The following is a 69,661-nucleotide window of genomic DNA, read 5'->3' on the forward strand; positions in this document are numbered from 1 at the left end:
CAGCAGGAAAGATGATGGCTACTACGGACTGCATGTTCATGATGTGTCAGTTCTGGGCTAGGCGTCCTGGAGGTATTGTTTGTAAAACTGACAGTAGCTCTAATGACAGGTGTTTGATGTGCATTTTATGTATTGCTGCTTAATAAACTATGCCTTAGCTCAGAGGTTTAATACAACAGTTTGTTATTGTATTTCATGATAGTGTGCATCAGGAATTTGGATAGGGCATAGTCAAGAGGATTTCCCTTTAGTTTTACAATGTCAGGGACCTTGACTGGGATGGCTCTCATGGCTAGAGAGTGGGTCGCTGGGCCTCTCGACACGCAGACCCTCTACCTGGGTAACTTAGGCTTCTTCACATCATGGAGGCCCCAGGGCAGTTAGACTACTATTCAAGACTGCAAGTGAGTTTTCCATGTTTTAAAATACAGAAAGTGGGAGCCACTTGTGCCCTGAGATTGAAACACCATTACTTATTTTCTCAAAATGCCCTATTGGTCAATGCAGTTACAAAACTCATTTGGATGTGAGAGGAGGGGACATAAATTCCATCTCTCAATGGGAAGAGGGTCAGATATTTGGCTACCATTTTTAAACTACCACATCGTTTTTATGACCACTTTATTGAAGAGGAAACTGATACTCAAAGAAGCCAACTAATTTGTGTCTTACAAGAAATACAGCTGAGGTTTGAAATTTCGACTAATTATTTTTAAGAGGATTTTGCCTTACAGCATATGTGCTCACTGGTGGGAGAAAGAAAGAAAGACAGAGACAGTGAGAGGGAAAGTGAGAAATCACCTCCCAGGAGGATGGCCACACCACAATCTCTTCTCCATTCTTCTGTTGGGATCTTGAGCACACACACACGCCCAGTGTGATTTTCAAGCCACCGGGTCCAGGACTTGATCTGGGATCTCCCATGTAGGAATTCAGCAATGTAACCACTATGCCATCTATTGGTCTCAGTGTGACTAATTCTGAGCCTTTGTCTTTCTAGTATTCAGTCCAGCTCTCTGAAATTGGGAAGACTTCAAACACTATGTGGAAAAATTACATTAAAATACAAATTTATTTTGGTGCCAAAAAAATATTGTAATCTATGCATAGTTTTTTTCACAACACACATTTTTTGTGAAGTTTTTGAAATCCTCTTGTACAGACACTTGATCTAACAAGGTAAGACTTATGAAAAGGCTAACCACCTTTCTATCAGGACTTAGAACAAAGCATAACAAATCATCTTGCTAACTTCTCTCGCTCCTTTGTAACTAACTGAAGACGCCCAGTCCAATATATAGCTGAAGAAAACTTCTCTTCAGTTTGAGAGGTTGTTCAAGGTAAAAGAAAAGAGAAAAATACAAGTGAATAAAATCATAAATTTAAATGAGAACTACCTGGCTCAGCATAGGTTTCTTTCCCCAGAGGATAGAAACATATTTACATTATGAAATAAGCTGGAATCCAATGGGAACCCCTTGTTATTATTAGATTTCCTCTTGAGAAGGATTTATAAATGAAAACACAACTTGCTATTTTAGTATTTTGTTTTCCAGGGAAGAAAATCCCCTCTGCAAAAACAAATTTAAAAGGAACAAACTTATCCATTTCAAGCACTTGTTTATTTTCTTATTTGCCAGACTAAAACTGTCTTCTTTCATCTCTGATTTTGTTGGTGGATGGAGAGAAGAGTTTTTGTTTTGTTTTCCCCCTTTTCTCCAGATCCGGAAAGTTTCTTTTCATTTGTGGGCAATGTTAAATCATTCCTTATTCACATCTGCAGTTCTGAATCCACACCCTCCTCTAACCATAACTATGGACCAAGAGCTCCACACAGTGGGCAAATGGGAAAAGACAGGGCTAAAGGAGGTCAAGTTTGGTGAAGGCGGCACTGTTCATCTGGGACACAGCGACCCTGCTAAGTAAGATGATCGTGGTTCCACTGTGTACATGCTTCTGCTGCCCTTTCATGTCTTTTCTGACATGTTTTCTTCTATAATATGTGGCTCTATCTCCTCAGCTACACAAGCATCTTGAGAGGGCCAGGCATGGTGGTATAGTGGTAGTGGGATGCCGGACCCAAATGCGGAAGTCCTGGGTTTGCATCCCAATGGATCTCTCTACATTCTGGGTACACAAGTGCCCATGATCTGGGTTGGCTGAGACTAGGGTAGATCATGATCTGAAGACTCTGTTGTGGTTGCTGCATCTCTGTCTCTGTTTCTCTCTTTCTCTGTCTCCCTCTCCTGTGGAAAAAAATAAAGGTTAAAAAAAATCTTGAGAGGGACCAGCAGTTAGCGTAAAGGCTATGTCGCTGGACTCCCATGTAGTCCACAGCAGTTTGCGTCCCGGACCCAGTGGTTTAAACTCACGCCGGGTGCGTGTTCATGCCTGCCCAAGATCCCGAAAGGAGAATGGAGGAGAAGGGATTGCCGCATGGCCATCCCCCCTGGGGTGTGATTTCTCGCTTTCTGTCTCTCTGTCTCTCTCTGTCTGTCTGGTGAGCGCACATGCCCTATAGCAAAAACTTCTTGAAAAAAAAAATCTTGAGAAAGAGGTCCTGTCCTGTTTTTGCAGTCCTAATACACTTTGTGAACGTAGTAAATTTCATGACTGAGCAATTTTATGTCGTAGACCTTGAGTGCATTTTCAACCTCTTCATTAACATTTATTAGTTTGTAATTGCACAGGTAGGAGGAAGTTGTAAGAGATGTGCCCCAAAGATTTTCGAATGTATTTAAAGTTTCACACAATTTTAAATCAGTGTTGATAAAGGAAGTCATATGTCAGTTTACTAGCTAAGTCACCCTTGTCTTCCTCTCTCCCCTGCATTGGCCTCTTGCTTGTCCCCTAAAAGAATGGGCCAAGCACACATGCTCAGCCAAGCAAACTTTCTCTGCATTTGTGCAGATAGCCCGGTGTTCAGGCCATCACTTTCAAGTCTTTTTTTAAAAAATTTTTTTATATTTATTTTTATTTCAAGTTCTTTTGTACATTCAACCACGTTATTTAGTTTGCAAAGTGACTACTTCAACATGTGTACATTTCTCCCCAGTCTAGTTAGTTGATAATATTTAAAGATTATCTTCAACAGATAATACCCCATTTCTTTGTCCCATTAATGCTTTGCCTCTCTATTTTTCTTCTAAATGTCCTTCCTCAGACTCTACTCCTTCACCCACCCTCTTCCCACACTATATCTGGTATTCAAAACCATTTACTGTGCTTTTACTGTGCTTCTATATCCTTTAGTCAGTTTTAGTCATAGAGTGCAGACACTTGGTGTACATTAAGTGGGGACATACAATGTCTCTCCTTCATGGCCTGTCTTGCTTCACTCAGCAGTAAATCTTCCATGTTCATCCACTTTCTGTCAAAAGCCAGGGTCTTGGGACCAGCAGTTAGCATAATGGCTATGTCGCTGGACTCCCACATAGTCGACAGCGGTTCGCGTCTCGGACCAAGTGGCTTAAAACTCACGCCAGGTGCGTGTGCGTGTGTGCCCAAGATCCTGAGAGGAGAATGGAGGAGAAGGGATTATGGTGTGGTTATCCCCCCTAGGGGGTGATTTCTCGCTTTCTGTCTCTCTGTCTCTCTCTGCCTGTCCGGCGAGCGCATGCGCCCTATGGCAAAAAACAATACTAAACAAAACAAAAACTCAAAAGAAAAAAAAAGCCAGGGTCTTGTTGGTTTTTATGGCTCAGTAATATTCCATAGATATATGTGCCACAGTTGTTCATTCCATTCATTTGTTTGTGGGCATTTGAGTTGGTTCCATGTCTTAGCAGTTGTGAATAATTCCGCAATAAACATCGATGTGCAAGCACTTCTGATTAATAATTCTTCTGTCCTTTGGATAGATGCTAAGGAGTGGGATTGCTGGATCATATGGTAGTTCTATTTGTAGATTTTTGAGGAATCTCCAAATTGTTCTCCACTGTGGCTGGACCAATTTACATTCCCACCAGCAGTGTAAGAGAGTTCTCCTTTCACCACACCATGCCAGCACTTATCATTTTTTGTTTTTTAATCTTAGTCATTCTGATTGGGGTTAGGTGGTATCTCATTGTTGTTTTGATCTGTATTTCCCTTACAATGAAGGATGTTGAGCATTTTTTCATATGCCTTTTGGCTATTTGTATGTCATCTTTAGAGAGGGATTTTTTCAACTCATTCTCCCATCTTTTAATAGGGTTGATCATCTTTTTTCCAAACAGCTGCTTAAGTTCCTTGTGTATTCTGGTTATCAGTCCCTTATTTGATGCATAGTTTACAAAAATATTTTCCCACTCTGAGGGCTGTGAATTCACAATCATTACTGTGTCTTGTGCCATGCAGAAACGTCTTAGTCTGTTGTAATCTCACTTGTCTATTTCTGGAATTATTGACTGTGCTTTGAGGGTCTTATTTAAGAAGTCTTTCCCTCCCCCAATTTCTCCCAGAGTTTCCCCAGTGTTTTCCAGGAGCAGTTTTATAGTATAAGGTCTTAGGTTTAGATCTTTGATACATCTTGAGTTGATTTTTGTCAGTGGTGAGAGGTAGGGGTTCAGATTCATCTTTCTGCAGGTGGATATCCAGTTTTTCCAGCACCATTTACTAAAGAGGTTTTCTTTTTCCCACTGGATTAACTGGTACCCTTTTCAAAAATCATTTGACTGTATGCTTGAGAGTTTATTTCTGGGGTCTCTATTCTGTTCCATTGATCCATCTGTCTGTTTCGGTGCCAGTACCATGCTGTTTTGATTACCACAGCTTTGTAGCATATTTTGGGGTCTGGGAGTGAGATGCCACCCATTCCACTCTTCTTGTGCAGGATTACTTTGGCAATACGAGGTCTTTTATGATTTCAGACAAATTTTATAATGGTCTTTTTCTAGATCTGTAAAGAATGTATCTAGTACTTTGATTGGGATTGCATTAAATATGTAGATTAATTTGGGCAGAATTGCCATTTTGATTATATTTATTCTTCTAATCCAGGAACATGGGATGTCCTTCCACATTTTTGTGCCATTTTCTATTTCCTTTTTTAGTTTCTCTTAGTTTTCCTTGTGGATGTCTTTAACTTCTTTAGTTAGATTTACTCCTAGGTATCTTATTCTTTTTGTGGCTATGGTAAATGGAATTACTTTTTTCAGTTCTATCACAGTCTGCCTGCTGTTCTCATGTGGGAAGCCGGTGACATAACCTCTATGCCATCTGCTGGTTCTTCTTCCAGTCTTTATTCCATTTGTCACCTGCCCAGTGAGAAAACTTTTCCACCCTCACAGGAGCACCATCCTATCCTTACTTCTGGCTTTAATTTTGCCAAAGCACTAACCCCCTTACATCTGTCTACACTCTCTTAGTCCATTTTCCACTCATCTTCTCCTCCCCAACCTGCACCGTCTCTGCCTCAGAATATAAGCTCCCTGAGTGCCAGGTGGAAGTTCTGTCTGTGTGTTCAGGACTGTTTTACAGAGCCCAGAACAGTGCCTTACTCAGAGAAGCTGCTCCACACTTATTTTTTGAACAAATATCTAAAGAACGAGTAATATATATGCAGTTCACAACTCTTTATTCCTGACACTTTCAAAGTGTGAAAATTTTTGAGGAATTTTTAATTTAAAAGATATATGTTACTTTAAAATCTTTACTAATGAAGTAATATGAGGAGATATCAGAAAGTACAAGTTTATTTTTTTATTATTTTTTCTGAGAGGTTTTCGCTATAGGGTGTGTGCGCTCACCAGACAGACAGAGACATAGAGACAGAAAGCGAGAAATCACCCCCCAGAGAGGATGGTCATGCCGCAATCCCTTTTCCTCCATTCTCCTCTCGGGATCTTGGGCATGCACGCACACGCACCCGGCATGAGTTTTAAGCCACCGGGTTCGGGACGCAAACCATGGTCGACTATATGGGAGTCCAGCGACATAGCCATTATGCTAACTGCTGGTTCCCAGAAAGTACAAGTTTATTTTAGTAAAAAATTGAAATCTGTGCTTAATTTTTTTTTCTTCTTCTTCTTTTTTTTTCCCCTTTGGAGAGGTTTTTGCTATAGAGTGCATGTGCTCACCAGAAAGACAGAGAGAGACAAAGAGACAGAAAGTGAGAAATAACCCCCCAGGGGGGATGGCCACATCACAATCCCTTCTCCTTTATTTTCCTTTCAGGATCTCTGGCTTGCATGCACATGTGCCCCGTGTGAGTTTAAGCCACCAGGTCCAGGACTCGAACCATGGTCGACTACGTGGGAGTCCAGTGACATAGCCATTACGCCAACTGCTGGTCCCTGTGTATAACTTTTTCATAATATTTATTTTTCATGAACTTTTGGAAGACCATTCATGTTTCATGTTATTATTTCAAATTCGCATAGTTTACATTTGTACAAAATGTAACCCATGACTATGTTCTTCTGCAAGAAAATTAAGTGATTACAATTGCTAATGCTTTCTTCACAGGTATATCTATAGAATTTATTTTTAAAAAATAATTATTTATTTAATTTTATTGTGATTATTATTTTAACTTGCTATAGGGCACATACATTCACATCACAGCACCTCCTGGCCCCTGGGATTTTATTTTTAAAAGAACATTTACATGATGACATTAGGCTATCTATAAGTAATCTAATGAAATATACTGGAGTACCCCAATAAGCCAATTCAGTAAGTCGAATTTATCTTTTATGCAAAGAAAACTAGCAAGCAAGATCAGCATCTTTCTCTTTCTTTTAAAAAGTAATATTGGGACCAGCAGGTGGCATAATGGTTATGTTGCTGGACTCCCATGTAGTAGACCGTGGTTCGAGTCCTGGACCCAGTGGCTTAAATTCACACTGGGAGCATGTGTGTGCATGCACAAGATCCTCAGAGGAGCATGGGGGAGGAGGAATTGCAGTGTGGCCATCCCCCCTGGGGTATGATTTCTCGCTTTCTGTCTCTTTCTAGTGAGCACATGTGCCCTGTAGCAAAAACCTCTCCAAAAAAAAAATAGTAATATTAATCTATACAATTGTATTTATTAAAGTGGATGTAAAAAAATCTGTTATTAAATACTTTTCTGCTTCAACTTTTCCCAGCTTTACTCTACTCAAGAAATGCTGCTTAACTTTGTGTACAAAATATTGAGCGAGATTGCTTTTACATGGAAAGTTATGAATGCACAATGTTGCCAGAACCTGACTCTGCAAAGTAGCAAGAATCACTTGAATTTGGATGCCTGCGGCTTGTGAAGGCATGTGCAGGTGGTGCCACCGTGTGTGAACCAGGGAGAAGCACAGGACAAGCCAGAACACAATGTACTGGGGAAGTGGGCTGGGCGCTGACGCATTGATAAGCCGGTCTCCTCAGCATCATAAACTTGTATCTGTGAGGGATGTTTCTGTCTCAACCACTTGACAACATACTTATATCATACCCTATAGATTACCAACTCTAATTTTTCAGTTATTATTAAAATTTTTAAAGAGGCATGTGCTATACTGTGATTTCTTTTTTTCTTTTTAATTAATTTTTAAATTTCATTTTCTTTTATACATTCAATCACATTATTATTTGGCTTACCAAATGGATATTTCAACCGGTGAACATTTCTCCCTAGTACAGATTTATTTTTTCTTTAGGAACAGTTAAAAATCAATAGCTGGTTCTTGCAATTAGGCAGAGGAGTCAGACAAGTTGTTACTAAATTAGAACAAAATAGACCATTTTCCAGTCCATTATACTGGACCAAATACAGGTTTTGGGGTTGTGGGTTCAAGTTCCCACTTTTGCATCTACTGACTGTGTGTGACCTTAGGTAGTTACTTAGCTTGTCTGCATCTTGGTATCCTTGTCTGTGAAATAAGATGATAACAGCACTTGTGAGGTGAACACATAAAGCATTCCTTAGTGGAGTTTCTGGCCTATAAGGCTCCCAAGTATGTGCCCTCTGAGCACCCCAACTCTTTTCTGTCTTCTTTCATAATAAGGCAGAATTCCAGGCCAGCATTTGACTAAAGTGCTGCTCTAGGCTCATTACTGTCCCATTATTGATTGCAAAGACAGCAAAATGTAGATGCGAGCCCATTCTCCACAGGTACAACTGCAGGGGAGGCAGATGCAGGCACGCCATCAGGCTAGGTCAGAAATAAACACCCTTAGAGCAGCATTAAAAGGCACTGCAGGGGGGCCAGGAGGTGGCATGATGGTTATGATGTGGAAGGAGCTCAGAGCTGATACCTGCCTGAAGTTTCTGCCCTCCTGCAAACTTACTGCCCCTGCCGGAATTACAGGGTAACCTGAAAACCTTGAATAGATTAGAACATTGAATGGATTAATATCTTGAATAGATTAGTGCCTTGAATAGATTAGACTTCCTGCTTCTCTGCCTCCTCCCTTCAACACTGTGTGTAGGGCAGGTTCTAAGCCCCTTCCCCATTTCTAACATCCCGACACCTCCCTTTCCCCAATTCCTTCATAAAAGACCATGTTTGGGATGGTCTTGGCATAATGGCTATGTTGCTGGACTCCCACGTAGTCGACAGCAATTTGAGTCTTGGAGTCCTGGACTGGTGTCTTAAACTCACGGCAGGCATGTGTGTGTGCTTGCCTGAGATCCCGAGAGGAAAATGGAGAAGGAGGGATTGTGGCGTGGCCACCCCCCTGAGGGGTTATTTCTTACTTTCTGTCTCTCTGGCTCTCTCTGTCTTGCTGGTGAGCGCACATGCCCTATGGCAAAAACCTCTACAAAAAAAAAAAAAAAAAAAAAAAAAAAAAAAAAGACTATTTCCAACTCCCAGTCAGGGCAAGAAATTCAGAGTGCTTACTCCTCCGTGCCCGCTGATACAATAAACAGTCCCCCTAATCTCTCTGAGTGCTGCTTTCCATTCCTCAGTGTCTAGTTTTCTGCAACAAGTCAAGGTGCTGGACTCCTACAAGGCCCACCATGGTTCAAGTCCCAGACACCATGGCTTAAAAATCATACCCAGGGGACCAGCAGTTAGCGTAATGGCTTTGTCGCCAGACTCCTATGTAGCTGACGGTGGTTCGAGTCCTGAACCCGGTGGCTTAAAATCACACCTGGTGCATGCGTGCCCAAGATCCCAAGAGGAGAATGGAAGAGAAGGGATTGTGGTGTGGCCATCCCCCCTGAGGGGTGATTTTTCGCTTTCTATATCTCTGTCTCTCTCTGTCTTTCTGGTGAGCGCATGCGCCCCATAGTAAAAACCTCTTCAAAAAACAAAAACAAACAGATAAACAAAAATCACACCTGGTGTGTGTGTGCATGCCCAATATCCTGAGAGGAGAATGGAAGAGAAGAGATTGTGGCATGGTCTTCCACCTTGGGGAGTGGTTTTTCACTTTCCCTCTCACTGTCTGTCTCTTTCGGTGAGTACATATACCCTATAAAAAGGCATTGCAGGGGTCAGGTGATGACATAGTGGTAAAACAACTTGACTTACATGGAATAGTCCTGGGTTTGCATCCTGGGGCCTACCTGAGCATGCTGGAAATGTGCCTGTGTGCCCATGATTTTGGCCAGCTGGTACTGAGTGTATACTTTGGCATAAGGACCTGGTTGGATTGTCTGTCAATCTGTCTCTCCTTTTTACAGCAGAAATATATTACCAGGGGAAAGGGCTCAGGTTCTTGTCATAATTGTGGGAAGTAATTCAAGTATGATTCATATAGCAAAGCAAAGAAAGTTTATTGATGAAAGGTGAGTATGCACTGCACAGGCAGAGGAGACAGCTCTGCGTGCCTTTGGGGAACTCCCTTTGTGGGAGATTTACATGCATATCCATAAAGGAGGTTGGATTTTTAGGGTTTAGGGGTGGTCTTGAAGACCCTGTCAGGGTGCTCATTTGTGTGCATGCTCTCTAGTTGAACATGCTTGAACATACATCATATGTGGCATTAGAATCTAAAATCTCCTCCCAGAGGTGTGTTCTTTAGCATGCTAAAGAACAGCAGGGGTTTGTCATAGGTCACCTGTGGCCCTAGTGCACATGTGTGACCATGAAGCTGCTACAAATCATAGCAGATAGGATCCTTAATGTTTTATTTTTTTCCCTGTGAAGTTTTGTTATTGGGGTTGGCTTGATTCTCATTTTCCTCCCTCTGTCTCTAGTCTCAATCTCCTTTTCCATGAAGTTTTGTTCTCAGAGTTGGCCTGGTTTTTGTCTCCCATTTCTTATCTCCTGTCTCAAACAGAAAAATTTTTTTTTAAGGATAAATAAAAAGCACCAGAGGAGCACATGCAAGGAAACTATCCATTCGCCACGTGTATGCACTGTGTGCCTATTAAGTGTGAGGTCTTGTTCTAAACACCAGCAAACAAAATGTACAAGGGTACTAGCCCCTTGGAGCTTAAACTCCAGTGAGGAGAGAGGGATTAAAAACACACAGAAACACACACACACACATACACACACACACACACACAATAAAGTAAATGATACCAGTGTGAGAAGTGGTTGGTCTAGGTGCCTTGGAGAGGTCAAGTCAACAGAATTTCCCACAAAGTGCATGTGGTATGCGGTATGAGAGATGAGTTGAGGCTGACTCCAAGCATTTGCTCCACAAGAAGGATGAGTCACCTTCAACCAACACTGAAAGAAGACCCTGCTTGAGAGTACATCAGGTGTTCAGATTTGGACAAGTTGTGTCTGAGATGCTAGCCTTCTAAGTGGAGCTGCTGAGCAGGCACCAGACAAACAAATCTGGAGAAAGAATTCTTTATATTCATCTCATAGAGATTCAGGAGTGATTTTTTTTAAATCAATGTATTCATTAATACTTACCAAAAATTACAGATCATAATGGTGTCCACTTTTATCCCAATAATGCCAAGCTCAATTTTCTTTTATTTATTTATTTATTTATTTATTTATTTATTTATTTATTTATTTATTTATTTATTTATTTATTTATTTATTTATTTATTTATTTATTTATTTGGGAGAGGTTTTTGCTATAGGGCACGTGTGCTAGCCAGAGAGAGAGAGAGAGAGAGAGAGAGAGCAAGAAATCACCCTCCAGGGGGAATGGCCACAGAGCAATCCCTTCTACATTCTCTTCTCGGGATCTTGGGCACGCATGCACACATGCCCGGCATGACTTTAGCCACCGGGTCTGGAACTAGAACCATGGTCGACTACATGGGAGTCCATGACAAAGCCATTAAACCAACTGTTGGTCCCACCAAGCTCAATTTTCTAAAATCCTATTCCGATGACAGGAATCTGTTAAAAGATAACAGGATTTATTCTAAAAATTTATTTGTAAATTTGTTATTGTTAACTCAAATATGTTTTCCCAGGGAAATGATTTTATGACTCATGGCTAACTCTTTGGCCAGGTCTCAGAAGTGTACCTAATGTATTAATATAAGTAGCAGTACACTTGGAAAAAAAAAAAAGATAACACTGTCAAGGTACTAGCAATTAAATAAATTTGATTTCAGTATCTATGTGTTCTTGTGCTTCCCCATTTATGATTTGTGGGTTAAAATAGTCAGAGTTCATTAACCAACCACACCCCTTCCAAGCAGTGACAAATACCCTTATTTCACTGAACATTCAGCTGAGGGAGATGGGTCCAAGACTTTTGCTTCCTGGCAGCAAACTAGGCTAGGGCAAGGGACCAGGTCAGTGTACACAAAGAATCTTGGAACCTATGCTCAAAAACTCTCTTAGAATTAATTCTTCCATCAGGGACTGATTAGGCCTGGCAAGCTCTATTTTGAGGCTCATTCTTTCTTTGATATGAATCATTTTAGTCAGATTCTAAGCAAATAGAACACTTGAGAGTGTATACTTTTATTGAGGAAAGATGAAGCAAAGGAGTTTTTAGAACTAGAGGAAAGGATTGCCTGAAATGGGCTCACTTGGGCAAGGAGCCAGCCTGGGTGTGGAGACATTAGCATCCAGAGAGATCTAGGAGAGGAGGCAAGAGTTTGCATGAAGTCATAAAAATTACTCTTGCTAGGTTCTGGTAGTGTCTGCAGTGATACAAAGAATGACTGTCCTGGGTCGCCATCGCTATCACGTCTAGTTTGGGAAACTGCACGTCTCAGTCTATCATTTGGGCCAAGCTTTCTTTTCACAGTTAGTACAAGCTAGCTTCTCAGTTTAAATTCCCCTTGCTCAATTCCTAGCTTGGTCTTATAGGATTTGTGTCCTGTCTTGAGATATGGATAGGTTCATGCACCTACCATTTGAACAGAATCCTAACCTGTTTCCTGGCATTAAGCAAAGTTCTTTGGCATTTCTTTAATTTAAGCTAAAACTGGTTTTCTTAATAGTACCAAGTGAACTTACTATTGAAAGTAGTTACATTATTTAAGAAATTGTGTGATCAATACAATGCGGGTGGGAAAGGAATGGAAGACAATTGTAGACACTGGAGATAGTGTGAGAGGAGGGTGGGAGAGGACAGAGGGTCAGAAATAGGGGTAAAAAAAATTCTAGAAACTAGAAATTGAAAACTTTTGATAATAATATGCATGATTAAGTCACTATGCAGTATATTCTGGATTGGAAAATCACATTTTGTATGCTGTGTCGATGCTTAGGAAATGAATGTTAAATTAAGTTTAAAAAAAATTTCAGAAAAAAAATATCTATTCGATGACTGAAGTGAGATATATAGCCCCAGTTAGGTGCTACTTTATAGGATGCCTAAAGTTAAACTTGTTTTCATGGAAATGTATATATCAGCTGTGCTTGCTATGAAGATATTTAGATTAATTAAGGTATTTAGTGATTCAATAAAATGTGGGGGGAAAACAGTATAGAAAGCAAACATAGATACCAGAGACAGTGTGGGAGGAGAGTGGGAAATGGCAGAGGGTAAGAGATAGGGAATCAAGGATGGGGAAAAAAAAGCAAAACATACAGGAAACAAGAAATGGAAAATTATTTGCTGACAATAACATGTATGTTGATGTGCTTGATTGAGCCGATATACAGTGTACTCTGGTTGGAATATCTCATTTTGTATGCTATAATGATGTACAGCGAATGAATGTAAATAAATAAATTTAAATTAAAAAACAAAACAAACAAACAAAAAACAACAGCACCTACTTGGAAAAAAAAAAAAGAAAGAGAAAGGGAAAGGGAAAGGGAAAGGTAGAAGGTGGGAGTACTTGCTTGGATCACCTCTGTACCATCCCCATCCTTCTTCCTGTCCCCTTCATTGTGAGTATAAGTTAGCACATACTTAATGTAATCTCTGTATCCAGCTGTTTTGGAATATAGAGCTTTCAGATACAAAAGGGGACATCATGTCTTTTTTTTACTTTTTCATTCTTTCTTTGTCCATGCTGAAAGAAACTTGAGTTAAATATTGTACCCCTTCAGGGACCAGCAGTTAGTGTAATGGCTATGTCACTGGACTCCCATGTAGTCCACCGCGGTTCGAGTCCCAGACCTGGTGGCTTAAACTCACGTTGGGTGCGTGTGCATGCGTGCCCAAGATCCCGAGAGGAGAATGGAGGAGAAGGGATTGCGGCGTGGCCATCCCCCCTGGGGGGTGATTTCTCACTTTCTGTCTCTCTGTCTCTCTCTGTCTTTCTGGCGAGCGCACACACCCTATAAAAAAAAATAAAGAAAATAAATATTGTACCCCTTCACAGGTCACAACTTCCACGAAGGCAAGCATTAGTCTCTTGCTCAACAACTGTGTCCTGTGTGTATAGACCCAGTATAGACCCAGTGCCTTTTGCAGAGTAGGTGTTCAGCAAATAATAATTAAGCAATGGATGAGTGAATAATAGGGAATGAAGAGAAGGCTATAGATTTGTGTGTGTGTACGTGCATGCGTAGATGTCTTAGAAAAATTCCTGAATACTTTCTGTAGTTTTAGAGAGTGATGGCACCAAGTCTAGTTATTAAGTCTAGTTTTCACTTAAAAATGTAAGGCTTTCTTTCACCAGCAATAGTCCTCTTTTTTTTTTTTTTTTTTTTTTTTTTTTTTCCCCCGCAAAATTCCCCTTTTTTTTTTTTTTTTTTTTTTTTGAGAGGCTTTGCTACAGGGCGCGAGCGCTCGCCAGAAAGACAGAGACAGAGAGACAAAAAGCGAGACATCACTCCCCAGGAGGGATGGCCATGCCACAATCCCTTCTCTTCCATTCTGCTCTCAGGATATTGGGCACACACGCACACACACCTGGTATGAGTTTAAGCCACCGGATCTGGGACTCAAACTGCAGTCAACTACATGGCAGTCTGGCGACATAGCCATTACGCCAACTGCTGGTCCCGCAACAGTCCTCTTATACTGAATCAGTCACCCCACATTTGTGGTGAATTGGAAGTCATGACTGCTATTTTGCATCTATTTTCTTACCTTTTGAATCTGAACTTACTTTGTGACTTGCTTTGATGAATAAAGTATGGCAGAGTGATGTTTAGTTGGTCCCCAAACCTAGGCTTATGATGCCTATAGTTTTCACTTTCTGAAATGCTTCTGTTTTCTTATAAGGAAGCCCAGGCTGGACAATGAAATAATGAATGGGTGTTATTTTTACCCATGAGACTACATAAGGAAGGTCTAAGGCCACTTCACCCACTGTCACAGGACAAAAGGCAAAATATGTGGGTAGATGCAGATAGATCATTCAGTCAATGGGTGATGAGGCCAAATGGAAGAGCTCTACTAATTGTCATTTTCTATTAAATAAGAAATGGAGTTAGCAGGCAGGCAGAGACACTGCATTAGAGTTAGGAGGAGAAGGAAAGTGTAAACAACCATCCCATGTGATGGGTGAATGACTTGACCAGGGAAATGTAGTTGAGTTGCTCAAGAGCACTAAATGGCTGCTTGATGTTTATGGTCACTAAATGAGTAATGTTATCATGCGGGTTTGTTTTTCTCCATTCACAATCATTTGCTCAAGAGCCATACCAGAGTAGGCGGAGAGTTGGGGATTTTCCAGGCTAGGTGAAAGGAGGGAGGGAAGTTGACAGTATATGCAAAAGAGTGGCTAAGATGATGGAACATGGAATTTACGCCACGAAAAGAGGAAAATGTAGGGGAGGAAGTAGGAAAACTGCTGATGGTAAAAATACTGATACTAGGAGGCATGAGCAGGAAGGACAGCAGGAAGTAAAGTGAGTTGCTTGAAACTGACACTATGGAGGGCACACAGTTATTAAGGTCAAGGATATAATCTTGGGAATGGGCAGATGAGCTGGGCCTAAGAAAGTATCTATGCAGTTAGAAACTCAGAGGCTGTATAAGCATTGCAGGAATCATTTATGTGGCTATTGAAATAATGAATTATGAACTGAGCCAACTGTATGAGGGGGTCTTTAAATAGTTTGTGGAAAACACATACTAATGAAAAAAGCCCACATATGTATTTTCAAAATTCTTTTTGCACCAGAATAAACTCACCTAATTCCATTTTTCTATGAACTTTTTGAAGCACCCACAAACACTGGCTGTTATTTCTATGACTGTGCAAGTGACTGTAATTCCCTGAACCTGGTGGCATTTAGAGCACTTACAACAGTTGGAAATATTCAAGTGATTATTTGACAGTAATTGGGGCTTTCTAAATTTTTTTTTTTTTTAATTTTTATCCATGATAGAGAGCATGACACAAGAGTGGAGGAAGAGCAGGGAGAAAGATGGAGATGGAGAGTTGGGGTAGGGGAGAGAGAAAGAGAAAGGATCCCCCAACAGGGCCTTGTCCCAGCAATTCCTTTTCCTCAATTCTCCACTGGGCCTTGTGTGATGGTAAGGAGCTAGGACTTGAACCCTGGTTACCCATGCATCTAGTTACTGCTGTTCAGGAGCTAAACACTAAGCCACATGGTAGGCCTGGCTTACAGTTTGTTTTGCTTACTGGTTGGCATATGGGGGTTATTTTAAACATATCCTAGAAAATCAGAATTAAAGTACAAGTTTTTTTGGTGCAAAACAATTTTGAAATCTATGCATCATTATTTCATACACCCATTTTCCATGAACTTTGTGAAGAATTCTATTATAAATGGTGCTCCAAAGGCAGAGGAATGAATGAATGAATACTATTCTAGCTGTGATACAGGGAAACTTCAGATGCAATAAATTATTAAGGCCAGCTAACTCTATAGGATCATTTGCAGCGTTTGCACATGAATTACAAAGCGAGGCTCCATGAGATCAAGAGTTTTTCTCTAATGCACTCACTGCTTAATCAGAGCCTCGCCCATTTTGGTGCTCAATAAAGATTTATTGAATGTACAAACACTACCTTTAGTACTCTGCCGCCTTGAGCTAAAACCCAAGGCTAGGTGTGAAACGACGGTCTGCGCCTGCGCCTCCGCCACGTCTTCCGGGGCGCCCCTGCTGTCTCCCGTCCTGCTTCGCCAACGCCGTTTGAGCCTTCCGGTCTTCCGTAGCCATTCGTCGTTTCGCTTCGCTAGGTTCCTCTGCGGCGTTCCCACGCCTACTCAGCTGGGTCCTTTCTCCGCCCAAGGAAGGGCGCTGTTGGCTTCCACGACAGGGACTGGGCTGTGGTGATGGCGGCTCAGAAGATAAACGAGGGGCTGGAGCACCTCGCTAAAGCAGAGAAATAGTAAGTGAGGGACCCTGCCATAGCCCGTGTGCGGACGCGGCGTCTGCGCCCCAGAGGCCCGCTGTTGATCAGTCCCAGGGGTGGAGGGAGGGCGCCGGGAGTGAGGGGCCAGGGCTCCCTGTCGCCCGCAGGCTGTGCGACGCTGGACACTCGGGGCCCGAGCGGCAGGAGATAGATCATTCAGTCAATGGGTGATGAGGCCAAATGGAAGAGCTCTACTAATTGTCATTTTCTATTAAATAAGAAATGGAGTTAGCAGGCAGGCAGAGACACTGCATTAGAGTTAGGAGGAGAAGGAAAGTGTAAACAACCATCCCATGTGATGGGTGAATGACTTGACCAGGGAAATGTAGTTGAGTTGCTCAAGAGCACTAAATGGCTGCTTGATGTTTATGGTCACTAAATGAGTAATGTTATCATGCGGGTTTGTTTTTCTCCATTCACAATCATTTGCTCAAGAGCCATACCAGAGTAGGCGGAGAGTTGGGGATTTTCCAGGCTAGGTGAAAGGAGGGAGGGAAGTTGACAGTATATGCAAAAGAGTGGCTAAGATGATGGAACATGGAATTTACGCCACGAAAAGAGGAAAATGTAGGGGAGGAAGTAGGAAAACTGCTGATGGTAAAAATACTGATACTAGGAGGCATGAGCAGGAAGGACAGCAGGAAGTAAAGTGAGTTGCTTGAAACTGACACTATGGAGGGCACACAGTTATTAAGGTCAAGGATATAATCTTGGGAATGGGCAGATGAGCTGGGCCTAAGAAAGTATCTATGCAGTTAGAAACTCAGAGGCTGTATAAGCATTGCAGGAATCATTTATGTGGCTATTGAAATAATGAATTATGAACTGAGCCAACTGTATGAGGGGGTCTTTAAATAGTTTGTGGAAAACACATACTAATGAAAAAAGCCCACATATGTATTTTCAAAATTCTTTTTGCACCAGAATAAACTCACCTAATTCCATTTTTCTATGAACTTTTTGAAGCACCCACAAACACTGGCTGTTATTTCTATTACTGTGCAAGTGACTGTAATTCCCTGAACCTGGTGGCATTTAGAGCACTTACAACAGTTGGAAATATTCAAGTGATTATTTGACAGTAATTGGGGCTTTCTAAATTTTTTTTTTTTTTAATTTTTATCCATGATAGAGAGCATGACACAAGAGTGGAGGAAGATGATAGAGAGCATGACACAAGAGTGGAGGAAGAGCAGGGAGAAAGATGGAGATGGAGAGTTGGGGTAGGGGAGAGAGAAAGAGAAAGGATCCCCCAACAGGGCCTTGTCCCAGCAATTCCTTTTCCTCAATTCTCCACTGGGCCTTGTGTGATGGTAAGGAGCTAGGACTTGAACCCTGGTTACCCATGCATCTAGTTACTGCTGTTCAGGAGCTAAACACTAAGCCACATGGTAGGCCTGGCTTACAGTTTGTTTTGCTTACTGGTTGGCATATGGGGGTTATTTTAAACATATCCTAGAAAATCAGAATTAAAGTACAAGTTTTTTTGGTGCAAAACAATTTTGAAATCTATGCATCGTTATTTCATACACCCATTTTCCATGAACTTTGTGAAGAATTCTATTATAAATGGTGCTCCAAAGGCAGAGGAATGAATGAATGAATACTATTCTAGCTGTGATACAGGGAAACTTCAGATGCAATAAATTATTAAGGCCAGCTAACTCTATAGGATCATTTGCAGCGTTTGCACATGAATTACAAAGCGAGGCTCCATGAGATCAAGAGTTTTTCTCTAATGCACTCACTGCTTAATCAGAGCCTCGCCCATTTTGGTGCTCAATAAAGATTTATTGAATGTACAAACACTACCTTTAGTACTCTGCCGCCTTGAGCTAAAACCCAAGGCTAGGTGTGAAACGACGGTCTGCGCCTGCGCCTCCGCCACGTCTTCCGGGGCGCCCCTGCTGTCTCCCGTCCTGCTTCGCCAACGCCGTTTGAGCCTTCCGGTCTTCCGTAGCCATTCGTCGTTTCGCTTCGCTAGGTTCCTCTGCGGCGTTCCCACGCCTACTCAGCTGGGTCCTTTCTCCGCCCAAGGAAGGGCGCTGTTGGCTTCCACGACAGGGACTGGGCTGTGGTGATGGCGGCTCAGAAGATAAACGAGGGGCTGGAGCACCTCGCTAAAGCAGAGAAATAGTAAGTGAGGGACCCTGCCATAGCCCGTGTGCGGACGCGGCGTCTGCGCCCCAGAGGCCCGCTGTTGATCAGTCCCAGGGGTGGAGGGAGGGCGCCGGGAGTGAGGGGCCAGGGCTCCCTGTCGCCCGCAGGCTGTGCGACGCTGGACACTCGGGGCCCGAGCGGCAGGTGCGGCAGCGTACCTCGGGAACCCAAGTTGTCCGACCCCCGGAAGTTGTTCGCCTCGCGGATCCGGTGTCAAAGGAGCTGGCTCCTGTGCAGGGTCGCGCTGCTTCTCCTCTGAACCTCGGTTCTCAACCTCGGCGCCTGCACCAGGTGGCGCCTGGAGGTGGCGGTTCTGTGCTTGCACAGTAGAAGCCTTAGCGGCATCCTTGGTCTCCACCTGCTTGACGCCAGCAGCGTCCCTCTCTTCCCTCTCCGTTTGTGACAGCCCCTCACTATTTCTCCACGATTGGGACAAATATTGCTCTTGACAGCCACCTCTAAAAGAGTCCCTGGCGTTGTGAAGCGGACATTAGCTCTACCAGATCCTCGGTGAACCCTTGTTATCTTTTATTGAACTGTCCCTGAGAGCAAGTCCCTTCTTGTGTGGTAGACGGTATGCATCTAACAGGTATCTGTGGAACTCAGTTGACTCTTCTTCATTACTGTTTGACACCCTCCTTGCCCCAGATTCGTGATTCTTATGAATTTTTAAAGAAATTTTTGCTATAGGGCTGCGCTTGCTGGAGAGACAGAGACAGAGAGACAGAAAGTGAGACATCACCTTCCAGGGGGTATGGCCATACTGCATTCCCTTCTACCTTCTCTTCTCCAGGATTTTCGGTATGCAGGCATATGCACTCCTAGTGGTTCAAGCTGTTAGGTCCAGGACTCAAACCACAGTTGACCACGTGGGAGTCCAGCACCTCAGCAACCACACCACCTGCTGGCCCACTCCTGTGAATTTTCCTAACTGTTTAGGAAAAGTCTACGTTGTCCTTTGTGTTACAAACATAATTTCATAATCTGAGATCCTCATAACTTCCTTCCAAATAGAGATTCTCATTTTACAAAAAGAGGGAAGAAGCTCAGATAAGCCTCTTAAATGAAAGATGGCAGAACCAGTTTTCAAATGGTGGAAAAACGCAAGCTCTTTTTGTTATATCACATTACTTCTGGGCAGAGTGTATGGTACTGGGGCTTTCTTGGTGCAGGAGAAGCAAGTCTCACTTTTTAGCAGGAGCAACACAAAAATAAGAATAGTGTATGATCAGGACAGTGAAGTTATATTAATTGTGCTTTGATAACACAGAGGGAGATAGATATATATTCTGCCTGAGGAAATTTCAGGAGTGTTTAGAGAGGTGATTTCTTTTTTTTTTTTTTTTGACAGTTTTTTTCTAAAGGGCATGGGCAATTGTCAGAAACTCAGAGAAAGACAGAGAGACAGAAAGTGAGAAATCACTCCCCCCCCCCAGGGGAGATGTCCATGCCACAATCCATTCTTCTCTCGGGATCTTGGGACATAACACGCACACACACCTGGCATGAGTTTGAGCCACCGGGTCCGGGACTCGAACCATGGTTAGCTACATGGGTATCCAGCGACATAGCCATTACGCCAACTGCTGGTCCCCAGAGAGGTGATTTCTAAGCAGGGCTTGAAAAATAAACTTTCTAGGCAGGGGTACTCATGTGGGAGAGTCTGTGTAGGTGTAGTATGTCCCCATGAACACGTGCTCAGATGGATGTGGTGTAGCTGCAGTGCCAGCCGATGAGCTACAGCAAAGAAGAGTTGGGGCCAGATTCTGAAAGGGTAGCCCCCAAGGTGGTGCAGAGGCTTAGCTTTTCCAGGCATGGAATAACCTGTGACCTGAGTAGTAGTTTCTGGTTAAATACATGTGGCAGCAGTGTGGAGGATGAACTGGCATTAACCAGTAAGCAAACATTCACAAAGTTGTTGCTATGTATCTGTTCCAGCCACTGGGAATACTGGGTAACTAAAAGTGGTCCTTCCTCTGGAGTTTAAGATTCCCTGCAGGGCAGGCAGGTGAACAGATGAGCAAGAATAAAGTGTTCAGTAGATACGATGGAGACACAGGTGGAGGAAGAGTTAATATCCTCAGTGTCGGGGGATACGAGGGAGGGCAGAGACTGCTGTGAATGGGCTATGAGTCGGGTTAGTGAGCTGTTGACCTCATGGGAGAGATGGTGGTGGCCTGAGTAAAAGTAACAGTGGAGGGGGGCAGGATTGGGTGACATTTGTCATATAGAATTGATGAGCTTTAATGTCCTGTCTGGATATGGAGGCGAAGCCTTGACTTTTAAGTTTCTAATTTGGGAGATGTGGAAAGAGAGGCCTTCAGCCAAGATGGTAGGTAAAGATTAATGGGCATGATTGGTGGGTGAGGCTGGGGCAGGAGTTGATTCCAGCTTGAAGTATGACTTTTGAAGTGATTCTAGATAGAATTAGTGCTCAGTAGGTGGCTAGGAGCTTAGGAGAAAATATTTTATTTTTCTGTTTTCTAAAAATGATAATATATTTGACATTGCCAAGTAGTTTTGTAATTAATTCCTCCATCTTCCTAAATAGATGAAGGTTTTGCTGTTTTCTTTTATCCTGTGGCAGTTGGCCAACTTCCTTACTGACTCTTTGGACAGAGTCAGAATTTGGACAGAGTCAGAAGCTCTAATGGATATAGCCATGATAATCTAAAAAGGCAAACTGAGGCCCAGCATGTAAAGCAAAGGAGTGTGTTTAGGCTTTAATGTGAGGACCTGGCTATGGTCAGATTAGCCTGTTTCATGTAGCCCCATACATCCTCATAGATGATTTTACAATGCTTGGACAGAATTTAAAGGCAAAAGCCATGAGTTGGAGGAGAGGGGGAGAGGGAATTATACCAGGTGTTTGAGAGGATTACTCATGGCTACGAAGATGAATAACAAGAGCAGCAAGCAGTCCATGGTTGGACAGGCAGTCCCCGAGCAGATATCCTCACAGAAGCAGACACATCCTTGTGGCAGGTTGCAGTGGTCATTGTCCAGGGTTGTGGTCTGGCAGAGTCCTTTAAATACCAGTTCTTGATATCAAGCATGCTAGAGTGAGAAGACACATCCTTCAGGGCCTTCCCTGGCTCAGTTTAGTTAGGATTTGGCCCAAGTTTGTTATAGTCTACTCAGCGAGAAATAAGAGGACATCCAGACATAGCCAAATTTATTGGAGTTTATTGATTAAGCCGGCAGCGTATGGGGTGGGGGGACGGACTCGTGGCTCTCAAAATCCCGCAGCCTGGAGTGCAAGGTGAGGGGCACTCATGAAAGCAGAAAATGCACGATTGTGTCTGGGATGACATGATGATTCACAAGGGTAAGGTGTAGTGGATGCGAATGGAGGAAAAGGGTAGAGGGTAGTTTTTTACAACCTTAAAAGCAAAGCACGCAAAAGCAGAAGCAGAAAAAAAGCAGGTTAGTCATCCCTAATGGTATGTCCTATCTCTACCTAAATACAGTGGAACCTTAATAGTCTTTATGGCTCCGGCAAGGTCTGGTGACTGGACCTCATTGAAAGAACTGGGAGAAGCGGGGTTTAAAGACAATAGGAGTATTAATCTACTCTGCTCTGAGGCACCAAGGAGAAAGCAAATTTCCAGTCAGAGGAATCTAACGGTTCATAATGGAGTTGCTCCTCTAAGATGGAGTGGCACCTGCTTCATTCCCCACTTCTCTTGGAGGTGCTCCTCCCAGGTAGAGTCGCGCCTGCTTCACGTTGGCACAAATGGCTTCATTTTGATTCTGAACAGCTTTCACAGCTATGAAGCCTAAATTAACAACAGTGCCTTCTTTCTTCTAATTAATGGTGCCCAGTTGACTGGGAATGATTTGCTGTATTTTAAAATGTCTAGCTTTTTCCATGTTTAACACAAATGAATGATTATGTCTTGTTTTTGATGGATTTTTTAAAAATTTCACCAGATAAGGCATTTTTAATATAATGAATGCTTTGAAGTGGGAAAAGAGGGCAGGAATTTTGCTTTATTGCCCACTCCCCATAGCTTTGTAGTGTAGAAGAGACATTCTGCAATTTACAGGTTTTATTCTTCTGAGCATTGAAATTCTTGATACGCTTGAAAAATTGTTTACAAATTTAAATCTTGTAATGGTTTGTGCATAAACAAATCAATGTTAAGTACTAGCTATGTTAAATAAATTTTGTAAGCAAAAAAAAAAAAAAAAAGTTATTTAAAAGTAAGGGTCTCTGGGACCAGCAGTTAGCATAATGGCTGTGTCGCTGGACTCTCATGTAGTTGACCGCAGTTTGAGTCCCAGACCTGGTGGTGCCTTAAACTCATGCCAGGCATGGGTGCGTGCATGCCCAAGATCCCAAGAAGAGAAGGGAGGAGAAGGGATAGCGGCATGGCCATCCCCCCTGGCGGATGATTTCTCACTTTCTGTCTCTCTGCCTCTCTCTGTCTCTCTGGCGAACGCACGTGCCCTATAGCAAAAACCTCTCCAAAAAAAAAAAAAAAGTAAGGGTCTCTGGACAGGTCATACAGCTGTCCCAAAATGAAGGCTGTACTTCTGAGGGCTCCTGAGGACTCCCTGTCTTTCAGGTAGTTTGCTCTCCTGGTCCATTTGAATGCAACAGTGTCCCAGTAAATAGGCTTTCACTAATTGCATTGAAGTTTAAGATTAAGATGGTGTCTAACAATTCTTATGCACACCCAAGCTTAACAGTCACTGGATTAGTTTAAGCTGTATCTTATTTTAGAATGAAAATGAAATAACTAAATATCACAAAAAGGGAAAGTAAGATAAGGTCTCAAATGGATTGTCCTTTGATTTGACACCTAGGATCCAGTCATGATCCTGAAAGCAGTTTCTCTTGATACTCACAGTAGCCTTCACGTTGAGTTGATAGTTATCTGTCCTGTTCACTGGTGGCTAATTCGCAGCCCCGTTTGCTGATTCCCTCTGCTGCTCTCAATATTTGCTTTCCTTAGTCTTTCTGCCATCCTTCTACAGCCTCCCTAGGGGATCGTATCTGAGCCCTTGGTGTGGCATATGCTGATGACACATCAATTTGTATTTCTAGCCTCTGTTCCTGAGCTCCAGTCTCATGAATCTAGCTGCTAAAGATACTGTGTTTCTGAGGTTCCTAACTTTAATGCTTCTCTGGGCTCATTACCATGGATTACTGCACCGACCCTAAGTGTTTCTGGTTCCGTAGTTCTGGGATGGGGTCAAAAATTGATATTTCTAACAGTTTCTTAGTTTTCCAATGCTCTTGGGTCGGGGGCGGGGGGTGGGTGGGCAGGGCATGCATCGAGAACCTCTGCTCTATTTGGTGTTATACAGACATTTCAAAAGCAGGGGCTGGCAGGTGGTAGGTGGTTAAGGGCGCTGGACTCACACATGGCCAACTGCAGTTTGAGTCCTGGACCTGGCAGCTTGCTTTCTCACTTTCTCTCTCTCTGTTCCTCTCTGGTCAGATTAAAATAAATAAAACTAAATAAAGTTAAATAAACTAATCCTTTAAAAAATAATCTAGAGAAAACACATTCATGATTCAGTTTATAAGTAAGTTTGGATAGAGGTGGCTGAGATGGGGAGTTTGTACCTCAAAGCTTTACTTTTTTTTTTTCTCTAAATGTCCTGCAAAGTCTTTATAAGTAAGTTCTGAATTATAAATGTGATTGATAATCTTGTTAAATGCATCTTCCTTTCATTCTAGCCTGAAAACTGGTTTTTTAAAGTGGAAGCCAGATTATGACAGCGCTGCTTCTGAATATGGAAAAGCAGGTATGGGTGGTCACAGTCTTGTTGTCCCAGTATGTTTTTTAAATAGTCTGATAATCTCATCTCAGCACAATACGTACTCTTAATGTGCCTGTAAGGCTTTAATAGTTAAACAAGACAAGACAACTGTGCATGCCTGTGTTTGTTTCCACTTGTTACTGCCAGATGTGCTGCAGACTGAACGGCAGGTTCTGGTACTTGTCTTGCTTGACAGCAGAGAAGGGGTATGGTTGGTGGTACATAGCTGCAAGATTTTAGCATTGTTTATCTATTCTTTAACTTCAGTCATTTATGTACAACATTCATGAGTTTTGCCTTGAGTATACTTTTTTGGAGAATATTTTTTGCTATAGGGCACATGATGCACTCGCCAGAGGGAGACAGAGAGACAGAAAGTGAGAAATCACCGCCAAGAGGGATGGCCACACCGCAATCCCTTCTCCTCCATTCTCCTCTTGGGAACTTGGGCACGCATGCACATGTGCCCGGCGTGAGTTTAAGCCACCGGGTCCAGGACTTGAACTGCAGTCAACTACGTGGGAGTCAAGCAACATAGCCATTACACTAACTGCTAGTCCCAAGTATACTTTTATGCTATTATGTTTCCTATTATTGAATAAGGTGTTTTCCTTAAGTTTTTGTTTTGTTTTGTTTAGTTAAATTTACTACAAGGCATGTGCGCTCACTGGACAGAGAAGAAGTAAGAAAGCACCCTCCAGTGGGGTCGATCATGCCACAGTACTTTCTTCTCCATTCCTCCATTCTTCTCTTGGGATTTTGGTCATACACACACACACACACACACACACACACACACACACACGTGTACCTGGCATGTTTTTCAGGCCGCTGGATCCAGACTTAAACCACACAGATTAACCATGTTGAATCCAGCTGCCTTAACTACCACACCACTTGACTGGCCCAAGTTTATTATTTTTTAAAAATTCATCCTAAGCAGATTTGCAAATCATATGTTTGGCACATTTTTTTTTTCTTTAATGAACTTCACTTTGAGATACATTGTTAAATGTTCATGAACTGTAAAGCTATATATATATATATTTTGTAATAAATTTTTCTATATGTTGAGTATTGTTGGAAAAGCCATGACACATTTTTGTGTAGAAAAACATAGGATAAATGTATCATGACTTTTCCGACAACCCAACGTAAGATATAAACAAGCTGGAAAATGTAACACAGAATTTACCAAAGATGACGTGTTTTAAATTATGGAGTGATAACTTTGAGCATATCTGCAGCTTGGGATGTATATGAAACATGGCACAGTGTTGAAGTACCGTGAACACATTTGTGATTCAATGATCGCCCTGATCACATTTGTTAGCCTAGCGTGGAGATCAGATCATCTAAGACAAGTGTTTCGGGGCAAACTTCAGTTTCAGTTTATCTTCAAAGAAAAGGAAAATCAGATAAATTGAACCAGTCATCAAAATGTAGGATTTATTTCTAGATGAAAGAAATTATGAAGGCCAGCCTGTGGCCTGGTGGTTATGGTAGTTGGGTTCCACATAGCCAACCACGTAGTTCGAGTCCTGGACCCAGCTGTTTGAGAAGCACACAGTGGCTTGAGAAACACGGTGGGTATATGTGTGCATGCCCAAAATCCTGACAGGAAAGAGGAGTAGGGAAGATGAGAATACAGCATGACCGTGCCCATGAGGGATGCTTTTCTGCTTCCTCCCTTCCGTTTTGTCCATCTGTCTTCAGGCAAGCAATATACACTCTCTGGCAAATTAAAACAGAAATGGTATCAAGTGAGTCTACCACTTCTATTTATATCCTGAGTAAATGATCTTTTTTATCATGAATTGTTGATATCTTATATTTTAAAACACAATTATTCAAATTTAAACTTTATATGAATTTTATGGACATCTTATGTATAGTCTGTTTTGTAACTGGAGGGTATTATCTTGCAAGTCTTCTCTGTGAGGAAAATTTGACATAGATTTCTTTGATATGCCTTTGAGATCACGAGTTGCTTTTAGAAATAAATATTGTACCTCACATTTCTTCATTAAGGCATCCTTTGTTTATTTAAGAGTATATACAAAATCATTTAATCGGAATAATTGTTTAAAAATTTGGAAAATTCAACAAAACTGGGATGAGAATAGTTACAGTATTTTGTTTCAACATTTTGTCGCAGAGAATTTTTTTAAAGAATTATTTATTTTGTTATTTTTAAAAGGAGGGAGGGAGGGGGAGAGAGAGAGAGAGAGAGAGAGAGAACACGTGGAAGCAAGCTGCTGGGTTTGGGACTTGAACCATGGTTGGCCATGTGGGAATCCAGTGCCCTTAACCAGCATGCCACCTGTCAGCCCCCATTATAGAGAATTTTAAAGGTTTGTTTGTTTTTAAATAAATGACATTTCATACTTTTCTTGAGGTGGTATGCTTTTTACTTCTTTTCAGAAACCCTTGGTAAGTTCCCCAAAATTTGTAAGATTGTATTTTGTGTCTGTTTCTAATTGTTTTGCTCTGATGATTGTACTTTAAAAACAGCTAGCAATATATTTTACCTTTTTGAACAGTGGGATGTATTTTCCATAGACACCTAAATAATATAAAAGCTTTTGTTTTTTTAAAAAGTGAGTTGTGGCTTAAACTCATGCCAGGTGCGGGTGCGTGTGCGCCCAAGATCCCGAGAGGAGAATGGAGGAGAAGGGATTGCGGCGTGGCCATCCCCCCTGGGGTGTGATTTCTCGCTTTCTGTCTCTCTATCTCCCTCTGTCTGTCTGGCGAGCGCACGCACCCTATAGCAAAAACCTCTCAAAAAAAAAAAAGTGAGTTGTTAGGTATTTATTTAAAGATTGTACCCAAAGGAAAGTTTTATTATAAAACTGCTTGATGTGTCTGTTGTTTTTCAGTTTCTAAATAATTTAGGGGACTATAACTAAAGCATGATTTTTATTATTAAATGTAAACCTAGTGAAGTCAGTTGTTTTTGACTGAAGGACTTACATGATATTTAGGACTGTTCAGGAGTATTGGTGTTTAAAAAGACTTACTAGTTTTGAGTGAAAGTAGCACTAATTTGTTCATAATAGTCAACAGTTTAAAACAAAACTTTTGAAAATAATTCTTATTGATAACCAGAAAAGTTGTAAGGAAATTGCTTTAGAAAAAAAGTAATACAAGTATTTGACTGAAATAAGTATGTTTCGTAATACTTTATGTAAAACACAGATTTTGGTAATTTGAGGTTTAATGATGGAAATAGAAAGTCTGATTTTTTGTTGTTGTTGTTTCTCTGTTTCAGCTGTTGCTTTTAAAAATGCCAAACAGTTTGAGCAAGCAAAAGACGCCTGCTTGAGAGAAGCTGTTGCCCACGAAAATAATAGGGCGTATCTTTTTTAGCCTTTGGGAGGAATTAAACAGAATTTGACAGAAACTCATTATTTTCTCTTGATATAAATTTGCTACATGTGAAGTGAAATGCTTCTAAATTAGAAAATGGCTAGAGAACCTTTGCATTTTTAAACTCTGAAGGAGCATTTGATCCTAAGGTCCAGATTTGGTTTGCAGAGCTGTATCTCAGAGTTTATTCTCTGTTGGTTCCGGTTTTGTTTGGTAATGGCTTCCTTGGGATGAAATGAGGGAAATGTGTATAAACATGTGCTGGACCAGTAATAGCACAGAGACTGAGAGTGCATGAACGGCTATGTAAAGTTTTCCAAAATTTAGTCCTTTTTTTTTAGGTATTTGAATTAAGACTTAAAAATCATTTAAAACAGTAAGTTGCCTTAGGGTATTTTAAAACTTACCAGTTAAAACACACTTATTTTATCTCACTTTCAAATTATAGTCATAACCTTGCATTTTATAAAACTCTTTAGACTCATGCATAATGTAAGTAATGAACAGTCTGTGCCATGTTTTGTCAGAGCCTTTGAATGATGAGATTTTAAGAGATATCTGTAGGCATTAGATGATACCTTCTTGACCTGTTTGTAAGATTTGATTTTTGGCAACTAGAGAAGTGATTTAGTTAACCAACCATCTTAAGTAGTAGGTTTCTGGAAACTGTTGATTTCCTCTTTTATTCCTTAATTTTGACTTTGTTACATCTATTCAGTCTTTTTCATGCTGCCAAGTAAGTAAATGTCCTCCTTATTTTTATGTACTTACAGATTATGTTTTAAATGTTACTGTTTTTCTGTAGTAAATTTTTCTTAAGTTATAAATTTGTAAGCAGTGAATTATTTGTATTAAGTAATATAGTCATTTCTGTTTGTTTCCGTCTTTATCTTTAGCTTAAAAACCTAAAACACCTCAAACTGGATATACAAAGTTTAAATCCAGCATAACATCTTGGAACCATTTTGTTCAGTTGCTTATTAAAAAAAAAAAAAGTTAGAATCTCTTTTCTTGATAGTTAATAGGGTTTGTGGATAAAAAGGGGGAAGCTTTCTCTTGCTTTTTGTGGAGAATATTTATTTAACATTTAGATTTATGTTTATCAAATATCAGTAGAAAGAGCCTTACATAGTTTTACATCTGAAGAATCCTTCCAGTTCAGATAATCAAACATCTGATGTTTCTAAGGCATGATTGCCCATGGAAATAAGAAGAAAAAATTGTGTTGTGTGGAAAACAAGCCAAAGGTGAATGTTGCACCTGAACCCATTTTAATTGTAGTCACGTCCCTCCTCTATAGTTCCCTCACCAGAAAGTTTCTCCTCCTCCTTATTTCACTAAGATCTCATGAGAGAAATTATATTCTTTTTGCAGAGCCTATGAGCAAGCTGGCATGATGTTGAAGGTCAGTAATGCTGTTATGTCACAACTGTTGTGTAGGTAAAAATGAATTAACTGAAAGTGTTAAAGTAGAATTTATGTCAAGGTTGAATAGTTGAATAGTTCCTTTTTTTTTTTTTTTTTAAATAGACAACATAAAGGAACTTTAATATCCAAACAGTCAGGGTAAAGAATACTGGATTGTTGACTCATTAAATGTGAATCACTTAGGTTCTTTACAATACCAGGATACTGTAAGGAGATGCTGCGTTCATATTTCCTGTCCGGGGAAACATTGATGGACCCAGAGGATACATTCTGTATGTCTCAAATAGGGACTGTTAGAGTGAAATTGAAGAGAAATGTGTCAGAACAGCAAGGTTCTAAACTCTAATAAGGACAGATGTGTATTTAAAAAAAAAAATTCTGTGAGAGATTTCCGTACTTTTGAGAATTTAAAGACATCTTAATTTAGCAAAAATTAACAAGTACTTTTTTATTATTCATGGGTTATAGAAAGAACAGGTTTTTGCTTATTTTTATAAATATCAATGAGTAGCAAAGAGAACCACAGACTCAAGCTATTGCTACTTTAAATGATTCTTTTTAAATGAAGTATTTTGAGTAATGTGTCTATGCTGCTGTTCTGTTTGTGCTTCTGAAGAGCAGGTTAGGAATTAATACCCTGCTGTGGTAAGACAAAGCCATGCCGCTTTATGACACTGACTCTCACAGTATGCCAGGTAGCAATTAAAATGAAATGTTTTCTTTCCGTTTTATGTGCTTTCTAATATGATAAAAGCTACTTTGAATTATTTATTGCAAAGCTTTGTTTTAAGAACTTATACTTTAGTAAAACTTTTGTTCATAATTTCTATGACTTTTATCATACTGACTTAGTGTTTCTTTTTTTTAAAGTGAGTATGTGTGGAGCATCTAAAGACACTGGAAAGATTAACGAATGTTAGTAATAGCTGTTAACATGCTTTAAAAGTTTTCATGCTTTGACTCAGGAATTCCAGTTCTATTAATATATCAAAAGGAAATAGATAATTAAGATTTTTACATTAAAATTTTTATTAATTATTCTAAGTTTTAATAATAGGAAAATGTGGGATAGATAGCAGGTGATGTGGTGGTTAAGGCATTAGATTTCTACATGGTTGACTGTGGTTTGAGTCTCAGACCTGGTAGCTTGCAATTCATGCTGAGCACGTGTGCCTGTGTGCCCAAAATCCCAGGAGGAGAATGAAGAAGGGATGCAGTGTGGCCATCCACCCTAGGGGGTGATTTCTTACTTTTCCTCTCACTGTGTTTCTCTGGCAAACGTGCCTTAAAAAAAAAAAAAAAAAAAAAAAAAAAAAAGAAAAAAGAAAAGGAAAATGTTTAAATAAATTATGATGCTTCCTTGTGATAAACTGTTTTGTGCCCATTGACATAAAACTTTTCTGGCTAAACATAAAACTGAATTGCTAATTGGGGATGCACATTACTTCATTAACAGCTAAAAGTTCTCTAACAGCCGACGCTACCAGAAATCTGCTGTGGCCTTCTATCTCATTTTCCTCTGAGAACTAGGAAGCTCCCAGGTGGCTGCTGCAGTCTCGGTGTACCCTGTGCCTATTAATAGGACCCGCTGTTTTAGTACAGCAGTGCTAGGATACTGCCATTCTCACAACCTCCGCTTACATTCTGGCAGCTGTGCTAACATTTATGTCTTCATCAAGTCTTTATTCAAGTAGCATCTCCATTGCTCAAGTATCTGTTTAATTAAAGGGTGGGAAAGGCGCTACTTTGATGAAGGAAAAATAAACTTAATGGATAGGGAAACAAATGAAAGAAACTATTTCCTGGCATGGTCTTGTTATTTAAGTGAAACGCCTTTGGACAGTCCTGGACAGCTTTAGGAGTCCGAGCTGCAGGGTCCATGATTAATTCTGCGGGCTAAAACTTCCATCAGTTTGTCATACAAACCTTCTCATTTAACCTCTAGCAAGGCTAAGGGAGTAACAGTTTGTAGGTGGAGTCAGGAGGGAAGCCACCCGGATTTGTTGGATCGACTTCAGGTTTTGTCATTTTACCAATTATTTGGTTTTGTATCCTGTTTGCTCCATAGGAGCAGTAAGATTACTAAGTCACACATACCATTAAAAATAGACGTGTTGAATGAGTGGCATAACTTTTAAGTAGACGGCCCATCGTTTTTTATGAAGTATCAGTATTGTTGCCTCTTTTATTCATAGACTCACTTGATTTGATGGAAAAGTAGGGAGATGTAGTTGTTCATTTTTAAACGCAGGATTTAGATAACATTTCATACTATCTTCAAATGTAGTTATTGCAGTTATTATATACATATATAAGTATAGGTATATAAATTTCCCAAATGCTTATATTGTAGAATGCTCAGTATATATTAATGGATAGGTGAAATAGGGGAAAAAATAGTCTGTGAAAGTCAAAATATCCTCAGAACTAAAGTGGATGAAATACATCTTGTTAGGTTTGCCTTTCCTGTTTTCTTAAATATCCTTCAACATATACTATAGACTTGGTATAGACTTGGATTCTTTCATTAACTTAGTTTCTATAATGAAAAAGTTCTTTTCTTCTCCTGTGGTTTGGGGATATAGTAGCATATCATTCCACTTGAGTACATTATAGCAACTTCATTTCATGTAGTATTTTTTTTTTCAGGACACAATGTTAGTTTCATGTTTCTGTAAGGAAATAATATAAAAGTTATGTTATAGAGTTGTCAGGACTGAGAAAAGCAGATTGTTTGGAAATATCTTAATTTGAGAATTCAGTGAGGGACTGACTGATCAGTCAAATTTGAAAATGACCCATGAGGTAGTGATGTGGAACCTACTTTTAAGATAGAAATCAGCCCTAAATAGGTAATTCCTTTAAACTTAACATCTTGTTTTTAAATTATTTTTCATTTAAAAATTATTTAAAAATACGAAATGATAGGACCACAAGATCCTGAAAGCCTCAGGTTAATAGTAAGATAGAGAATTTATGCTGTGGATGACAGTCAGCATGGAGGGAGGAGAGCTGCAAACTCAGATGAACGTAGGGCATGCAGGAATAACTGACATGGGCGAGGTGGGACTCGTGTATAGGGCAGTGGAGAACGGAGAGAAATGCGACTGTTCCCAGCGGTGGCATGCCTCATCTTAACAGGATAGGTGCTACTTACTCATCCCAGCTCATTATTGTTGGTGGGGATGCAAGTCTCCTGTTTCCATAGCGTTGATATTGTTTAAAGGAAGCCGTAAAACAGGATTTCTGTGAATGTGTCTGATTTAAAAAATAACTGCCTAGTTCAAGCAAAACATTCTTAGAGATGAGATACAGCCCTTGGGCTACTGGTTTGCAGTCTTTGGGATGGACCTTGTATATAGTGGACACTCAGGAAATATGCTTAGGAGACAGTAAAGAGCAAGGATTTTTTGGTTTCTTCTGTTTGGATAGTTTGTCTGAGAGTCTGAAGTGATGAATGATAAACGCTGTGTAGAAATTGACTAGTACATTTTTGGTTTGGTTAAATGAAGTTTAACTGGGAGAGTAACCAGGCATTTAATTTAAAATCTGTTTGTTGTAGTGTAATTATTTTGACTCATTTACTTTTACAAATTAGGGCTAAAATCATTGAATATCAGATCATTAATCATGTGTTTCTGAGGCTGATGCATTTTCTGATCCATATTGTGTCCTTTTCTAAAGGAAATGCAAAAACTACCAGAGGCTGTTCAGCTGATCGAGAAAGCCAGCATGATGTACCTAGAAAATGGCACCCCTGACACAGCGGCCATGGCGTTGGAGAGAGCTGGAAAGTAAGCGTGTACAGCTGTCGTTAGAAGTACACATCTTCCTAGAGACCATGGCCTTTTTTCTTTAAATGAATCTTTTGAAAAATAAGTTTTCTATTTCTCATACAAGTTAAATTCCTTGTCTAATTCAGGCTTATAGAAAATGTAGATCCAGAAAAGGCTGTACAGTTATATCAACAGACAGCTAATGTGTTTGAAGTAAGTAAATTTTATTATCTTTTTAACTATTAGAATGTTTAGGTTCATAACATAAAGGAAAACAGAAATGTATTGGCTGCTTTTTAAAATCTTTCCATGCTCTTAAAGAAACTCTTCCACTCCTTCAGAATGAAGAGCGCTTACGGCAGGCTGTCGAGTTACTAGGAAAAGCCTCAAGACTGCTCGTACGAGGACGCAGGTATGTCTTGCAAGACAGTATTCCTTTGTGTCGATATAGACCTTGAATTTACATTAGGACCTGGTAAGCAATGCTAGGGATATCTTGTTAATCCTTTCAGTGTAGACATACCAATTAGCCAGTAGGAGAATCACACCTACTAGACACTAGGTATGTTTAATTAAAAGTTAAAAGATCTATCTTTTCTAAGGCCAGGCATGTGTATCTGCATGTCCCAACTCCTAGGAGGATGGGGAGGGGGGATGTTGTGGTGTCTCCATGCCCCAGTAGGGGATCCTTTCTCTCTACCTCCACTTTGTGGCACATGTGCCCTCTGGCAATAAAATTTAAAAAAAAAGAAGAGAAAGAAAATTATGTTTTTCTTAAGTATAGTGCCAAAATTTGTCATGTGCTGTGCTTTGGCTGGTTAAGATGTGACTCAACAGCATATGAGAGAACAGTATTTTTGGTCTAGACTATAGTGGTTAGACTATAATGCCTCTCCCATGAGAAACATGTGTATTGGGATAGATGGTAAGGAAGTCTTAAATGCTCACCCATAAAAATAGACAGATTCTTGACAGCCAAATAGTGCCATTATAAAAGGCATTTACTTTTTTATTCTTTTAACATATGACTTAAGGCACAGATCTGGTCTCTGGAAAGCTAGAATACCATTGAATTTTCCCTTTGTTTTTTTACTTTACTTCAGTTTATGTTTCATAATCAATTTCTGTCATTAAAAAATTCTTTTTGCCAAGTTCTCACTTAATATTTAATATTAATATCAGTAATTATGTTAAAAATAATACTTAAGAAATATTTAACTCACTTAGTAATATTTAAAATTGAGAAGATTTTTAAGTCTAGAGATAGATAACTTTTTTTAAAAGTTTGTTTTTTTATGATAGCACATGTACTTGTATGAGAGAGAAAGACAGGCATCTTGGTCCTTCTGCAAGCCTCTATTCCCATCCTCCAACCTGTCAGAATCTTGGACCACCATATTTCCCTTCCCTTTCCCTGTCCTCCAGCATATCAGGATGTTGGGTGCCCACACACCCATCGTGTTCCAAGTTGACTGAGTGTCTGAACCTGCAGTTGGCCCTGTGGCTTGCAGCACTGCAGTTGAGCACGCTACCACCTGCACCCTGAGTTGGACATGGAGATCTGGCTTAATTGAAATTTGCCCATAGCTTCCCATGACAGAAAAGACCCAAGATATATTTTGTCAAGGATTTAAAATAGAAGTGACTGATGAACATGTTGAATTAAATTTTTTCTTCATAAAGACTGTTTCTGAAATATAATTCAAACAGGGTTAGAGTAACATCAGAATAAATTGAATTAAGAATTAAGCATTTTTATCGAGATACACAGTAGTGAATCTCATACTAGTGTTATTTATAGAACCTTCTTTGATTGATTAGTTTTTTTGTTGTACTAATGAAATAGAAGTTTTTATTTCTTTATTCATCTTAATAAGCATTGGAATGACTTAACTGTGACAATTCCTAACTTATAAATGGTTCAGTTTACTCTCAGAAGGTGTTTCTGTTAGAAACAAACCTGGTCCTGGTCAAGGCTCCCAGGCTGTTTGTTGTAGAACTGAACTATCAGGTGCTACTTAGGTTTTGACTCTTGTGAGCAGGGCCACTCAGCTTGTTGTAGAAACAGGGTGTAGTATCCTTGATTCTTCTTATGGGACAGACAGTGGGTGTGCAAGTTCTCACATGGTATCACCTTTTCTTACCTATTCCACCTCCTAATGAATGGCCTTCTCCCAAGGCTCCTTGTGCTTCTAGAAAGCCCCAGACCCTTCCCGTTAGGACCCCAGTGAGAGTGGAAGAAGGGGTTGCAGGTAGTGCGTGGGAGGTAAAGATAGCCTTGTATGGGAGTCCTTTCTGCTTTAGCTACCAAAAGTATTTCTCCTTTTCACAGCTTTTTCCCTTTTGTTTCCCAAACCGTAGATCATGTAAAACTATGTGTTAGGGAGAAGTTGGAAAGGAAAGGAGAAGGACCAGGCTCTCCTTGGGAGGTCAGCTGAATAATGATGCTTTCCAGCTACATGTATATGTTCCTTTAGAGCACTCCATGAAGTGATGGGGCCCACTGTCACTGTGAAAACAAAATGTTGGTTTTAACGGTGGAATAAAAACCTTTGTTCTAGTGCCAGAAGATGGCTTGGAGGATAAGGTGGCTGGATTCCATATGACTGACTGCATGTTCAGGTCTTGGACTGGCAGCTTAAAAACCAAGCCTGGTGTGTGTCTGTGCATGCCCAGAATCCTGACAGGGGAATGGTGAAGGGATTGCAGTGTGGCTACCTCTCGTTCGGGGATTTCTCACTTTCCCTCTCTCTCTGACAAACATACACATACTATAGCAAACTTAAAAAAAAGAAAAAGAAGAAGAAAAGTATTGCTCTAAAACAGGCACTGTGTTTTCGTCCCAGTCAGTGGAGGGAGAAAGTGTGAGCTTAATGAGCAGCAGGAGAGAGTGCTGCATGGTTGTGCTTGAGGAGTGGGCAGTTGTAATCCTAGGCCAGCCTGTTTACTTTATGATGTTGTTCTGCTGGGTTTTTCCTTCTTTTTATGAAACTGTATTTTAAATTGTATAATAACATAAAACTTGATTTAAGTTTTATTCAAGAATATGGAGAAATTTAATATTTTGAAAAAGTCAAATTTTATGAAATAAAAGTCTACTGCAAGGGTACTCCTAAGTAGTACAGGGTATGAAAGATGGAAAGCGTATACTAATGGAAAGAGAATTGAGATGATCTGTGATATTTGGATATTCTGAATATATATATTTAGATTGTAATCTAACTGGAGGCTGTGAATTGCCAAAAGAACTAAAACAGGTGGTAATTTTATACTTTATACCAGTAATATTTAGTAATAGGATGTGGCATAACATATAAAATTTTATGCTTGGCATATTTGTAATAACTAATACATTTATGTCTTTATATGATGTGAGTCCTGACTTAACAATACTTTAGTTTACATATCAGTATAACAAATTAAATAATCTGTAGAACTTGTTAGCCTCTTGCTTTTCCAAGAAAATCATAATTCAGAAGTGATTCAGAATTTCATTTAGGGTGCCTCTGATTGGCCTTGAAGTCAGTCCTAGAAGGAGGGCCTTTGTTCCGTTTAGGAAAAAGCCTTTCCAACATGTTGGTCATGGCTTAAGGCTTACATCCCTGTGTTTTCAAGAGAAGATCTGAGGCAGCTGGACAGACTGGTGTATGGTATGTGCTCTCCTCACCAATGCAGATCCTGTTCAGAAGACTCACTTAGCAAAAGAAAAGTGCGTCTTCTCACCGATCAGCCAAGCTGGTCACTGATACTGAATGCAGGGAGGCATGGTGTGTGTCTGTGATGCTGGGGTGAAGAGTGTACTATTAGGGAGAATCACTGTGTCTTAGGTTACTATGTCCTATCCATTATGCTGTAGAAACAAGATTATTAATGGGGATAAGCTTAGTTGGAAATATGACAAATAGGCCAAAAAATTTGGTAGGTAGTTCCAAAGTCTATTCTGGAGTTCAGGAAATAGTTGGCAACTGAGGAAGAGTTTGAGTCATTGTGAGGAAAGTATCCCTTCAAAATATCCCTTCAAAGTTGTGAGGCCCTATGGCAGTTTCCTGTCACGTGTACATAATTTATGTGTCATTTACATTTTTGTCTTATTTGAGTCTTTTTTTTTTTGGTGGGGGGAGTGGTTTTTGCTATAGGGCATGTGTGCTCACCAGAAAGACAGAGCCGGACAGACAGACAGAAGGCGAGAAATCACCCACCAGGAGGGATGGCCATGCCACAATCCCTTCTCCTCCATTCTCTTCTTGGGATCTTGGGCATGCACACACATATGCCTGGTGTGAGTTTAAGCCACTAGGTCCAGGACTGAGTCTATTTTTTTTTTCCTAATTACAAGAAGAGTAAAACAGTTTATACTTTTATCAGCAAAACCAGATAGGTTGAATGTTCCTCGTCAAAAATTTGAAATCCGAAATGCTCTAAAACCCAAAACTTTTTGAGCATTGACATGATGCCACAAGTGGAAAAGTCCACATCTGACTTTATGTGACAGGTTGCAGTCAAAATGCTGTTAGTGTATGTATGTGGCTATGTGTGTAAAGTATAATAAAACGTAAGTGAAGGTTATAATTAGAGTCTGGTCGCATTCCCAAGATACCTCCTTATATGTGTGCACATCTTCTGGTATCTGAGTAAATTAGAAACCTGAAAGACATCTGGCCCCAAGCATTTTGGATAAAGAATTCCAACATGTACATTCTATTTTGATAGAAGTATTAAGAATTACCTAATGAGAAAGTTGAAGTGTTCTGTGTTTCAGAATAGTAAATTGTGAATAATTTCTTGAATGTCTTTGATATTAGGTGGTTTTACATGTCAGTTTCATGAACTTTTAGCAAAGCTGATCAACATTTTTTACTGCAAACCCATATAAATGCACAGTAGTTCTTGTGGCTCCTTTGCTAGCTAGATATGTATTAGCACACGGAAATGCTGTGTTTATGTCAAGGAAATAAATGATGCATGTTGCAGAATGCAGTGTTAAATATATTAAAAACTTAAAATACTGAGATTCCTACTAGAACAATGTCATATAGACATTAATGTAATATGTAAAACAGGATCTGTGATAAATTTATGGTCACGGTTACAAATGAGACAGTTGTCCCCCTTGCATTAATTTGATACACATAACAAATTACCACAGACTTGGCAGCTTGAAGCAGAGCACACTCATGGTTTCTGTAGGTGACATCTAGACGCGGGGCGGGGCCTTCTGCTCAGGTTCTCACTAGGCTGAGTTTGACAGAGGCGCATTCATGCATAATCTTGACTTAAAACTCTCCATTCGAATTAACCTATCCTTAAGCTTTTTGACTTTGTCAGCTCAATGCCTAAAAGGGGTGATTGAGACATTTAAAAGGCAAGCCAGATGAGAGAGAGAATAGAAACATGGGTTATGTTATGGAGCAGTTGTTTCTCTGAAATCTATAATAGCAAGAATATCACAAAATGACCTCTGCTATAGACCATTTAACCTGCCTTGTTTTACATTTCTTTGTTTTGTCTTTAGGTTTGATGAGGCAGCACTCTCCATTCAGAAAGAAAAAAATATTTATAAGGAAATTGAGAATTACCCAACGTGTTATAAGGTATTCTTTGAAAGTTCTCATTTCTTGGCTTTACATTAGGTAATTTTTGATAGTGGTATAAATTAATACCTAAGATAGAATTCCATGGATATTTGTGTTTTTGTGTAATGATAATTTATGGGCCTCTGTTTCTGGCCAACATAGAGTAAGCCCACTATAGCCTCTTCTACTGATTGCAAGTGAAACTACCAGATAAAACACAAGAAGGACCTATAAACTCTGAAAAGTAAATACAGTCAGGAGACTGGGAAAGGGAATAAGACACGAGGGGAAGCATCCAGTACAGGAGAGCGATTCCTGGGCCTTGTCTGTCGCCTCTTGTCTGAAGGAAGCCCCAGTCATGGAGCCAGGCAGTGGAGGCTACAGCAATGAAAACTTCAAAGGAAACCCCATCTTTCTAGCCAGAGGAACTGAGAAGAGAGGCCCCGTTCTCTCTCTTCTCTCCCTTGGCTTTGCTCTAGCTTTGAGCCCTGGTTGTGGAGCTATAGCTGTGATAATGGCTCATGCAGGTAACACAGAAGAACCCCATCTCTGACCAGAGGAACTAGGAAGATGGGCTAGGAGAACAAGGAGAAAATCTCACACGGAATAGGGTTGGAAAAGGGAATGCCGCTGTGTGTGACCCATACAGGTCTTGGGTTTACATGTGGGAGAGGCCCAGAGTAGGAGAGAAGAGTTCTGAGAACTGAAGTAAGGTTTACCACTGCCCAAGTCTAAACTCACTGTCCAAGTCCCTCAAAAGGCCCAGGTGTGGGGCAGACCCAGAGCTGCATAGCCAAGGATCAGGACTAAGATTAGAAACTGCCCTCCAAAAGCGAGACATGTTGTATAGTCTGCACCTCACTGGGGTGACTGCCTGGTATAAACACCCATACTTTGCTGAGCATTACAACACTGTCCATGTAGCAGAAGTTCACAAATGTCCCGCATATAATTCATAATTACTCAGCATATAAGAACCAGGAAAACAGGACCAACTTTCAAGAGGAATGAAAAATCCTGTCAACCCCAAAATGACCCAGATGTTGGAATTATCACACCAAGACTGAATTAGGGACCAGCAGTTGGAGTAATAGCTGTGTCACTAGACTCCCATGTAGTCGACCGCGGTTCGAGTCCTGGACCTGGCAGCTTAAACTCATGCCGGGTACGTATGTGCATGCCCCAGATCCCGAGAAGAGAATGGAGGAGAAGGGATTGTGGCACTGCCATCCCCCCTGGGGGTGATTTCTGGCTTTCTGTCTCTCTCTCTCTCTCTCTCTCTCTCTTTCTGGCAAGCACATGTACCCTATAGCAAAAACCTCTCAAAAATAAATAAATAAATGATCAGACTTTGAAATAGCTAATATAACTGCTCATCGAGGTAAAGGAAACACAGTTCAAAGTGGGAAACAGGATCTATTTTTATAGAAAAAAATGTTATTTTTATAGAAACTATAAGAATGAACTAGATGCTATATGGAACTATTAAGACTGGGAAATACAGTATCTGAAATAAAATCCTAGATGGGCTTATTCTTGTAACGAAAATAACAAAAGAAAGACTCTAAAAAAGATTGAAACTACTTAATTAAGAGCTATTTCGCCAGCCAGAAAGTTTTTGTGTTTTGTTTTTGTTTTTAAAGACAGGCTCGCTGTCTAATTCCCAGCTGGGACCACAGGTGCAGGCTTCTGTGCCTGGCTCCTTTTAGACAGAATCTCGCCATGGTACTCAGGCCAACCTGGGGCTTGTGGTTCTTCTGCTTTGGCCTTCCGGAGTAGCTGGGATTATAGGCACACAGCACCATGCCTGGCCTTTAGGTTGGACTGGGAATTGAACCTGGGTCTCCTATGTGGCCTCAGCCTGCAAAGCATAGTGTCTTAGGAGCATGTGCTACCATAACTTGTGCATTCACTGATCAGATTTTTATCAATCATAATCTTATTACTGTTTTTGTTGTTGACTTATAAATAGTTACCATTGTTTCTGTGATCTGGAGTTTTCATTCATACTCCTTTTTCTTAGGATCATTTTAAGCATTTCGAAGTGTAATTTTAGAATTATGCCCCTTCCCCACTGTTTTATTCCTTTTCCAAGATTAAATCTATTTAGACATTTGAAATAAATTGTCTTTAAAAATATGTGAGTGGTTGTGTTCTAAGGCTTTTTGGTCTTAAGTGTGGTCCTAGATAGGCCCTATCAGCCCCAGTGTGAGTTTGTTAGAAATGGCAGAATTGTAGGCTGACCTCGGGCCTGCTCAGTCAAACTCTTCACTTGAGCAAGATCCCCAGGTGGTTTATGTGAACATTAGAATTTGAGAAGTACTATTTTAGGATATTTTCCCTCAGGTGTCCCGTGGAAGTTACTGCGGAATTTCAGAATCTTCTGTGTACAAACCAAGACTCTGAAAGTTAAATTCTAAGTGTTTTAAATATGCCCATGAAATTTGTTAGATAGAAATTTGGACTGTTAACACTTCTTTTGTTTTAGAAAACAATTGCTCAAGTCTTAGTTCATCTGCACAGAAATGACTACGTTGCTGCAGAAAGATGTGTCCGGGAGAGCTACAGGTGAGATCTTGGCCAGGCTGTTGACTTGCAGTGTTAGCATTTCTGTTTCTCTAAGGTTGCTGTTTAGACATGTGTGTTTCTGGCCGTGAAACCATTTCTCATAAATCTTCAGAGTGGTAGGAACACTTGACTACCATTGCAATCTTACTATTATCATAGGATTTTTATCAGTTGCTTTCTTCTCTTTTCTCTTGGGGACCTCCATGGGAGTGAATGACTTTAGTAATTTATTTTTGTATTTGCCTTCTAAGAAAAGAAAAAATGAATAGCTCTCAGATTTTATCTTGCAAAAAGATCAAAATGAGGGATTCTCTTGATAGATAGGTTTAAGGTGAGCGGTTTGAACCTCAGCACTATTGAAAATGTGGGCTGGACCAGTCTCTGCTGTGGCAGCCGTCATGTACACTGGGGATGTTTAGCAGCATCGCTGGCCTCTACCCACTGGGCGCCAGTAGCATCCCCTTACCCGTAATTCTCAGAGTGTCTGCAGACTTTGCCAGATGTGTTCTGGGGGCAGAACCCTTTCTGGCTGATGACTGTTGTTGTAAGGGAAGGGTGAAGTGTGATTTGTGCTTACTGTAGCATACCAGGCTTCAATGGCAGTGAGGACTGTGCTGCACTGGAAAAGCTTCTCGAAGGATATGACCAACAAGACCAAGATCAGGTGTCAGAGGTCTGCAACTCACCTCTCTTCAAGTACATGGATAATGACGTAAGTGGGCCTGTCCGGGACAGCTTTCTTCTTTCCTCTCCAAAGGAGGAGGCTTCTAGGGAGATTGTTTTTCTCTCATGGACTTAAAACATTTTCTACCACTGTTCACCTCAAACTGCTGCATAAAGGAACTGATCACTTCTTTGAATTTCACTATATAATTAAATAATTTGGATGTCAACCATATGCATTTACAGCCATTTACACATCTAACTGTGGTGACCACATCCATATTTAAAAACTAATTTTTTTTAGGGACCAGCAGTTGGCATAATGGCTATGTTGCTGGACTCCCACGTAGTCGACCGCTGTTCAAGTCCTGGACCCGGTGGCTTAAACTCATGCCGGGTACGTGTGTGTGCATGCCCAAGACCCCGAGAGAAGAATGGAGGAGAAGGGATTGCGGTTTGGCCATCCCCCCTGGGGGGTGATTTCTCGCTTTCTGTCTCTCTGTCTCTCTCTGTCTTTCTGGTGAGCACATGCACCCTATAGCAAAAACCTCTCAAAAAAAAAAAAATGATTTTTTTTTTAAGGAGATTTTTGCTAGAGGGTGTGTGTGCATGCTGGAGAGACAGAGAGAGAGGGACAAAGAGATAGAAAGCAAGAAATCACCCCCCAGGAGGATGGCCACGCTGCAGTCCCTCCTTCTCTATTCTCCTCTTGAGATCTTGGGCACACATGGCCCAGCATGAGTTTTAAGCCACTGGGTCTGGGAATTGAACCACAGTTGACTATGTGGGAGTCCAGTGACATAACCATTACGCCATCTGCTGGTCCCTAAAAATTTTTGATTCCGCCTCACTTCTAAATGACTCCTACCATCTGTTGTCATCTATAGGTTTCTTAGTTTACCAGATTTCTTTTAGGTTCATGTTATAAAAGAGACCCTGTTTTGCAAAGTAGCCTCTATAATTCAGTAGACCTAAGAGAATTACACCTCTGTGATGACTAGCTGTCCGATGCAGGTCATTCATTTAATTTTTTTTTTTTTTAATGAGAGAGAGGTGTTTATTTAAGACAAAAATATTTACCGTAGACATAAAACTGATTGTGTCCATGACAAGGATGCATGTTAGTTTTTCTTTTATTTTTTTTCTTTTTAAAAATTTTTTTTGGGGGGGGGGAGGTTTTTTTTTTTTTTTTTTACTATATGGTGTGTGCACTCCCCCAGACAGACAGAGACAGACAGAGAGACAGAAAGCAAGAAATCATCCCCCAGGGGGGATGTTCACGCCGTAGTCCCTTCTCCTCTCGGGATCTTGGGCACGCACGCACACGTGCCCAGCGTGTTTTAAGCCACCGGGTCTGGGACATGAACCACAGTCGACTACATGGGAGTCCAGTGACATAGCTATTAACGCTAACTGCTGGTCCCGATGAACTTAAAATTTTTTCATGAGAGAGAACATGTAGGCACCCTTGACCAGGTCTCATCACACCCTGATCCCTCCCCTAGCCCTCCAGCTAGTAAGGATCTCTGTTGCACACTCAGTAAGTTTCAGGGTCTGACCCATATTTGTCCTTGTGGTTTCTAGCAGTATAGAGCAACACTGCCATGTGAGCCATTGTATCTGGGCCAGAGATAGGTATTTTCTTTCTTCTTTGGAGAGGTTTTTGCTATAGGGCTTGTGCACTTGCCAGAAAGACAGAGAGAGACAGAGAGACAGAAAGCGAGAAATCACCCCCCAGAGAGGATGGCCATGCTGCAATCCCTTCTCCTCCATTCTCCTCTTGGGATCTTGGGCATGCACGTACACACGCCGGGCGTGAGTTTTAAGCCACTGGGTCCGGGACTCGAACCATGGTCGTCTACATCAGAGTCCAGTGACATAGCCATTACGCTAACTGCTGGTTCTGAGATGGGTATTTTCGACAGGGTCTCGCTGTGCTATGATTCTCTTGCCTCAGCCTCCCAGCTGGGACCACAGGTGCCTACCTTTGTACCCAGCCTATTTAAGTTGAACTGAGACCTGAAACCAGGCCTCCCTTAAGGCCTCAGGCACTGCGCAGCAGCACCACCTCTGATTTAAACCACCATGCTTGACCTGTAATGCAGATTATTAATGCACTATCTCTGTCTCTCTATCCCTTTTTTAATTGCCAGAGAAACACACAGAGAGAAAACACCACCCCTCCCTACACACACACATCAAGGGACATAGTCAGTCATGTACACGCACGTGTACCTGGTATGTTTTTTTTTAAACTGCCAGGGCTGGAATTCAGACCCCAGTAAGTCATGTGGAATCCAGTTCCCTAACACACTATGTTATTGGGCCAACCTTGTGAATTATCTATTAGCCTCAGTTGTTGCCTGTAAAAACGGAGCTACTAGAACCCATTTTGCTGGACTGATGTAAAGAATACATTAGTCAGTGTGGGAATAACCTCACACATCTAGTGAACCGTGGCCGTAAGTTTCTATCCTTTCTTATTTCCCTTTTTCAGTAGATTTATGAACATCAGTTTATTCTTAATACCTTTAAAGTCTCATTATGGTATCAGATCAGTTTAAGACCTTCAATTTTTTTATAGTGGTGTATGTAGAATAACCGTTTTTTTTTTTCCCTAGATAAATTCTTACATATGTTTTTGTAAATTTGTACATATTTAGAAAAATTAGTTTGTTGCTCGCCTACACTCTCATTTATACAACAGGCCTTGGTTTGGTTTCATAGGTAAGAGAGGTACTGCTTCACTCAGTATGTCTAGATTGTCTCAAATCTCCAAGCATGATATATAATTGTTATTTTACTAGCATGTACCTGTCACATTATGGTCATGAAGCATCTGACAACAGAGCATGGTTGTGTTTTGCTTTTCTATCTAAATGATGACACTGGTGTTCACGACAGCAGAGAGCTAGCTTCAGTCTTATAGATAACTGATGTTTAGATGCTGTGTATGGTGATTCTCATTATCCAGCTTTTAAGATATAAATGTCTTACTGTTGACAGTATGCTAAGCTGGGCCTGAGTTTGATGGTTCCTGGAGGGGGAATCAAGAAGAAATCACCCGCAACACCACAGGCGAAGCCTGAGGGTGGCGCCACCACAGCTGCTGATGAAGAGGAAGATGAATATTCAGGAGGACTGTGCTAGTATTATGCTTGGGAGAAACAAAAAAGAATAAGAAAGGGTAAAATCCTGACATGCTACTTCGTGGACTTGGAACTTATTTAAAGAGATCTGTAGTTTGTTGAGATCCTGATCTTGAATGCTAATAAAGAATGATTTTCAGTAATCCTTTCCCAAGTCACCCATTGTATTCACTACCTGTGAAGCATTTGTTTTTCTTTCCATGATAAGATTATTGTAAGACACCAGCAGAATTAACAGAAAATGTAGTGTCATGTTTTAATACAGTTGGTTTTAAAATTTGCAAGGCAAAAGGCCAGCAGGTAGTATGTAGTTAGAGGTGCTGGACTCCCACATGGCTGACCACGGTTCGAACCCCAGACCTGGTCAAATTAAAATAAGTAAATAAATAAAGTTAAATAAAATAATTCTTTAAAAAAGTTTGTAAGGCAGATTCTTGAGAAATTAGGTTCTGATCAAAAGGGGCAATAGACATAGATACTTTCTTCTCTTGGGTTCTTATAATTTATTGTTAGATCATTTTCTTCGTACTTTAATAATTGCTGCTAAAAGTGAAGTTTATTCTTAAAAGTTAATATTTTAAAAATTTATTTTGGAAAGACAATTCCCTCCCCCAATATAAGGCACAGTTAAATTATGAAATCTTTTCAAAGATGAAATTGTGATGGGAAGCAATTTTGAGTCCAGTGGTATGATTTAACTCAGTAAAAGATGCATTTAAGTTCTTAAGTGTGAGTTTGCAAAACTTTGAAGGCAGCATATTAAAATAATTCTGTAAATGTTTTCAGTCCTCTCTGAAGGTCTGGATATTCCATTGGTGGGGGGGGGTGTGTGTGGAATTCAAGACTATCTCCAAACCTCATCCTTGACCAAATGGGCGCTAATGAAGACCTTTTTTAGGTGCACTAAGAGGCAGTGTTTCCAGTTATCTAGTGCATGTTCATTTCCTTCTGCCAAAATAATTTGATTCATTTAGAGTTATATCTAGACCATAACTCAACATGGGAAGTACTGTATACTCTACTATGAAAATTTAGCTGGAAGAGAAGAAAGATATATTTAGAACACTGTGCTGCCAATATTTTCATCCTAGTATTTCCTAAGGTCTTATTTTTGAAGGCTTCTTCATCCTATGTGGCTTAGACTCACAATATGTTTACTGGAAAGAGGCTACAAACACTAGTAGCACACCTTTCTGTAGGCACATGCTTTTCTCAGTATTCATGCTATGTCTCTCTTTAGGATCATACCTTACCTGAGTATAGTATGCCTAGTTTTGCTAGAGTTCCAGAAAACACTTGAGTATCTTAAGTGATTTTAGTCACAGTTACTTTTGTGGGAGAGCTTAGACAGAATAACATCCTTCTTTGGCAGGTGTGCCTGAGTGGGTAGATGTTAATTTACAGTCTTGTAGCTCTGACACAAAACGTGTAAGTTATATAGTGTCTTAAATTACTCGCATAGTTCTGCTGTTAATTTTACCGAGGTTTATAGACAGTCCGAATAAAGCTGTCCAAACGGGTCTATTTGAAGATACGTATTAATATTTCAGTGATCTCATTGCTGGTTGTACCCTTTAGATGCCATCGTAAACTTCTGGAGTCTTATGTTAATGTTCATTTGAGCTGATCATCACCGTTTCAACAGTTTAGGCAGTGTTTTAAAGGTATTCTAGACTATTTATTTATAGACTGTATTACCCACTACGGCCATGAAGGGAAAATTAGTTTTATTCTTCTTACACACTGAACTGTAAAAAAAACCCACAAGTCCCTCCTAAGTCTGCCCACATTTAAGAAGAAATATGCGGTACTTGGGGTTATTTCTTTGAGAGCAATGTTACTCTGTGCCGTGTCTAGTAAACATCTTTTTCACATTTATACATTTTATTTTTCTAGGTAAGTCTTTCATCCTGAAAGAACAGTAGAAAGCGAAAAACTTGTTTACAGTGAGAAAAATTGTCTTCCAGAACTCTAGTATCATCATTTTTACTAAAGTGAAAGTGCATGAATATGCTCAGAATCTGATACTTAATGTTCTATTACTATATTGTAAGTGAGGTCAGTCTACAAAATGTATTTAATATATTGAATTTATTTGTACATATGCAGAGTATGCTATTTGTGTATGGAACTGTGCTTTATTCCTATTTTTTCCAGCTCTTTGATGAATAGAATATTAAATGTATAGCAATGGAAATACAGATTATTGCTTCTATAGGAAGATAATTATGAAAATAAAACTTGAAAGTGTATAAATATGATTCTTTTTATTATTTATTTTGTTCTGTTAAGTTTTTTCACCCAGGGACACATTCTCTTAATTACATGATCTCACCTATATTTTATAAAAATAGTATTGTTTATCTTAAGCTGTATTTTCTGCTCTTTGGGAATCTGATACTTTAAACTATTTGAGGTGTTTAAAACCTCAGTCATTCAGTTATAGTGATACTGCTGTAAAAATCTGCTACCTGGAACCATCAGATGGCATAATGGTCATGTCACTGAACTCCCACGTAGTTGACTGTGGTTCAAGACCCAGATCTGGTGACTTAAAACTCACACCGTGCACATGTGCATGCGTACCCAAAATCCTGAGAGGAGAATAGAGGAGAAGGGATTGTGGGTGACCGTCTTCCTTGGGGGTGATTGCTAACTTCATGTCTCTCTGTTTCCGACAAGGGCATGCACCCTATAGAAAAAAAAATCTCTCTTAAAAAAAAAAACATCTGCTACCAGGGGCCAGCAGATGGCATAGTAAGTAACTATGTCGCTGGACTCTCACGTGACTGACCACAGTTCGAGTCTTGAACCTGGTGGCTTGAAACTCATGCCAGCCACATGCATATGTGTGCCCAAGATCACAGGAGAAGGAATTGAGGCAAGGCCATCCCCCTGGGAGGTGATTTCTCACTTTACCTCTCATTGTCTCTGTCTCTCTCCAATGAGTACATGTGCCCTAAGGCAAAAACCTTTTTTTTTTATTTTTTTTTCCCTTTTTTTTTTTTTTTTTTAGGGTTTTTCACTGTGGGGGGCGTGCGCTTGCCAGACAGACAGAGAGAGACATAGAGACAGAAAGCGAGAAATCACCCCCCAGGAGGGATGGTCACGCTGCAATCCCTTCTCCTCCATTCTCCTCTCGGGATCTTGGGCACGCACGCACACGCGCCTGGTGTGAGTTTTAAGCCACCGGGTCCGGGACACGAACCGCGGTCGACTACGTGGGAGTCCAGCGACATAGCCATTACGCTAACTGCTGGTTCCCGATTTTTTTTTTTTAATTTTTTAAAGATATTTTTGCTATCAGGAGCATGCACTCACCAGAGAGACAGAAAGTGAGACACCTCCCCTCCCCCAGAAGCAATAACACACCACAATCCCTTCTCCATTCTCTTCTGGGGAGTTCTGGTGCACACACACACACACACACACACACATATACATACACACACACACGTGCGTGCCCGGCGTGAATTTTATGGTGCTAGGTCCAGGATTTGAATCGTGGTCGACTACATGGGAGTCCAACTTAACCATTACACCATCTGCTGGTCCTGGGGAAAACCTTTTAAAAAAAAATCTACTACCTAGTGAGATGGAAAACTAATACATATCTTCATTTACCTGGTTTCTTAGGCCCCAAACAGGCAACTCTGTTCCTTTCTTTTTATGACCCATAGCCAATCCATTAACAGCAATTTCTTTCAACTCCACCTTCGGAAAGGTGACTGGTACCACTTCTCATCCCCTCCAGTTTCCCTATCATCTTTTGCCTGCACTCCTATGCCAGCCTCCTATTGGCTTTCCTGCTGTTCCCCTACATCCCTACAGTCTACACTGTACACAACAGCTAGAAGGATGCTTACAAAATATCTATGAGGTGATAGCACCCTAACTCTCCAAGGGTTCTCATCCCACTCAAAGTTCAAATGCCCCACTCCACCCAGGTGGTTCTATTTCTCTTAGTTTTCAGTACTTAAAACCATGCCATATGTTTATGTATGTATTGTCTGTCTTCACCATTGAAATGTGTACTCCATGAGAGGGCTTGGTTCTTTTTCTCACAGTTGAGTCTCCTGGAACACTGCTTGGCACACATCAGACATTCAATAGCTGCTAATAAATATGTGGATGAAAGTACTCAACAAATGCTATCACTGGTTTTTAGTGAAATAGGCCAGTCTCTAGTAATGTTCTTTCCATTCTTGATTTCTAGTAACCAATATTTATCCCACACTTTCCAAAACAAACAGAGATCACATTACTCAGTTCATGACAAATGCTGTTTAACTTAACGGGATTCTTCATCTTCCCCTGAATGTGCCTTCCTAGATATTAGACCAAGGCATGTTGAGGTTTTAAAGATGTACTCTGAGAAGTACGTCACCACAAGTTAATGTGCTCAGACACCTGCCTCTCAGCCCAGTGTGGATTCCAAGTTTGCCAAATCATAAAGCCATTTTATTGCCTGAAGTTAAGATGAGATCTGGCTGTGATTTCAAAGGGGTGATAAATTGACAGGGTCATGATCGGGGGAAAAAACAAAAGAAATTGAAACAAAATGGTTGGAACCACCCTGTTCAGATATTACACTTTATACCCGGAAAACTTGCCTTTCTCCTTCTCTTAAAGTACTTGTAAAGCCCGTGAAGCCCTTTCTAGAATTCAGGCTTCACAGTCAAAGATGTGGAGCATTCTACATCTTAACGTTATTTGCTCTGACGACCTTGACAGTGGGGTTGATCAACATTGCAAGTTTATTGGATAGATCACTTGCAGGATCCCTTTTGGAAAGATTTTTATTCAGAATTGAAGTAATATACTTTTAAAGTGTGATTTAGATTGAATTTTCCTATTAATAGCTCCTTCTATTCCTGTGGTTTTAGAAAATGTTAAGTGGGATATGACCAAAGATGATTTTAATTAAGGGGTGCTTTGAGAAGTCAGTGGGCAGTGTTCTAACCTAACAGAAGCACACAGATAAATATTTTTAGCTGCAGGGCCAAAGTCAAGCTTATTAAGTGCACTCACAATCAGACTGCATACAATGTTTAGAATGCCGTGGAATTAGCAGCACATGTTTTGATTCATTGTTTGCTTTCAGAAGTGGATTTGTAGCTGAGTGACTTGTTCCAACATCTTCAACTGCTTCTTCAGTCTCGATGTTTTCCTTTTTCCCCATATTGTGTGCTTTTCTGGCCCCACCTCTCTAAAAGCTTCTGGACCAAGGTTGGACATATTCGTGGGCATATGTGTCTTCGGAAAGTTCATGGAAAATGTGATTATGAAAAAACTACGCGTAGATTTTGAAATATAGATCTGTTGGTAGGAATGTGTTCTGGAGTGGCAGGGGATAGACATCCTGACACAACATTACTTAGATCATTTGTAATATTAGGCTTTTAGTTCAGCCACAGAAAGGGGACTGACCACTAAAAGATCTTATGCATAGTAAGGAATGATATTTAAAAATGTATATCATCACTATGGCTTAACTCTATAGTTATTACAATCAATATGACATTGTTGAGTAGTAGACACTTGTTTGTTTTGCCAGAGGATACATGCATTCACCAGAGAGAGAAAGAAAGCACTTCCCAGAGGAGTGTCATTATCTAATCCTTTCTCCTCTATTTCTCCACCTGGTGAGGATTTTGGGCATGTGCACATGGGCTTTCGGCATGTTTTTCACGTCGCTGGGGTTTGGATTTGAATCTCAGCTATCCCCATGCATCCAGTTCCCTATGTACTGCGTTTTCTTGTACTGTAGGACCTTTGCGGGAAAGGGCCAGGATTCCCCAAGCACCTGAACTATTTTTCTGTTCTAGGTCTAGGTGGTCATACTTTTCTGTTGTCAGTCTGAATATTAGCAGGACATTTACAAGTGACCTCGCTGATGAGGTACTATTTGCCAGTGTGGAGTGCTTGCACCACGACTTTCATTTTTAGAGTCGACTTTGCCTTAAACAATTTAGTGCTATTATTTCACCCAATTCTCTTGACCAAAACAATGAGCTAGTATATCTATGTTATCACAGAAGAGTGTGGAAGGCACAAGAAGAGGCCGTAAGTGGGACAGAGGTGTTACGATTAGTGAAAGCGTGGTGACCTCTGAGGCCCTCAAGGCTACTCACACCATCACTTATTTATTTACATTTTAGTTTGGGCCTCACTGGGTCCCAATCCTTTGTCTCAGCCTCCTTAGTGGCCGGGATGATAGGTGCAGGCCACCATGACTGGGTGGACCAGTCTTTGGGTTGGACCAGGAATCTAACCTGGGTCTCCCATGTGGTCCCAGCCTGTGGAGCACAGTGTCCCAGCAGCATGTGCCACTGAGACCAGGCCCACACCATCGGCTCTTATTAGTTCTGTGAACAAGTGCTAAGACATCACCACACAGATACAAGAATGGCAAGGTGGGGTTCCTGGCCTGAGAGTCTCACCATCCACCAGATTTGGGATCTGCTCCCACACTCCCTCATTCCTTGTCCCATCTGGCACCTTGCAGACTGCTGTAGAAGATGCAGAAAATTGGTAGGTAGGCACAGACTACTCTGGGTCACCACAATTTAAGGGAAGATAGGGACAGGATGGCATGTTCCTTGGCCTGGTGTAAGAGTGACCTGGCACCCAAGGGAGGTTTCCTGACCTCTCTGAGTTGCCCAGCCCATGGTCCAGGATATGCATAGATGCTGTTCCCCGAGGACCCAGAGCTGTAGGGCTGCCGAAGGTGTACACACAGCTGCTGCGATCCTACCCAACTCCTGGTGACTCGTACGCCAGCCCCAGGCAGCAGTGACGCCAGCTATGTGATTGTCAGGGCCCAGTGCAAAATGAAAATGCAGGCTCTTTATTCAAAAATGAGGGAAAAAGTGTCCTCCCTGTTGCATTCTCTCTTGACCTGTCTTGGCATCTTTCATTGGCTGTTCAAAGGCATGCTCTCTTGAGATCAGACCTCCATGAAAGCTTGGACCCCTACCTTACCACTTGACCTCCTTGACCCTCCTGTCCCAAGGTCATCCCTAGGAGGAAGGCAGAGAGCCTGGTGGGCAGGGGCGGGGTGTGGTCTGTCGAGAGCCTGCTAGAGACAGATGTGGAGGTGGAGCCCAGAGGAGGATATATCCCCCAGTGTCCCATTGGACTTAGTTTACAAAACACAGATTCAAAGCTTAGTAATTGAGAAATCCAAAACAACCCGTGTGCAGGCCTTCAGAGTGTGGGCCTGTGTGGCTGCACCTGCCTGTTCCTGGAGCTGCCCAGATGCTGTGGCAGGGTCTTCGGGTAAACATCGCTCCCTGGTGTGCAGTTTTCACATGTGGATGTGTACCTGGGATCCCATTTACCCCCTTCCCTCCAGATATTTTGTTCTACCCTGGAGGAGTTTGCCATGGGCGAATGGTAGCTCCAGGCCCCATCCTGGTAGGGTGAGGACAGCTCCTGGGTGTCAGAACCCCTCGTGGGCATCAGCAGGAGTGGGCGGAGGGCTTATAGGCTCTCTACTGTGGAGTAAACAAATACAAGTAACATTTCTCATGCCGATATCCGTCCCTTCTCATAACCCAGTGTTCCTGAATGATTGAGCTGGGAGACACCCTGGGGTGTCTTTCTAAGATACAAAACACATTTGGCTTAGTGGTGATGCTCCGGGCTCTCTTGGATGCCTTGAAATGTCCTCTCATCCTGCCCTTCCCCAAGCATAGATCTGAGGACCCAAACGGCACCAAACAGGAGCCCAGAGCTCCCTCCTCACTTACAGATGAACTGACAGAACAGGCGGCAGAGAAACGGAAAAAGCAAGCGTACTGCAAGTGTGTCAGGAAGGAGCCACAGAGGGTAAGGGAGGAGGAAGGCAGAGTTTGGGAGAGTGGAGAAGCCACCGGCCTGCATTTGATAGGATGAGGAGGGCGGAAGCTGTTATGACTGAGTCAGGAGCATCCACAGCCTGGACACAGGCTTTCCAGAGTGGCCAGCGGGGCTGGGGAGTGTTTCTGGGAGGAGCAGAAGCAGAGTGGTCTCCAGGAGACCCTGCTGCCCTTGGCTTCTCTAAGACCCTCCCCAGAAGCTGTTACCTAAGACAGCCTTCCCCGGGCCCACCTCAGGGGGCTGGCAGTGACACAGCAGTAAAACCCACATGGGAAGTTCCAGTTTCATGCGCCCAGACTCCCCTGAGCACGCCAGGTGTGCCCATGATCTGGGGCTGGCTGAGGTTGGGCATGAATTGCCTCATTAAGACCCCATAGGAGGTAGGTGCTCTCTCTCCCCAAATCTCTCACTCTTGGAAGGAAAAAAATAAACAAACACACTTCATGCTGTCTTCTACCAGGATACATTTTTGGAATGGGAAGAACACCTTTGTTTGTTGTTTATCCCTTCTCCCTGTCTCTCTTTCTCAGCATGATTAAGAATTGAGGTTTGGGACCAGCAGTTAGCGTAATGGCTATGTCGCTGGACTTCCACGTAGTCGACCACGGTTCGCGTCCCGGACCTGGTGGCTTAAAACTCACGCTGAGCGCATGTGCGTGCGTGCCCAAGATCCTGAGAGGAGAACGGAGGAGAAGGGATTGCGGCGTGGCCATCCCCCCCGGGGGGTGATTTCTCGCTCTCTGTCTCTCTGTCTCTCTGTCTCTCTCTGTCTGTCTGGCGAGCGCACGCGCCATATAGCAAAAACCTCTCAAAAAAAAAAAAAAAAGAATTGAGGCTTATCAGTCAGCCTCTTCAGGGATCCAGAAGCACAGCTTTCTAGCCGCCAGGTGGCACTGCAGAGCAGGCTGACCGATTCCAGGCTGCGAGAAGGAAGGCGCGGACCAAATCACCAGGCTCAGCCTGTGGCTGCGACCCGGAGCCTGCGTTGCATTAAACCCAGCAGCTCCAAACCTGAGGTCGCTAGAAAGTGAGAACAAACTGCAGGACGGTGAATATGATTTACTTGTGAGTTCGATGGGAACTTGCAGCCATGGTATATATCTCTGAATCACACACATAAGCATGTACATACACATGTGCCCACACATGTGTGTGCGCACACACACACACACATTTCATGTGCAAATGCTCGGCTATATCGCCAATTGTTACTCTCCTAACCCCAAGCCATGTGATAAAATGATGTGCTGGATGACAATTTGTCTGGGCCATTTCTTTTCTTTTTTTAAAAAATAATTATTTAACTATTTATTTATTTCAATTTGACCAGAGAGGGACAGAGAAAGAGAGAGAGAAAGTGAGACAGCAAGTCACCAAGTCTGGGACTCGAACCATGGTCGGCCATGTGGGAGTCCAGCACATTTAACCACCATGCCACCTGCCAGCTCCTGTCTGGGCCATTTCTCAGGCTCTGTCCTGGGCAGTGCTTTTCTGGGACAATTCTCTGTGAGGGTCTGTTCTCCCAGGGGAGGTCATTAGCATCCTTGGTCCCTGCCCAGGAAATGCTCCTAGTGTCTCTCATGACCTATGATTGACCAAAAATATCCTCACACATATGCAGATGCCTGACTCAGGGTTGGGGTATTGTCCCTTACTGGGAACCACCAACAGATCTGAGTTCACCACATTCCTGTCCTTTGCCCCTCTGTGCCACCTTCTGTACAGTCAGGGCAGAACAGCAGCAGCCTGGGTTAGATCTGCACTGTGCTACAGGGGAGCCACAACCACAAGCAGCTATGAAGATTTAAATGAATTAAAATGAAATAAAAATAAAAATAAAAATGCTTTTCCGTGGTTATGCTAGTCCCATTTCAAATGCTCAGTACTCCCATGTGGTTCCCGGCTGCCACAATGGCCAGTGCCCACGTGGAGCATTGCTGTCTTTGCAGAGAGCTGTCCTGGGCAGTGTCAGTCCGACCGTGCATGTGAAGTGCAGCCGAGCTCTGTGGGGCCCAGAGCCACAGACATTTGAGGATGTAGGCGGGAGTGTCCTCCAGATCCGCCCTGGCGATTGTGCAACCACTGCAGCCAGACCGCCCTCCACCAGTGCAGGCAGACGCGTGGGCAGAGCAGACAGTGTCTGCCCTGGAGCTCAGAGCTGAGTCTCAGATGGCCCTGCCTTTGCTTTTCTCTGAGTCTAATGTGCACCAGGTTCAGGAGACATATCATCTGGGTCCCCCAGGAAACAGGTTTTTTGTTTTTGTTTTTTTCCTGTCTGACCACTGGATTCAGTTTTTTGCCCCATAGTTTTTGAATATTTATTTCTTGTAGTAGAAAGAAAGGGAAAGGGGGGGGAGAGACAGCACCCTCAATGGTGGTTCTTGTCACCACGATCCACTCTAGCCTCACCCAGCCCTGGGTGATGGGCATGTGCATGACTAGCAAGCTCAGGGAGGTCTTGCAGGGTGTTGCATTTAAGCCCTGCCTGAACCATGTCCAACCTCCATTCTCTCCCTCTTGAGAGGTCACAATGTCACCTTAGTGCTAAACCCAGGGCTCTCTCTCTTTCTTCTTTTAGACTGGATTATTGGAGGAAAAAGAGGTGTTCTTAGTTTAGCAACCCTGGGACACTTAAAGTTTCTTATAGAAATGTCCCCACTCCAACAGAGAGGACAGGGACTGAGTCACATAGAAAGCCCCAGGCGGTGAGAGCTTAGGGCAAGGAAGCAGAGCAGTGCTCGACCAGATACTGTCTGAGTTGGCTTCAGAATATCTACCACCCAAACCCCTGAGCACTGCTGGCCAGGTGGGCTTTGCTGCTCTAAATAACAATGATAGATAACTATTAGGAGAGAGGTTAAGTAAGACAAGGGCCAGAAGGTGGCATGGTGGATAAGGCAGCTGGATCCCACGTGGTTGACTCTGTGGTTCAAGAACGGGACCTGGTGGCCTGAAGAACATGACAGGCATGTGTATGGGCTTGCCCAAAATCTTTAGAGGAGAATGGAGGAGAAGGGATCTCAGTGTGGTCATTCCCCACGGAGTGTGAGTTCTTACTTTCTCTCTCTCTCTGGCTCTCTCTGGCGAGTGCATGCACTCTATGGCCAAAAAAATCTAAAAAGAAATAAGATAAACATCTCCTTGTCCCAGCACCCAGAGGGCATTCAAAGTTTGACTGTTGAAAGATATGAGCCTGCTGAGGAATTGAGGATGCACTCTATATATTCATTTCTTTCACCTTGACTGTTTGCTTCTTAAATCATTCCAGATTACAGAATTTCCCTGGGTGAGTCACAGACCATTATTCTCATGAAATGCTCTTTCAGGGGTTAAAAAAACATAGTTCCCTAAAAACAGCTGAAAATGTTTAAGAAACTGTAATCTTTTCTGGACCCGCACAGCTCACTGTAACACATTAAAGGTTCTGAAAAGTTCTATAGATAAGAAAATGACTGTGTTGAGAAGCTCAGTATCTTCCCAGCATTTCAGACTGTAACGAGCTCTCCTACAACATGCATCTACCCTCGGCGAAGTCCCAGGAAGACAGCCACGGCACACTAAGTTATCCATAAGCACGTCGTCTACCCTCGACCACGAAGGCAATGAAGTGGTGCATTTCTGAGCTAGGATGCCTTTCTGCATGGCAACACTGAGGTCTGAGCTGCCATGGGGAGCCAATAGAAACCGTGTTTACTACAGTGAGAAGTAGCCATTTACAATCCTCATAGCCCGAGTGAGAAAAGACACCTTTTTATCATTGGCCACTGCAATAACAACAGCAACAATCGAACACTTCACAATTTAAAAGAGCATTTTTTAAAAAAAAATCTAACAAATCTGAGTGGTAAAAAATGGATTGTATGCATTTTTCAATTAAGGGGTTCTAAAAATGTTGAGCAATTTATCCTAGATCACTGAGCAGAGGAGAGTAGAAATTTGAACCCAAGTATTTTGCTTTTAACCCTTGGACATTCCTCTGTATCAAACTGTTGTAGATTTCTTCTACCCATATGTTCTGTCTCTTCTCTCTAGGTTAACAAGATATAAGAAAGTCTATTTCTGTTGCTGAGGTTAAAATGATAGGATTAAGAATTAAATAGAGAAGGATTTAAACTCCATATTTGTCGCCTATAGCTGTGCAATTTTGGGAAAGGTATAAACCCCTCTGAGCATCAATTTACTCATTGGTAATCATTCCTATTCCGGATGATTGTCAGGATATGTGAAATGCATGAAAGTAGACATGGCCCACGCTTCAAAGAGCTTAAGAGCTCCGAAGAGAATAAGATGACTTATCCTCAGCAGGCAGTGTGACAGTATTTATGAATGAAGACTCAGAAGGCACCTGCACGGGATCAAATTCTGGTGCCACTGGCTGCATGACCTTGGGCTAGTAACTTTCCCTCTCTGGGCCCCTGTTTCCTTATCTGTAAACGGGGCTGCTAGGAGTGCTTATGTTCATGGTTTGTTAGAGGGACTGAATGAGATCATATATATAAACCACTTAGAATGACACTGGCACGTTTCAGTGAGTTGGAGTGGCAGGGGAGGCAAATTTGGGGAGGATGTAGAAAGCAAATCAAGCCCAACACTTGTCCATCAGCTGTGCAGGTGGAGGTTGGGCGGTGTTTTGGCAGGTGCGGGTTCAGGGACCAGGTTTATGGAGAGGCTAAATTTGCTCTTTCAGTTTCACATTTTGAACTCTTAATTTCCAAAGGAAAACATCTGGTCCCTCAAAAGAACCGACAATGAAGAAACAGCTGGCCCCTGCTGCAGATGACAGGAGCACGAGTGATAATCTGAGCTCTCGCTGGGTCAGCTCTGACTTGGAGCCATCCCCTGCCTCTGGGTCAGCCCCACAGAGCATGTGTTTCCACTGCGCCACCATCTGGCCCCCTCTCCTTGTTTGTTTATATTTAGACCGGATCTTGTGTCACAATCCTGCCTCAGCCTCCCGAATAGCTGGGATAAATAGACTCATGCCAGCACATCCGACATCTGTGGTGGGCCAAAAGTTGAACCTGTGCCTCCTATGTGGCCTCAACCTACTGTGTTGCAGTGTCTAACGATGTATGGCACTACAGTGAGGCTCTGCCTTATTATTATTATTATTTTAAAGAGGTTTTTGCCTTAGGGAGCATGTGCTCACTGGAGAGAGAGAGAGAGAGAGAGGAGAGAGGAACAGAGACAGTGAGAGGGAAAGCAGAAATCCCCCCCTCTGGGTGGTTGGTCACGCTACCATCCCTTCTCTTCCATTCTCCTCCCAGGATCTTGGGCATGCACGCACACGTGCCCAGTACTATTTTCAAGCCAACAGGTCCAGGACTTGAACTGCTGTCAACCGTGTGGGAGTCCAGTGATGTAACTGATACACCACCTGCTGTTCCCTCTGCCTTATTTATTTATTTATTTATTTCAAGATTCCTGTGTGGACTTGACCGTCATATGTGTTAGTGTGGAGATGGGACTTTCATGTCATCTTTAAAGCCATTACATAGAGGGGTAAATGAAACTCAAAATTTGCAGCGTCTCTGGTTAACCTTGATCGGTGATAGTTCCTTAGGACTGCAAGAACGTAGCACGGTGAGTTGGGACAGCAATGGCTGGGAGTCAGGGCATCCAAACTAGAGGAATCAAGCCTCTAGTTCTGACAGTGGCAGGTATTTCACCTCCTCCATGAAAAGGAGGCTGGACCAGGTGTACTTCCAGGTCCCTAAAATAACTGGAGACTCAGTATTTATGAGAAAATTACCTAATGCTCTCTTTACTTTGGGTTGTTTTTAATTTGTTTTTCTTTAGCACTCACAGGTTTAAAAATTCCATTTCTTAGGTCTCATATACACCTCCTGCACCTGTAAACCCTGCTAACATGGCAGTAGGCTTCACGCCAAACTTCTCAACAGGATGGCTGCAGTGAGTCTGCTAGGAAGCCTGTTGCCCAAGGGGAATCCAATCTTCTGCAGAAGGAGTCTGACAACTCAGCCCCCTGAGGTCTGTGGACCACACTCTGCTCTAGGGGTCTGGCTGGAAGAAAGGTTTCTACTGCATTTGTGAGGACCTTCCTATCTTTTAGGGTCTAGTTCTTCTGCCACCCTTTTTCAGAGTATCCAGTTTACCTCCCAGACTTGCATGTCTGTCCTCTGAGTTCCTACAGCACTCGCTCGTGCACATGCATGGCTTTCATGTAATATGTTCTTCCCATGCAGTACAGTCAGCATCTGTCCACACTGGCGCTAACTATAAGGACTATATTTTATACTCGGACTTCCTTTTCATTCATTCATTCATTCATCCACTCTAAGCATCTGTGTTGGGGGAGGATTATATTTTAAAAATGGCCCTGTGAGTCTTGACAACACAAATGCCTCATCTGTGATCTGAACCTTAGGTGGATGTTCTTCAGAGTCTTGTTCCGAAGGCTAAATTTGAAGCTTTCTTGGACTGGGAGGAGTGTTTGCGTGTTTGCCAAATTTTCGAATGAAAGGTTTTTGATGCACAATTGAATAAGGCCATCTTACCACTTCCACCTTTCTTCCCATCACAAATTTCCTTGTGTGAAGTGAATGGCCTGGGAGATTTGGAGCTAAGAGGACTGTTCTAAGTCAGGTGTTTGTTTCCTAGGGCTGTTGTAACAAGTAGCACAAACTGGGTGCCTTGAAACAGCAGAAAGCCGGAAGTCCAAGATGAAGGTGTCAGTGGGACCCTGTTTCCTCTGAAGCCTCTTGAAGAGGATCCTTCCTTGCTTGTGCAGCTTCTGGGGGTGGAGGCCAATCCCGGATGTTCCCCAGCTTGCAGTCCCTGCACGGCAATCTCTGTCCCCATAGTCACATGACTCTCTGCCCTGTGTCTCTGTACTCCCTCTCTATTTTTCTTTTTTAAATAGGACACCAGCTATTTGTTTAGGGATCCCCTCACCGCAATATGCTCTGATCTTAACTAATTACATCTACAAGGACTCTCTTTCCAAACTGGGTCACATTCTGAGGTTTCAAGGGGACAAGAAGTTGTGGAGTGGGGAGGACAGGTTAGTTCTCTGGAAACCAATGCAGATAGATCTGTGTTGAGGAGGTTTAACTGGGAAGGACGATGAGCAACGATACCTGGCAAGGTGGGAGGGACACAGGGGAGAAACGAAGCGGCTCCCATGCTGAAGAGTTGCACATTCAACAGCTTAGATTTCTTGCTGTCACAGACATCACCGATGAGGACAAAATTTGTTATGCATCATTACAATGAGAATGTCCACGATTAACTGGAAAATGAATGCTGATCATTAAAAATATGTTTATTAGTAGCCTCTGTGTAAAAAAATCTTAAAATGTCCTGAAATCTTACAGCTCATGTATGAAATAAATATGAAAGAAATTTCTCCAAATTTCATAAAATTTGGCCTATTTCCAATAATGAGGTGTAAGTGCAAAAAACAAAACAAACAAACAAACAAAAAAACCACCAACAAAACAAAACAAAACAAAACTTTTCTAAATTATTGATAATGGAAAACAAATTTTGACTAGTCAATGAGGCCAGTAGGTGGCATAGTGGTTAAGGTGCTGGACTCTCATGTGGCTAACCCTGGTTTGATCTTGGATTTGGCGGCTTAACACTCATACTGAGTGTAGGTGCGTGTATGCTGAAAATCCAGAGAGAATGGAGAAGGGATTGCAGTGTGGCCATCCCCCCTGGGGGATGATTTCTCACTTTCTATCTCTCTCTGTCTCCCCAGGGAGACACACACTCTACAGCAAAAATCTCTCAAAAAAAATTTTTTTTTTGACTAATCAAATGGAAAAAAAACCTAAAACCAACAACAACTATCTACTGTCTTTACAGAAAAAAAGTATAAATCATTGCCATGTAAGGTGGAGATAGAGAGGAGGAAGCCCTGGAATGTAAGGGAAAACAAGTATAAAATTACAGCAGGGGGTAAATTAATCAAAAATATTTTTTTCCTGGGTCTGGGCCTAACAGTTAAGAGAGCCAGATCCCATATGGTCATCCATGGTTTGAATCCTGACTCACAGGTTGAAAAAGGTACTTGCCACATGTGTGCGAATGTCTAAGATCCTGAAATAGAAAAATGGATAAGGCTGTGGCTTGACCTCACTCCATTGAGGGGAGGTGTTTCTCTCTCTTTCTCTGGTGAGATATGGTACACATAGCCTTCTGCAATTAAGTTTTTTTTTTCTCAGGACCAGCAGTTAGTGTAATGGCTATGTCGCTGAACTCCCATGTAGTCGTCCACGGTTTGAGTCCCAGACCTGGTGGCTTAAACTCACGCTGGTTGTGTGTGTGTGCGTGCCCAAGATCCCGAGAGGAGAATGGAGGAGAAGGGATTGCAGCGTGATCTTCCCCCCTGGGGGGTGATTTCTTGCTTTCTATCTCTCTGTCTCTCTCTGTCTTTCTGGTGAGTGCACACGCCCTATAGCAAAAACCTCTCTAAAAAAAAAAAAAACAGCATTTTTTTTCTGACTTTTGTGACTTTCATGGTATGTGTAAATTTAAAAAAATTCTAGGATGCTGTAATTTCTTTTCTCCTCATAAATTAATATGTAACTTATGTCCAGCATATATTCCTGATGTTATATTTCCTCTTAAAAAGGACTATACAAAATTGTATATGCTTTAAGTCTTACAAAACCTGGATCAGCCCTGGCCCCAAGACTATGCAGCTGTCCAGCCTGAATGAATGGCCAGAAAGATTGGTGGATAGAAGCATGGGAATTTGGGATTCCTGGAATCACAGATTATGCAGGCCCTGAGCAGACAGCCCCAAGCACTGATGAGGTGGTGCTTGGATCCAGATCCTGACATATGGACCAGAGATGAGCTGTACATGGAGTTGTGGAGGCCACCCAAAAGGCTCTCCTCTGCAGGCTCTGCCCTACCCTTCTGGGAGTGGAGGCAAGCCTGGACCTCTGGCAGTTGGCTGTGTTTTAGTTGCTGGGTGTGAAGCTGGGAAGCAAAAAGAGGGAATAGCCTTTCTAGAGGAACCTTCCTTAATAAATTGGTGTGTTCATTATCTAGCTGTAGTAAGTTTTAGCCAGAATGGGGCATTTCAGGCCAAGAATATGGAGGTCAGGAAGCTGCTTCTCAAAGTATATTGGAGCAGCTCTGTGAAAGAGTGGAGAGCCTCAGATGGTTACTGCGTCCTGTGCTCACACGTCCTGCGCTCACACATCTCCTGGGGTGAGAATGGTCCGCTGGCCCCTCTGAGGACCATTTTGTTCCTACCCACCCACCAGGGAGAGAAAACTCAGCAGTGGCTGCAATGGAGGGCAGTGGCCAGAATGAAGTGGGCTGCTGCCTGCCCTCCCAACACATGTGGAACCTCTGGTCAATCTCACCTCTGAGCTTAGGAGTTCAGTCTCACCAAGCCAAGATGAATTCTCCTGAAAACTGGGTGTGGGGGCCTACGTGAGGCTGGTGGACATCTCTGCACCCCAGAGATTATGAACCCCTTCTATGCCCAGCCTTGGGGTGCACAGCATGTTCACCGTCTGGGAAATCAGAGCCTGATGATGGAAGGGGTGGCTGCAGGTCCGAGTGACGTCACAGTTCACTCTGTACCAGCTTGCCCTGCCCTCCTAACAGGTGAGTCACTGAGACTTCCCCTGAGGAACTCCACCAATGAACTAGGAGGTGAGTGCCAGTGCACCTGGGTTTGTTTCCACTCACTCTTCTCAACACTGTTTTCCTTTGTCACTTTAGGGTGCCACCATGTTAAAACTAAAGTAATGGCTCAGCAGGGAGCAAAGATTCTGTCCTACACAAATACCCAGCAGACCTGGGAGGTGAGAGGAGCTGATTCATGACGTGAGTTCTAGCACAGCTAGTGCCTGCCTCAGCAGGAGCCCGAATATAAATCTGCAGGCTCTGAGGGGGCAGCACATGTGCTCGCTCTGAGCCCCTGTGGCAGGGACGTGGGGAGTGCTGTCCCTGGCTGCATGTTTAGGGCCCACAGTGCAGTTCCAGTTGCCCAGGGGGCTGGAAAATGGGCAGCTTGCCAGACAATAAAGCTCAATGACTAAATCCCCTTTCCTCACTGCAGACAGGCTACTTCATGTTTTATTCTGCTATTAGGTAATCTTTTTTTTCTTTGTTTTTGTTAAAGTTTATTAATTTCTTCCATGAATGTGTTGGGGGGGCTGGGCAGAGACAGAGAGAGAAGGAGAAGGATAGGTATCCCCAACAGCACCTTCCTGCTGGAGGTGATCCAATTCCAGCATTAGCAGCCTCATTTAGCCCCAGTTACAGGCATGCATGTGGATGCCTGTCATGCTCAGGAAGGTCCCAGGTTCATATCCTGGGACCTTCCTATGTGAATTCAGTTGAATTACCACTGTGCGCCCGTCTGCCTCCCCATTCCCCAACTTAAGCTTTTCTGATGGCTGATTTCCTTTTCCCCTGGAGAGGGTTATACCAGGACCCCCCCGCACAGACTCCTCTCTAGTAATAAGTGATGCTCTGTGGCTGCTCTCCACCCACAGGTTGATGTACAAGGATCTCAGCAGAAGCAGGCAATCATACCTCGAACATCTGCACCATCAGGCTTAGGCACAGCTGTGGCCGGGGCTTACCCGGGCAATATTGCTTGCCTTTTTGCTTTACTTTCTGGGATGGCAAAGTCATCCATGCAGAGGGTGCAGAGGTAAGGGCACCCAGAGCTGGTGGAGAAGTAGCATTTCCTTCTCTGGTGGCAGGCGGAGGAGCATAGATGCCTGGCAGGCAGGCGTAAGAGACTCTACCATCCTTGCTCCACTCAGAACCACATCTGAATCCACAGGAGTGATGTGGTCTAGTGATCTGGACTAATATTCCTTCAGTTCTGCCCAAGATCCACCCTCATCACTCTTAGAAGTTTGTGGTAAAAAGAATCCATGTAGACCAGCAGATGGTATAGCAATCATGTTGTTGGACTCCCATATGGCCAACCACGGTTCGAGTCCTGGACCCAGTGGTTTGAAAATCACAGTAGGTGCATGTGCATGTGAGTCCAAGATCCTAGAAGGAAAATGGAGGAGAAGGGATTGAAGGTAGCTGTCTCCTCTGGAGGGTGATTTCTCACTTTCCTTCTGACTGTGTCTCTCTCATTCTCTGGCACGTGCAAGCACCCTAAGGCAAAAACCTCTACAAAAAGAAAAATGTTGCCTACAGGGGCCAGCAGGTGACGTAGCAGTTACATTAATGGATTCCCACATGGCTGATTTGGTTCGAGACCTGGACCTGGTGGCTTGAAACTCATGCCGGATGTGTGTGTATGTGTGTCCCCCAGATTCCCAGATTCCTGGAGAATGGAGGAGAAGGGATTGCAGCATGGTTATCCCCCCTGAGGGGAGTTTCTCACTTTCCCTCTCACTGTCTCTATCTCTCCAGTGAGCATGCACACCCCTCTGACAAAAATCTCTAAAAAAACATTGCCTACAAATGACTTTGACTCATTCATTCATTCAACAAACATTTGGTAGTCACTTTCCATCTTTCCATGTTCTAGGCAACATACTTTTTTTTTAAGTTCATTTATTTATTATTTCCATGAGTGTGAGAGAGAGAGAGAAAGAGAAGGACATGTACCCTCAAAAGGGTCCTGAGACCCCCCAGGGTCAGCTAACCAAGGCCATAAGCTCACATGCATTCCTGGAACATGAACCTAAAACCTTCTCATGTGGGTCAGCTCACAGAGTGCTATGTTTTACTGCTGCACCACTCTGGCCCCTCCAGTGTGCTCTTTAGTGGAATTATCAAGATAATTAATATGGGACCTTTGAAGAAATCGTGATCTTTCAAATATGGCTGACTTGTAAACAATGTGAACATCATTTGCCATCTTCAGCTTTGGGATACAAATGACATTCCATTAATACTGAAGTCCAAGCCACCATAACTTCTTAGATGGTCTCTGTATAACTGCACCATCTTAGAAATTTCTCTTACCAGCTCCTCCCACTCCCACCGTTATTTCTTTGAGTCTACAGGGTGTAGCTTCCCCTCTGCTCAAAGCTCCCAGAGCAGCTTTGGTCTCCAGGCTGGAGCTCCATCTGTGATGTCTCTTCATGGTCCTTGATTTTTGGTGTTTGTCGCCTTGTACAGTCCTCTCTCACAGTGAGTCTGGGCTGACCCACGGGAGAAGTAGAAGATTGTGGAAGCAAGAGTATCAGTCTTCCGAGGCAAGGTCCCACAAGGCACTGCAGCTTCTGCCCTGGTCTATGGGATCAGTCATTCTGGGGCAAGCCAGACGCTGTGTTGTAAAGACATCCAAGCAGCCTTAAGGAGAGGTTTCTGTGGAGAAGAACTGTTTGTTCTACCAGTTGCCAGTGCTGGTTTCCAGCTGTGAGAGTGAACCATGGTAGAAGTAGGTGCTTTGGCCTAGAGAGCCTTCAAATCGGCACCTCGGCCCGCATTTGGATTGTTGTCTCATCAGAAACCCTGAGCCAGAACCACTCAGCAAGCCAATCCCAAATTCTTGATTCACAGAGGGCATGAGAAATAAAAAGTATTATTTGTTTTAAGGCGTTAGGCTTTGGAATGATTTGTTACACAGTGTTCTATAACTAATATTTTGTGGGCAAATCCCCTATGCCCAATTGCGTTTTATTTTGAGTCCCAAAGCAATGCCACTTGGGACCTAGCTTTCCACGAAATACCCATCAAAAATGATTTATTCTGACTCTCACTCTACCCGTTGTCTACATAAAAGCTCAAAGCACAAGGGGTCAGAGGGTAGGCCAATATCCTATCCACTGCCTATACTACAGGCACTTCCTGTCTGTCCTGCTAATAAAACCCCATTTGGGTAGTAGTAGATCTGACTTGATCTCAGGAAGACAGGCCCTTCCTCAACCCTAGAGACAGGCTCATGGTTGACTAACCAAGACTGGTCATCCAGTCTTTTTCTAAGGCAGGAGCACTTTCGAGTATGGGCAATGGCATATCATAAAAATATGCTGAAGAGGGTCTCCTTCCTACCTGAAAATATCGGTATTTCTCAGAGAAATCTCCCTGCTCTCTCTCTTTTTGATCTTCCTACCTTGAGCATGCAAATGTCTTCATCTCACAGGGCAGCATGTCCACACATGTAGACTATGAGCGTATAAAGATAGAGAGAGCCTGGCTTTCTGCAATATTTCTGAGCTCCTGCAGCTCTCCAGCTGTAACTATACGCAGACTTCCCGTTATATGGAGAAAACAAACAAACTTGTTTGTTAATGGCACTGCTCAACTTGTATTGCCTCTTTTGGATCATTCTGCTTTCCTTCTCCCTTAGGCCCAAAATAATAACTCACGTAAACAGACCTGCCAAAGAATTGCCTGCTAACTCACAGAGATCTTTACCTTGAATTCAATCTGGGCTAATATGGGATGTCCTGCTCCTTAAATATTTATAATATAGGGGCTGGTACACGATGCAGCAGAAGCTCAAGCTCTGCAATGCTGGACCTGTATGGAAATGCCCCAGGTCTGCCACCCGAAGCTCTCCCTGTACATGCCAGGTATGTTCATACCTGTGATCTCGGCAGGCTATGGCTGGGTGTGGATCGTGGCACCAAGACCCTAATGGGGATGTCTCTCTTTCTTTCTCTTTCTCTCTCTTTCTCCCTCTCTCTCCTTCTCCCGCTCTCTCCTGGAATAAATAAACAAATAAACTTTAAAAATATATTTAAATATGTAGTATAGGAAGTGCTATGATCCTATGATAAGAAGAAAGATTTCTTCCTAAGGCATTGGAGGATCTTACAAGGGAGGAGAAATCTGCGATAAGTTTTTAGGGTTAGTGGGAACTCCCTAGATAGAGAAGTGATTGTGGTCTTGCCTGGAAAAGCACTTTGTTCTTTTGAAAATTCCACATAAAAATACTGAGGGAGTTAGAAAGACAAAACAAATGTGTTTTCCAAGTAGCATTCCTGAGAAATGTCTGCATGCTTGCTTTTCAATAATTAATTTACTTTGGTTTCAATTTTGGGTAACATTTACTGGTTTGTGTGTGGATCAATTTGATTTCTTGTGTTCATAAAGGAATAAAGCATGGCTTGTGTGCAGCTAGCTTCAATCACACAATGACACTCTAGAGAGCATTTTTTTCTATAATATGTGGTTATCGCTTTCTTGTTCTGATTACAGAAATCAACCCATGGTCCCGATACTCAAGATGCCTTTTAGTTCTTCATGGCCTAAAACTTTCACTTTGGATACAAATGAGCGGGACCCAAGCATGAGGGTTTGCAGAGAATATTTCTTTCCCAATGATTAGGGAAGACTCTTCATTCTGGACAACTCAGAATTAAAGGGATAAAGTCAGACAGGTGATATGAGGTGCTTAAAAGTTGTAATTTTATTTTTTTGATTTCTTGGACTTCCTGAGCAGGTCCACAACAGAAGTAACAGGAGAGAGAGCAATGGGGTGAGACTAGGACCTCTGAAGATGAAGCCTGCTAGCACCCTTCAACCTGGCTCTCTGTCTCCTTTCACCAGATGAATGGGTGGCAATTGGTTGTAGTGGCCACTTGGTCTGAAAAACGGGCTTCCTTCATGGATGTTTAACTAAGCTAAAAGGGTTTGTAAATATTAAAATCTTTATCTATTCAACTATCTATCTGTCCAGCACCTATCTGTATTTATCTCTGACGGTAATAGATCATTATTATTATCATTAATTTTATTTTAGCAATGAGAAATCCCTGTATAGTTAACTTTATATTTTCAACAGTATTTAAGCACAATGTCTTACACAGAATAACTACTGTAAACTTTTTTATTTTTTTTGAGAAGTTTTCACTATAGGGTGCGTGCGCTCACCAGACAGACAGAGAGAGACATAGAGACAGAAAGCGAGAAATCACCCCCCAGGGGGATGGTCATGCCACAATCCCTTCTCCTCCACTCTCCTCTCAGGATCTTGGGCACGCACACACACGCACCCAGTGTGAGTTTTAAGCCACTGGGTCCGGGATGCGAACCGCGGTCGACTACGTGGGAGTCCAGCGACATAGCCATTACTCTAACTGCTGGTTCCCTGTAAATTTTTTTTTTGCTATAGGGCACGTGAGCTCACCAGAAAGACAGAGACAGAGACAGAGAGACAGAAAGCGAGAACTCACTCCCCAGAGAGGGATGGGCGCACTGCAATCCCTTCTTCTCCACTCTCCTTTTGGGATGTTGGGCATGCACACACCCAGCGTGAGTTTAAGCCACTGGGTCCGGGACTCGAACTGTGGTCGATCACATGGGAGTACAATGACATAGCCATTACGCCAACTGCTGGTCCCTCAGTAAATATTTCTTTACTTGTGGAAATTATATAAATGAAGATTACTATGGATATTACATTTTTGTATAATTATAAAGAAAAAGCACATCAAGCAACACAAAAAGGACAAAGAAAAACATGTTTAATGTTATCATACAGAAATAAGCATTATTTTTGTGACTATCACTCCAGTACTCAATGCACTAAGTTAAAGTTCAAAGACAGTGCATAGTATGAGGAAACCATGGGTTGGCTCCATGCTATAGTGATTATATGCAGCTGAAGCAGAGCCAATCCCAACATGGTGACCATGGTTCCAGTCCCTGGCCTGAGAAGCCTCTCATATACTGGGCAGGCATGTGAGAGCCCAGGATTGAATGGCTGGAGGACTGGAGGGAAGGGCTCAGGGCAGGACCAGACCTTGGGGAGAATGCTTCTCTTTCTCTCTCACTCTCATGTACAAATGCACATGTTCTACCATGAGTAAAGAAAACAAATCAAGAAGAAAATAAAAATTATGCATGGATTTCAAAATATCTTTTCACCAAAATAAACTTCTATTTTAACTCCATGTTTCTACAAACTTTTTGAAGTCCCTTCATATTTTCTGGTGAAAAAAATTTAGAGATACATAATGTTTTTCAGAAGAGGTTTTTGCTATAGGGCGCATGCGCTCTACAGAAAGACAGAGAGAGAGAGACAAAGAGACAGAAAGCGAGAAATCACCCCCTGCAGTGGCGGTGGCCATGCCTTAACCCCTTCTCCTCCATCCTCCTCTCAGGATCTTTGGCACGCACACACATGTGCCTGGCGTGAGTTTAAGTCACTGGGTCCAGGACTCAAACTGAGGTCGACTACATCGGAGTCCAACGACATAGCCACTATGCTAACTGCTGGTCCCAAATATACAAATTATTTTATAAAATAAGAATCTTATTTACTAATTGAAAATAAAATTGTGATATAAATTTTTTTTTAGAGGTTTTTGCTATAGAGCATGTGTGCACGCCAGACAGACAGAGAGAGACAGAGAGATAGAAAGCGAGAAATCGTCCCCCCTTCCCCCCGGGAATGGCCATGCTGCAATCCCTTCTCCTCCATTATCCTCTTGGGAACTTGGGCATGCACAAGAGGATAGTGAGTTTAAGCCACCGGGTCCAGGACTTGAGCCGCGGTCGACTACGTGGGAGTCCAGCGACATAGCCATTACGCTATCTGCTGGTCCCTGAGATATAAAACTTCTCATTGATTTTTAACAAAAGAGAAGAAAAAGTAAAAGGAAATGTTAAAATTCACATAAATTTTTCTTTATAAGATACTCATTGCTGGGAACCAGCAGTTAGCGTAATGGCTATGTCGCTGGACTCCCACGTAGTCGACCGCGGTTCGTGTCCCGGACCTGGTGGCTTAAAAATCACGCCGGGTGGGTGTGTGTGCATGCCCAAGATCCCAAGAGAAGAATGGAGGAGAAGTGATTGCAGTGTGGCCATCTCCCCTGGGGGGGTGATTTCTCGCTTTCTGTCTGT

General features: G+C 42.1%; 1 protein-coding gene across 2 annotated transcripts; it reads left to right on the forward strand.

The window, feature by feature from the left end:
- Positions 1-16,300: 16,300 nt before the first annotated feature.
- NAPG (NSF attachment protein gamma) lies at positions 16,301-45,385 on the forward strand. 2 transcript variants are annotated; one of them, XM_014582343.2, is made up of 12 exons: positions 16,301-16,543; positions 24,420-24,487; positions 27,774-27,858; positions 28,590-28,607; positions 29,246-29,276; positions 32,984-33,093; positions 33,222-33,288; positions 33,417-33,487; positions 38,588-38,666; positions 41,137-41,216; positions 41,799-41,928; positions 44,886-45,385. In XM_014582343.2, the coding sequence occupies exons 1-12, from the start codon at positions 16,488-16,490 to the stop codon at positions 45,027-45,029; spliced, it is 939 nt and encodes a 312-aa protein (XP_014437829.1). In that variant the 5' UTR covers positions 16,301-16,487; the 3' UTR covers positions 45,030-45,385. The 2 variants fall into 2 exon arrangements, with proteins under 2 accessions (XP_014437829.1, XP_006164096.1); XM_006164034.3 differs by lacking the exon at positions 16,301-16,543 and adding an exon at positions 18,463-18,703.
- The last annotated feature ends 24,276 nt before the right edge of the window (positions 45,386-69,661 follow it).

The sequence above is a fragment of the Tupaia chinensis genome, unplaced genomic scaffold, assembly GCF_000334495.1.
Source record: "Tupaia chinensis unplaced genomic scaffold, TupChi_1.0 Scaffold143584_1, whole genome shotgun sequence".
In the NCBI taxonomy this organism is placed as follows: Eukaryota; Metazoa; Chordata; class Mammalia; order Scandentia; family Tupaiidae; genus Tupaia; species Tupaia belangeri.

Excerpts from the sequence above, each read along its gene's own strand:
- NAPG (XM_014582343.2), top strand. The coding sequence starts at position 16,488 with ATGGCGGCTCAGAAGATAAACGAGGGGCTGGAGCACCTCGCTAAAGCA. Across the intron at positions 33,094-33,221 it reads GCGTTGGAGAGAGCTGGAAA|GCTTATAGAAAATGTAGATC; the intron begins GTAAGCGTGTAC and ends TGTCTAATTCAG. Across the intron at positions 33,488-38,587 it reads CTGCTCGTACGAGGACGCAG|GTTTGATGAGGCAGCACTCT; the intron begins GTATGTCTTGCA and ends TTTTGTCTTTAG.